This window comes from Prionailurus bengalensis, chromosome E2, assembly GCF_016509475.1.
Source record: "Prionailurus bengalensis isolate Pbe53 chromosome E2, Fcat_Pben_1.1_paternal_pri, whole genome shotgun sequence".
Classification (NCBI taxonomy): Eukaryota; Metazoa; Chordata; class Mammalia; order Carnivora; family Felidae; genus Prionailurus; species Prionailurus bengalensis.
The window spans coordinates 59,003,496-59,073,096 of NC_057352.1; the positions used below are offsets into that span (position 1 = coordinate 59,003,496).

General features: G+C 56.5%; 1 protein-coding gene across 2 annotated transcripts; it reads left to right on the forward strand.

Annotated features, from left to right (window-relative positions):
* The first annotated feature begins 21,928 nt into the window (after positions 1-21,928).
* On the forward strand, positions 21,929-44,130 carry IRF8 (interferon regulatory factor 8). Of its 2 annotated transcripts, XM_043599823.1 has the most exons (9): positions 21,930-21,998; positions 25,404-25,578; positions 30,443-30,626; positions 32,988-33,076; positions 34,439-34,544; positions 35,710-35,757; positions 39,964-40,350; positions 41,106-41,221; positions 41,829-44,130. In XM_043599823.1, the coding sequence occupies exons 2-9, from the start codon at positions 25,405-25,407 to the stop codon at positions 42,003-42,005; spliced, it is 1,281 nt and encodes a 426-aa protein (XP_043455758.1). In that variant the 5' UTR covers positions 21,930-21,998; position 25,404; the 3' UTR covers positions 42,006-44,130. The 2 variants fall into 2 exon arrangements, with proteins under 2 accessions (XP_043455757.1, XP_043455758.1); XM_043599822.1 differs by having other exon boundaries at positions 21,929-21,998; positions 41,106-41,942.
* Positions 44,131-69,601: the final 25,471 nt, after the last annotated feature.

The following is a 69,601-nucleotide window of genomic DNA, read 5'->3' on the forward strand; positions in this document are numbered from 1 at the left end:
CAAAGCAGGCTCCGGGCTCTGAGCTGTCAGCACAGAGCCCGACGTGGGACTCAAACCCATGAACGGTGAGATCATGACCTGAGCCGAAGTCGGATGCTTAACCGATTGAGCCACCCAGGTGCCCCTAAAGTTTTCTTTTAGTGTTTATTTTTGAGAGAGAGAGAGAGAGTTAGAGTGTGAGTGGGGGAGGGGCAGAGAGAGAGGGAGACACAGAATCTAAAGCAGGCTCCAGGCTGTCACCACAGAGCCCGATGCGGTGCTCGAACTCACCAGCCAAGAGATCATGACCTGAGCCGGTCGGACCCTCAACCAACTGAGTGACCTAGGCACCCCAGCTGTCGATCTGTTTTAAAGCTCACTTATTCTTAGCTCCGTCATGTATTCTGCAGTTGAGCTGTGACTTTTTAAATCTCTGTTACTGAATTTTGCAGTTTTAAAATTTCTCTTTGATTCTCCTGTATGCCTTCTATTTCCTCACCGCGAACTTCTGTCTTTACTCTGTTCCGCGCACTCACCTTATTTCACAAAGCGTGGTTCCAACAGCCACTGGAAAGGCTGTAATAACACCAACATCTGGGTCATCTTGGGTTTGAGAGCTGTTGAGATTTTCTGGATTCTTTGTATGTCAAGTAATTTTGGATTGTGTCCCATACATTTTAAATACTATGTCATGAAACTTTGGTTCTTGCTAAATGACTCCGGAGAATATTTCCTTTTCTGTTTTAGCAGGTGAGCAGTCTGGTTAAGTTCAGACTGCAGACTACTGACCTGCCTTTTGTGGGCTGTGGTTCCAAGTTTGTTTCATTTCCAAAGCCTCTACAGCATAAACCGTGTCACTCCACATGCACACTGCCCAGCGCTGTCCTGTCTGGGACACGGCTAGCGGGCCACACTGTGGTTCAGTTCTCAGAGCCGTTGCTGTGTGCCATCGGTCAATGCTACACATGTGCAACTTGGGTGTGAGTCTAGGGGCTTACCCGCAGCTTTGAAGGGTCCCTTTTCCAGGTGTACTGACTAGAAAGAGGGGGGGTAGCCTTCTTGCACAATTGCACACTTCCGGCCTCAGGGTGAAGCAGCCAGAGGAAAGAGAGAGCAGAGACTCTGGACTGCCAGTGCCCTCTCCCCTGGTGCATCTGGCCGGAGAGAAGGGCTTTCCTCTCCGCGCTGGTTGTCTGAAATGTCCCACAGGCGCCGGCACCACCACGGGAGTGCAGATCTGTGACGGGGGCTGCTTTGGGGTGGGGGCAGGGTGGTGAAAAGAGCAGAAAGGGGGTCTCCCCCACTCTCTGTTTCTCAGGACCCCGCCTTCCCAGCCAGCAGGACAGAAAGAGAGTAGTTCTCTTGCAGCTTTGTCCTGCCCACGTCCACTGTGTGGTTCCAGGATTCAGGCTTCCCTATGGTTGAATCTGGACATAAGGGGGGAAGAAACTCAGGAAGCTCGTCCCCCCATCAGTTGTTCTAATCTTCATTATCCCCCCGAATCCACCTGCTGTTACTGACCTGTTAGGAAAGTCATAGAGTTGCTTGAGGTGTCTGTTCAGGGTTCGGTTGTGCGGAGAGGGTGGGAGGATAGGGTGTGCCTGGACCATCCGCCTGGGGCCTGGAGTCCCAGCAAATGTGCGACCGTCCAAACAGACTGTGTGCATAATGAGGGAGAAAGAAAGAATGCAGAAATGACCTTACAAACCACATGAGGACTGTCAGAGAAAGAAGCTTATGTCAGAGGGGGAAACTAAGATATTGAGACAACTGGGTGGCCGTTTGGAAGAAAAAGTGGGATCCGCCCCCAACTTCTTATATCAAAATAAGTTTAGGACAGAATGAAAGATTACGTGTGAAACACACAGAACTACTTGAAGAAAGTTGGGATGAATGTTCTATAATGTTGGGAGGAGCCTTTTATGAGCATGAATGAAGTCTAGAAGCACCAAATAGAAGATTCATAGATCCGATTCCTTGAGAATCAAAAAGCTCTGTGCAGGAGAGCAAAACAAAATACCATAGACGAAGTTAAAACAAAGTGAGAAAGCATGGTTGCAGTATGTGACAAAGAATAAAGGCATGTTTAAAAAATCCACAAATTAATAAAGAGTAAGGTGAATGATAGTGAGCAAAGGAAATGAGCAGGGAATTCAAAGAAGACTTAAATTGCCTGTAATTATAGTTTGTGAAAAATCAGTCTGGTTGGCCCACCTCACTACTGCTCAGGAAGATGCAGATAGGAAGGCAGCGTGGCACTGTCCTGTGTCAGTCAGGGTGCGGGAAAAGGGACGCTCACTCTCAGGCGCTGTTGGCGGGAGCGTAAGATTTCCACAGCTCCTCTGGAAGGCAATTTGGGAAAATGTTCAACAACTTCAAGTGCATATTCTTCGACACAGTAACCAAGATCTAGAAACTTCTCTACGGAGGTACCCCAACAACGGTCACGAAGTCAAATGGGCAAGGATGACCATCGCAACATTGTTTATTATAGGGAAACATTGGAAACAACTGAAATTGTCCAATATGGGGGGCTGGTTAAATAAACCATGGTTTATCCACACCCTGGAATATTAACCAGCCTTTGGGAAGGGCATTATAGCTAAATGTACTCTTTGGTAGGGAGTGATTGCCACAGCATTTTGCTGAGTAAAAAAGGAACAAGTATAATTGTTTTATTTATGTAAATATAATTCTAACTATCTATCCATCCATCCATCTATCCATTTCTCTTTTTATCCATCCATCCATCCATCCATCCATCCATGTATCTGCCCATCTATCTGTCTGTCCATCTCTCTATTTATCTATCCATCCATCCATCCATCCATCCACCCACCCACCAATCCATCCATCCATCCAACCATCCATCCATCCATCCATCCATCCATCCATCCATCCATCCAACCATCCATGCATCATTCTGTCCATCCATCCATCCAACCATCCATCCATCCAACCATCCATCCATCCAACCATCCATGCATCAATCTGTCCATCCATCCATCCATCCATCCATCCATCCATCCAACCATCCATGCATCAATCTGTCCATCCATCCATCCATCCATCCATCCATCTAATCTAGCTAATCTACATCCGTTAGAATAACAAGGGGTTTGGGAAAACGTTAACCAAATATTGGTGGTGTTTATGTTGGGTGGTTGAATTTTGGGGAAATTATTTTTCCTCATGCTTTTCTACATTTTGGAAATTTCCTACAAGTATCTTTTATCTTTATAAACAGTAAGATTTTAATAGGAGGTTACCCTAAAATAATTCAATAGTGGAGAGCAGGGAAACAAAGGAATAAGCACATGAAAAGAAGCAATTTACAGAATTCCATGGAAATTGATCCTTATATCCTTTCTCAACTTCTCAAAAACATTGTTTTAAAGTTTCATTTATTTAAGGAATCTCTGTGCCCAATGTGGGGCTCACACTCAGGACCCCAAGATCAAGAGTTGCATGTTCCTCCGACCGAGCCAGCCAGGCACCCCCTTTTCATTTTTTTTTTTTTTACAGAAAATGCAAGCCTTTAACTCTCCAACAGAAGGCAAAATATATTTACATCTGATTTTTTTTCTTTCTTCTGCACGAGTTCAAGGAAAGAGCAAGTTCATTTCCCCGTCATCCTACATTCCTTGGTTAGCTGCCGACTCAGCACTTCAGAATTGGAAAGTTTTCATTTTCATAAGGTTAATATTGATCATTGAAAGAGTACAGCCAATCTATTTTCTCCTATCGCTGAGAACGTTTTTAAACTTTTTTTTTTTTTTTTTTACTGTGCTAAAACATACACAACAGAAAATGTCCTATTTTCACCATTTTGAAGCGACACTCAGCACGTCACACTGTTGTGCAGCCCTCACTACCGTCCGTCACCAGGACCCTCTCCTCTCCCCACACCGAGACTCTGTCCCCGTGAGACAGCAGCTCCCCTCCCCTCCCCCAGCCCTCATAGTCATCATCTACTTTCTGATTCTACGGATTTGCCTATCGTGTATCCAGCGTACACGTGGACTCAGACAGCGCTTGTCCCTCTGTCTGGTTCCCTTCATCCATGTTGCAGCATGAAGTCAGGATTTCGTTATTATTTGATGCCGACTAGGATTCCACTGAGTGGCTGGACCACCTTTTGTTTCTCCAGTCATCTGTCGATGGACGTTCGCGCCGTTTCTGCTTTTGGCTATCGTGAACGGCGCCGCCCTGAACGCGCATGAGCAGATGTGACCATCAATTTTTATTTATTTATTTATTTAAAAAAAAAATTTTTTTTTTCAACGTTTATTTATTTTTGGGACAGAGAGAGACAGAGCATGAACGGGCGAGGGGCAGAGAGAGAGGGAGACACAGAATCAGAAACAGGCTCCAGGCTCTGAGCCATCAGCCCAGAGCCCGACGCGGGGCTCGAACTCACGGACCGCGAGATCGTGACCTGGCTGAAGTCGGGCGCGTAACCGACTGCGCCACCCAGGCGCCCCCCATCAATTTTTAAAAGGCATAAACACAAGAAAGATCCAGTGTATAGGGGAGGGGAGGAGCAAGGGGCAGGTCGGGGTCCCCAAGCTCCCCTTTGCAATTCTTTTTTTTTTTTTAAGTTTATTTATTTATTTTGAGAGAGAGTGCACGAGCAGGGGAGGAGCAGAGAGAGAGGGAGAGAGAGGAAGCCAAGCAGGCTCCGTGCTGTCAGCACAGAGCCTGATGCAGGGCTCGATCTCACAAACTGTGAGATCGTGACCTGAGCCAAAATCAAGAGTTGGGCACTTAACCGACGGAGCCACCCAGGTGCCCTTCCCCTTTTCAATTCCAAGCAGAGGATGTACTCAGGCACGCGCACTCAGAGTTGGCCGGATGCGATGCCGGCAGGGGAAAAAATGTACTAAGAATTAAAATATGCCAAGGCTTGATGGCAGACCTAAACTTCTGTAATCAAAGAATTTTGGTTCCTTTCCAACGTAAGAAAAATCATAACCCTCTCCTCAAGGTCTCGGGAACTTGAGTGGAGCATTTTGCTTTTTCCCGACCCGCAGTCACCCCTGTTAGGTCGTGTGACCCAGAAGGAAGCACGTTCTCCCAGGTCACGCTCAGCCCATCCTGGGATGTGCAGGAAGGAGCCTAGTTCCCTGCTGGAGCCACACAGTCCATGGGAGCGAGGTCAGCATCTTCAGAGCAAGAGTTTTCGAGAAGTAACGAAGAGTGTCACATGTTTTTACAAAAACAAGTTACAGAGTTTCAGAACATGACCCTGGAGATTTCCCCACCGACACCATTCAGCCGCCTCTGACCTACACCTCCGGGAGCAATCCCAGGAGGGCTCCTGGGAGGTGGTGTGCTTGGCAGGTCTTGTATCCTTGAGGGTAGGCTCGGCGATGAGGATACCAGCTTTCCCGAAAGGGGAATTCGGAACCTGGCATTCTCAACACAGTGAACACTGAAATGGTGAAGGGACAAACGTTTTCTACGAGGGGGTTCAAGCGGAATATAAATTGAAGCGGGACAGCAAGAGAGTGTAAAAGACGGCAGCGTTGTGGGTGGACGTGAGACGGGTGTGAGTGACTATGAGGGACCGAGCCATGTCCTTTGCTCCCCGCTTCTGGTCCTTAGCTCGCCACTTCCTCAATGGGTGCACGTACCCCTCAGTTTCCCCTGGTGCCAAGGATGACCCCTGGGTCCCCGAACCCCCTGTGGAACTGGTCTTCAGGGCAGGTGGAGGGACTGCGTGCGAGAGCCCAGGCCACCGCTGCCCTTTCTGTCCCCAGACTGTGTCCACAGAGCGTGAAGACGCAGCACGGGCCACTTCCGTTGGCTGCAGGGACCTTGGGTGGGAGTTAACGTGAAGATAACCCGGGCTTATAGGAGGCACTTATAAAAACTGATCACGTCGTGGGGACCCTAACCTTTCTCCTCTCGTGATACGTTTTTGGGCGTCCTGGAGAAGGGGCGTCCCTGACGACCGTGGTGCCAGCCAAGCGGCTTCTCGGAGCCAGTTCGTCGCGCAGAATGTGCAGAGGTCCGAGGGGTCTCCCGCTGCCCCCAGAGGCTGCCCTGGGTCGATCAGCGTGTGGTCTCGTCCCCCTCCGAAGCCTTTGTTTGGTTCAGGACACCGAGGATGCAGACTTGGTGGTTGTTTGGGAGGGCGGCGCCCTGGGAAGTAGGGCGTGGGCTCAGGCAACCCCGAGGCCTGTCCTGGGCCTGCCCCTCGCCGTCCGACGCGGATCGCTTTACTCCACAAAGTTCTCTCCTCTGAGGTGCGGCGCAGCGGTGAGGGTCAGGCGAGGTGACACGTGGCCATGTGACGCTCGTGCCTAATTTAAAATCTTCCAGAAGCCACATTAAAGAAGTAAAAAGAAAGAGGCGACGCCAACTTTAATAATATTTTTCATTTCGCGCAACGGATCCGTGCTCGTAACGGCTCGGCACGTACTCAACATAAAAGTTAACAGTGAGATAGTTCACGTTCCTTTTTCTCGTACGAAGTCCCCCAGACCTGGTGGCTTTTACACCCACAGAGCATCTCAGTTCAGAGCAGTCACGTCTCCAGCGCTCGGGGGACACACGTGGGGGGTGGCTGCTCTACTGGATGGGGCAGGGGCGGGGCAGGCGGGGCGACGTGAGGGTGTGTCCAGTAAGTGGCACCGTGGTTCTCTGTCCGCTGCTTCCTCCCTCTGTGACTTTGCGAGGGCCAGTGGCCACGCGCCGGGCCGCTCCCGACAGCACGGTGGCTGTGTCAGCTTCCTTGCTGGGCCTCAGGCTGCCAGGGACTCGTGGCTCCCGGCAACGGCCGTCTGTCGTCTCACATTCCGTAGGTCAGATGCCCGTGTGGACTCAGCCGGGTCCTCTGTTCAGGGCCTCGTGGGCTGCCCTCCTGGGGTCGGCCAGGCTGCATTCTCTGCCTGAGGCTCGACTGGGGAGGCCCTGCCTCCAAGCTCACTCAGGCTGCTGGCAGAATTCAGCTCCTTGAAGACGTGGGCCTGAGGTTCCCCCCTGCCGTGCTGGATGTCGTCTGGGGACCAGTCTTTTCTTCTAGAGGCCACCCACGTTCCTCCTCATGCTTTCCATGTGGCCCCTCGGGCTTTGCCTCTCTGACCTCCCCTCCTGCTGCCGGCTGGGGGAAAAACTCTCTGCTTTTCAGGGGTGCATGTGATTAGATTCGACTCACCAGATAATCGTCCTTTTGATTTACTCAAAGTCAACTGATGAGTGATCTTAATTACAAAATGTCACGTAACAGACGTAATCAGGGCATGACGTCCCGTCGCCTGCACAGACCCCAGGGATCAGGGGAGGGAATCGGTGGGGGGGGGGGGGGGGGGCGTGCACTTTCAGGCGCTGTCCAAGTAGAGGTGATGTGGACAAGGAGAGGTTGCCACTACAAGCCACTAAAGGAAGAGGAGGATGGGAGCATGAGGGTCATCTGGGCTTCCCTAGCCTGGACGTCACAGCCAGCTTTATGGGTGTGGTGGGGGCGGGGGTGGGGGGTGCGGCCCTGGCTCCCTGGCAGTGGGGCAAGGGAGGTGCTAAAGGGGCGAAGGCTTCTGTAGATTGCACACGTCAGTCTGATCTAGTGCTGACCCTGGGGATTCTTTCTTTCCCTCTGAACTAACAATCTTCCCAAGTGTTTGACCCGGGGCAGCTGGTGGCCGGTCTTCTCACCAAATCTGTACATCAGGGGACACGGTGATCCGACACGAACACTTTTGGTCCTTTTGGCTTCCTGAGGTTGAAATGCGGTGGTGATTTTAGGGCCAGAATTACCTTGAATGTTTTGGAAGCAGAAAGCGCTATTCTCTGAAAGACCGGTCATCAGTCTTCCCCCCCCCCCCCCCGCCGCCACCCCCCAGTCATGAGGCTGGGACCCCGTTGCGGGCAGAGCAGGCTCACTGCGGGCACAGCTCGGATCTGAGCAGAGCCCATGCTGGAGGACCAGACCCCTCAAGAGTCTGGGGTCATTGCTCCTATCCCCGGAGATCAATGCACGGTGACGCTAGAAGACTTTAAATGGAAGGCGTGTCACAGAAATGTTTTGTATTCCTTTGTCCCTTTTAAAAGTCATTGTTCGAGGCTTGTGTTGCACACGAGTCACTCGGTCCCAAAGCCAGCCAGTGCCGTCCCAGGCAGTGTCCGGGGCAAGAGGCCCCCAGATACCGCTGTATCTGTATCTGTATTTAGCAACCTGGGAGTTGCTAAATTAGCAGGGTTTCTGGGTAGGGACAAACGCCAAGAAATTCTCCAAGCGAGAGCCATAGAAGTTCCTCCGTGTTCTTCACCTGAGGCCCACAGGGCCAAGAGAGAAAGGTGCACTGCGAGGTGATTGGTTTCTTCTTCAACTATATACACACACTGCATGATGTGGCTCCCCAAACCGTTATTCTCGAAAGTGCCCTGTCATCGGGCTGCCGAAGGAATCTGTATGGGTGTCCTGGGGCCGTCACAACAAATTGCCAGAAAGCGCGTGGCTGAAAACAACAGAAACTTGTTCTTTCATATTTCTGGAGGCCAGACGACTGAAATCCAAGTGTCGGCAGCCTTTTGGAGGAGAACCCATTCTGTGCCTGTCTCCCAGCTTCTGCTGGCTGCCGGGGACCCTGGTGTTTGTTCCCTGCTCGGGCCGCGTCGCTCCGATCTCAGCCTCTGTCTGCGTGCGGCCTCTCCCCGGGTGCCCATGTCCCCTTTCGTCCTATAAGGACCTCCTACATCTCAGGTAATCCCATCTCGAGATCCGTAATTTAGTCATATCTGCAAAGAGCCCTTTTCCAAGCAAAGTCACAGGTCTTAGGGTGTGGACATATCTCTTCGGAGGGGTCACCGTCCAGCCCACCGTGAGGTCCACGACCCAAAAAAGGCAGAGAATCCTTGTGACCTCCCTAGGGGATTACTGACGTCTCCTGTCAAAACCTTACTTTTTCATGATTTTTGCAGCTGTAACTTGCGGGCACTCCTGACTTGCCCACCAAAAATAATGCTTCCCCTCCGCCTTGAAAAGCTTCTGAACAGGATCAAGTTATACTGAGGACGGACAAGTGCATTTCCCCCACCTCCCCTGTTTTTTTTGTTTTTTTGTTTTTTTTTTACTCTCAAATATTGTCTAATCAGGAAACCACTGGATGGAGGTGACGTGAAACCTCTCCCACATACATTCTACAGCGTGACGCTTGCTAAATGCCTTTTTCGCCAGGAGGAAACTCCCGCCGTGCTTGGGACAGCACTTCTCAGCTTTGGGCCCGGTCTCAAGTTCGACACCCACATCCCCTGTCCCCTGTCACTTCTCCCAAGACACTGCAAACCACTGCGGGGTCAGGGCTGGCTGGGCGCCCCGTCCTTTACAAACCACTTTCTCCCACATGACTCCATGTGGCCACGACGCTGGTTTTCCTCCAGCTCACACAGCCGATTTCTCCGCATTTCTGTCCTTAACTTAAATGTCACCTCCTCAGAGCTGCCTGACCACCCTCTCTGCCCTGAGGTGCCTCGTATTTCCTCTTCTCTTTTCCCTCCCCTGTCGTCTCCTGAAGATGTCTGCATAGCGAGCAGACAGCAACCTCAGTGCCTTTGAATGACATAATTTTTAAATTTCCTCCAGTCAAAACCAGAAGAGAGAAGTGGAGAACGCTGGGTGAGAACCGTGTCATTCAATAGCTTAGGGTATGCGCACAGTGAAATTTGGGTGATTTTAGTTTGAACGTTCAAATGACCTTTTTTCCGAAAAAGCGCGGGAGCTCGAACTTGACCCCCCGATCCCCAGCTGCGAACGTTTGCGTGCCCAGACCCACCACCGCTACCGTATGTTTGCTTCTCTTCATTTCTTCTTATTGGGGTAGCATTCACATGCCCCCAAACCTGCCATTTTCAGGTGGGCAATTCAGTGCATTTTAGTCCATGCACAGGGTTGAGCCAAGCCGCACCTGGGATGCTTGGCTATTGCAGAGGCGAAGGGTGAAAAACATTTTTTCTTTTTTTCCAGTGTGGAATTTGTGTAGCGCCTGTTAAGGTGTTGAAACCACATTAAAAGAACTGGAGTGTGTTTCTGTGTCGTCTGGTGCAGGGGAGCGCGTGAGGGGCAGGACGGTAGCAGGGGTGCTGCCCGGCTGGAAGGCGGGCGGAGGGGGTGGACGGGAAGCCGGGAGCCAGGCAGAGAGGGAGGCGGGAAGCCGTGAGCCAGGAAAGGAGAACTGCCTGTCTGGAAACCCCCAGGTTCACGGTCAGGGAGACCAACCACCCACGGAAAACTTTTCTGAATGACACAATGAATTCTTTCATCCTGCCACCCACCTGAGGCGAAGATGCCCACGGAGCCCTCCCCTCCCCCCTCCCCCTCCCCTCTCCCCCTACTCCCCCCTCCCCCGCCTTCCCAAGGGCCATCTGTGTCTCAGCACGTCACTCGGGTTCTGGCGTAGAAAGCCCATCTCCGCATGGCTCCCACCCCCACCCACGTGTCCCTTACTCTCCCGTCTGTAACCTGGATGCTGCTACCCTGCGACCACCAGCGTCCCCCGGGGGCTGCCACACAAGGCAACCAGATTCCAAGAGATGAAACCAGGCTTTCTATTGTCCCAGGGGTCCCCGCCACAAGTTTCTCTCCCGGTTAGGTCTTTTCTGCCTCTACCTGTAAAAAGCCCTTCTCAACCCCTAAAGCCTATTTCAAATGTGGCTTCCTCCATGAAGTCTTTCCTGATTGCTCCAGTTGGGGCGAATTTGGTGCAACAGGTAAGCCCTACTTCCTTCACGTCAAGAGAACTGGGTTTTCTCCTTCTCCAGTTTGCTGACTGGCCGACCCTTTGTGCCTCGATGCATCCACGTTTCTGCATGTGTCCAGTGGGGGTGCTGGTGTTCAGCCTGACCCTCCATCCCCCCAATCAGACGGCCGAGAAGCTCGAGCAGACGGCCCGTGGCCCGTGAGGAAGGGCTTCATCGACCTTACCAGAGTGTCCTGCGCGGGTACATTGTTATCTTTCCCTCTGGACCCGCACGTGCTGGCCCTGCCCAGGTCCTTCTAACCACATGCATATTTTACTTTGAATTATAGTGATTGTGCACTTGTCCGATTGTCCCTGCTAGAGAGGCCCGAGGCGTCCTGAGACAGGAGATTATGATTATTCTTTACTCCTCCTAATCATTTAGTATATGCTGTGTGTGTGCATTTTCTCCCAACCACCCCCTGCCCCTTTCTCTTTTGCGTGGGCACATTTGCTAACCAGGTTGAAAAGTCAGTCCTGGGTCAAGGGACAACATAGGATCCCCTCCCTGTCCCAGCTGTGCCTTGTCTGCATTCCCTTGTGAGCATACTGTTTCTTGCCTGAAACCCCTCTTCCCATCTGGTTCACATCTCTGGATTTGTCCTTCTGAGTTCTGCTTCTGGTGCAAGCTGTTCTGGCCGTTGGCTGTCACTCCCGGGTGCCACATCACATTTCCACACACATAGGGCAGTTTCCGAGCTGACCCTGTGGCTTCCATGACTTTCAGTCTCTGCCTGGGCTGTCACCGCATTCCCTCAGTCCCAGCCACTCAGTGACAGGACTGGACATCGGGCAGGGCAAGCCCCCCACATCGTTGTGCAACACTGTCTTGGCTCGTCTCTGTGATGTTATGTGCTCCCATCCATGAACATGGTATGCTCTCTATCCGGTCACGTTCTGTTTTCTCACTTCCAATAACAGGGCACTTCCTGATTCGCAAATGACACCCTCTGGCCGTGTCCTCACGTGGTGGAGGGGCGAGGGGTCTCTCTGGAGCCTTTCATAAAGGCACTGACCCCATTCATGGGGGCTCTATCCTCATGACCTAATCACTCCCCGAAGCCCCAGTTCCTCATCCCATTACATTGGGGGTCAGGCTTCAACATACGAATACTGAGGGACATGCACCATTCCAGGAAGTTCATGTATCGAAACAGTAAATAACCCAAACCAAACAGCAAATGAGGAGGTAGGAGCATTCGGACGGTCTGTGGGGGGAAGAAACATGGCATCCGTTGCCTGAGAGGGTAAAGCACCTGCTCAATACAGGGGGTCTCCGCGGGCGTCAGCAGCACATGCTGACTCTCCGGAGTCCTACCTCCTGGGATGAAACAGGTTTCCATCTACTCGCATCCGAGAGAAAGAGTCCCTGGAAGTTACTCTACGAAGAGATAGTCCCCAACGCTCAGGGGCCCGGAAAGCAGCCCCAAGACTTGGAAGCGAGCAAGGAGAGGGTGTGCGCAGCTCCCGAGGGTTGGTGTGAGCTCGTGCGACCCTCCCGCAGACGCGACCTTCACACCTGCTCCAGGAGCGGAGGGGAAGCAGGTGGTGTTCGCACACATCTCCAGTTTGACCCGCAAGTGATGATGCTTCTGTTTGCATGAGTAGGTGACAGGGGTGCAAAGCAACAGCTCAGAGGAAGAAGAAGGCTGTCAGGAAGGAAATGACTAACTTGTAAAGAAATTTCAGCCACTTGTGTCCTCTCTCCCACGCCCCAAGTTCCCAGTGGGTGGGCATTGTAGCCTAGCTCTGCCGGAGAGATCAGCCCCGGAGGTCTGGAAGAAACTGAAGCACCTGGCCAGTTCAAGCCTTTAATCTTCCAGGAGAGGAGACAGGCACCCCCGGGGCAAAGCTACGTGGAGGAGTGGGAGGAGCCTTGGGCTTGAGGTCAAGAGCTCTCAGCCTCCCTGGGCCTCACCGTGCACATCTGCCAAATGGGGACAATCATACCTGTCCCACAGGGCTGTTTGGAAAACCACATGAGAAGGCCCGAGAGCAAGCGTTTTGTCAAAGAGAAAGCAAACTGCGGATTGAAGTTGTTACGGCCCACGAGGCCATTAAGCCCTCCCCTTCCCTTTCAGGCGGAGTCCTGTGATCCAGCGCTGGCCACCAGAAGGTCCCTGCGCTGCGCCTCCTCGGCCTTGGGCACCGGCTCGCGTTATCGCTTCCCTGCGCCCTTTCTCTGTTGCTAGTTAAGTGGCACATCACAGCCAGTGACTGTGCGGCTCCAGCAAAACGAATTACGACCGGGTGTGGATTTAACTGCCCCTGTTCCCGTTAGTGACAATGAACTGGAATCATGATCTTTTTTTTTTTTTTTTTTTTTTTTTTTTTTTTCATTTAAGTGATCTCTACACCCAGTGCGGAGCTCGAACTCATGACCCTGAGATCGAGTCACATGTTCTTGCTGTTGAGCCAGCCAGGCGCCCCTGCAATCAGGGTCTTAAACTTGCAAGGGACCTGAGTAGTTTGGATTAAGTCGCTCTCTCCTGATGACGCCGGAGCACTTCCCGCAAAAAAACTGCCACAGCCGGGAAAGCACCTGTTCCCTCCGCGGTCCCCGGGGGAGAGGTAGCTCCCCAACACACCGGGCACGTCATCCCATGTTCAGAGGGCTTGTGAAAACACAGCTCACCCATTACATGGACTGCAGTGGACACGGAAGCAAGTCCTGCCACTGGCACACAGCCCCACATGCCACAGAGGTCTGAAAGAAGGTCACGTGAGGACTGTTGTCAAGTTTTCCACCCTCTTAGGACCAGTGTGCAGACGGGCTTCTGGCTCACTGTTTTCAATGTCTCTTTGAATCCTCAGAGCCTATGGCTCTACGCAGAGGTAAATAACCACCGTCGTGCTTAGTCGTATGTTTATCAGAGGGATAGTCGTTGCAAGTCTACAAAGGTAGCTCAGAGACGGGCTGGATCAACTCGTTCTAGATTATTAAGCACTGCTGGTCGAGCGAGCAGGGTCCTGGCCCCAGCCCGAATGTACTACGCGCCCCGTGTTACTTACGCATATTAAAATTTAAAGACTTTCATCTACACTACATGTCAGAATCGATAGTTTTGGTAAAGTCGTATTTCCTTGCAGTAACCCCAAATGGGGTAGATATTTTTGATCTGTGCTTAGAACCCGTTTACTCCAAAAAGCTCTTCTTTTCAATGAGTGTCTCAATTGGTGTGAATATAAAGTTTATATTTGAAAGGCAAAAAAAAAAAAAAATCAAATGTTTAATGCAAATTCTTTAAAGTTTTATATGTTTGCCCTCGCTCCTTTGGAGGGTGGTTATGAATTAGTGCCTGGCACATTGCGAGGATAATGTATAATAAATAATGTATAATAAACATCCAGGAAGTGAATAAACAGTGCATTTAAAAGTAATGGATTTTAGGGGCACCTGCGTGGCTCAGTCGGTTGAGCATCTGACTTTGGCTCAGGTCATGATCTCACAGTCCAGAGTCTGTGGGTTCGAGCCCCGCGTCCGGCTCCGTGCTGACAGCTCAGAGCCTGGAGCCTGCTTCAGATTCTGTGTCTCCGTCTCTCTGCCTCTCCCCTGCTTGTGCTCTGTCTCTCCCTCTCTCAAAAAGTACACAAAAACATAAAAAAAAAAAAAATAAACAAAAACATAAAAAAAAGTAATGGGTTTTAGGGTAAAAACAAACAGAGACTTATCTCAGATTTTTGTCATCCTTCCGGGGTAAAGAAATAAATTGGGGGCAATATTAGCGACTGGTAAATAATCATCGAACTCCACCTTGAACAAATAGACCTATTGATTCACTTAAAAGAGAAACTGCTTATAAGGACATGGGCTCAAAGTTCACATCCCTAGAGCAGACGAGTTGTGTCCAGGTTCTGAATATTTCCTTCCCAAGGCCCTTGAGTCAGCCCCGATTCGGCACCTTGACGAAATCCCCCTCTTATGGAAAGACAGCCTCTTACACGGAAAAAAGATTGAGCTCTTGCGTGTGCCCACACGCGCACAGACGCACACACACGCCCTGTGTGTTTAACAACCTGATACACTGCAGCCATCTGTTCTGCGCTGGGTGCACTAATGAACGGATCTTTCCCTTATCTGCCTGGATAAAGAGCCAGCTTTCAAGTAGTCTGGCTTTCTCAGGCAGAGCTCAGACTTCCTGCACTGTGGGCCCAGGGCCGCCCGTGCACACCGTCGGGTCTTTGTTCTGACCTCGCCAAGGTCTGTCGGGCGTCTCGGCTTGAGCCAACATCCCCGTCACTCGCTCGCAGGTTGTGAGTGGCCCCTCTGCCACTGTAGTCACCTTGAACACAGCAGGACGGATTTTCCGTACGTTCACGGCCGTGTGCACCCCCCACCCCCAGACCAAGGTGTCGATGGCTCCCTGGTGACTCATCCCCATCAAGTCCCGCTCAAGCCCCGCCCCCATGCCACCCTTCCCCCCCCCCCCCGAGGTGACCTCTATTCTGACCTCTGCCACCTTAGCCTGTTCCTGAACTCGTGCACACGAAAGCACACACCGCTGCTCTGGCTTCTTTCACTCAGCGTCGTGTCTGTGAGCCGCGTCCTCGCTGCCGACTGGAGTGACAGTGTGCTCTTTCTCTCTGTGACGCGCCGGGTCACCTGCGCGCAGCCCCGTCGGGATCCGGGCTGCCTCCGTCCGACACTGGGTGTTACTCTGCGTGAAGCTGCACTGAAGTCTCTGGCACGTGGGTTTTGGTGGACGCGCTCCCTGCACTCATTTCTGTTGGGGACAGATTTAGGAGGAGAAATTCTGGGCACGGGTTCCACCTGTGTTTTGCAAAGCGATCTCACCAGCTTCCTCGTCCTTCCCCGTCTCTCCCGACGCCTGGATTGTCGGTCTCTTTATAATTTTGGCTGTTCCAGCGGGTGTATAGGGGTGTCTTGCTGTGGGTTTTGATTCGCGTCTCCCTGGCCGACGACTCTGTCCAGCTTCTCGTGTGCCGTGTGGCCACTTACTTGGTTAGTGCAGTGGCTGTTTGATCTTTCCCTTCGCTTCACGTGTCCCGTCTCTTGACAGACGCACGCGTGAAGGTCAGAGCGCGAACATGACTTTCCGTGTTAGCGAGACTTCATCTCGATAGTCTTAGAAGAAGGACTGATTCAAATGTGTCCTTTGTTTCGTGCCCACACAAACCACTTCACATCAAGGAGCTCTCGCAAAGGGGGATCAGCCTTGGGCAAGGAAGTCATGTTCCTTTTACAAAGCCTGAGCGCCTGCCGGGGCTCCGGGGCATTGAAACGTGTCGCACGAAGACCGCTAGAGACACAGGTCCGGGCACTACGCCGTCACCGCGCCCGCCATGCGCCACAACAGAGCAGTTTTCTGTAACAGCCAAGCGGAGAGTTAACTAGGGGGCCGACTCACAGATGACAAAGTGCATTTCCACACAGCTGTTCCCACTGCCTTTCTCCGAAAACGGCCTGTGACGTCTGGCGTCACAGAAGGTCCAGGCACCCAACCGCCTCTGCTTTGGAGTGGAGATGGAATCTCTCTCTTACTGGTGCTTAGGACTTCTTTCTATTCTAGACAAAAGTCATTTCGTGAAAATGGGTGTGGTGAGTTTCTGGGCTCGCTTCATGCCGTCTCATAACGAACACGAACTCCCGATTTTAGTGAAGCCCCGTGTATCTAGCGTTTCGTTCATGGCTTTGTTGCTTTCTCTGTCCTGTCTGAGGACCCTTTGCCTGCACCTACCCTCCCCCCCCCCAACTGTTTTCTTGCTTGTTAGATTATTTAAAAAATTTTTTTTAACATTTATTTATTATTGAGAGACAGAGTGTGAGCAGGGGAGGGGCAGAGAGAGAGGGAGACAGAAACCGAAGCAGGCTCCAGGCTCTGAGCCATCAGCACAGAGCCCGACGCGGGGCTCGAACTCGCGAACCGCGAGATCGTGACCTGAGCCGAAGTCGGACCCTAATCGACTGAGCCGCCCAGGCGCCCCACTGAGACAATTGTTAGATTATTTTTAGCAAGCATCCTGTCCTGCCGGCGCTATGCTTCTGACCCACGGCCCGCCACACCCCCGGCACATTGTGTTTTCTTTAAAGCCTTTCTTTCGTATCCACCCAGATGAATACTCTTCTGACTGTCCTGCTCCTCAGCCCGTGTGTCTGGTGCTATTTGGCTGGCCATTCACAGTTTTAGCAATTAACCAGCCTTTCGACGATTTGGCCTTGCCTGTCTTGGAGGAGAGCAGTCATGTCCTTGTGTGGATGTGGTCTTAAACAGAAAGTTCAATTCAGAGTCAGTATCACATCCTGAAGGGGCTCAACTCCATTAGAGTCATTGTTTATTGGTCTCACGGAAACACGCCCTCGGGAAAAAAAATCCGACGTGGTCCTTGTTTCCTAAGCCCAGGGCTGTACTTGGGGGGCAGTGGGGTCAAGCCTGGGAAGCCAGAGAAGCTAGAGAGGCACATCGGGGTCCCCGTGGCCGGCAGACGCAGCTGGCAGCCAGCAGGCCCCACGCAGCGTAGGCGATGCCGGCGGCAGGAGAGAGGCCCTCCCCGGAGGCCTTCCTCCCACCTGCCTTCACTCCCGCCTGTCCTGTGAGCTGCGCCCCTGGGCGACGGGAGAAAACGCAACTCACCCTCGTTCGCAAGTAAATGCAGGCAGCTGCTAGCAGGGACACAGCCACGGGCGCCTTTGGAGTAAGCGTGGCAGCTTTTGCCAGAAGCTGGCCCCTGTTCCCCTAGACCTTGCCCACGTGCCTTTGCAGATCGTGCTGTATGTCCTGTCCTTAGAATATCCTGGCCGTGAGTACAACTCTGTGCTGAGTTCGTGAGTCCTTCCAGGGAAGTACCACAACCGAGTGTTCTTGGAGATGCTCAGCTAAGAGGAGCATAAAAAAATAACTCCTCTCCTAGAGCACAAAGACGAAAGAATGTTCTTCCAGCTTTCTCTCCTCTTGTCCCCCCGAGACCACCTCTTGTCTGTCTAAGGCCCCCCCTAATTCAGGGCTGTGCTAAGTAGGTGTGCTAAACCAGAGCAAGGTTTTATTCTTTATCTTAAGGAGAATTCAGCACAATCGTTCATAAATGTGTCCCACAAATTATGTCACAAAGACTTCCATGTGGCTGGAGTCCAGTGCGTTTAAAATGAGGGTCAAAGGCTGGAGGGAGAAAAAAAAGGTTAGGCTTGAGTCGGATCTTAGGGATAGTGTGGCAGGCAGAGTAATGGCCCCAAAGGCACCTGGGTCCTAATCTGTGGACCTTGGGAACGTGTCATTTTACACAGCAAAGGGAAAGTCAGTTTGCAGATGGGATTGAAGGTACCAATCAGCTGGGTGGGGACAGTGTCCTCAGGTGGGGACAGTGTCCTGGATGACGCCGGTGGGAAATGCATGTGTACCTGGTGTCATCACAGGGCACTTAAATGTGGGAGAGGAATGTCTTAGCTTCTTGGGCCTGCTATGACAAAACACGCACACTGGGTGGCTTATCTACAGCACAGATTGGTCTCTCGCAGTTCTGGGGGCTGGAAAATCCACCCTCAAGGTGCTGGCAGGTTCGGTGTCCGGTGAGGGCCCGCTTCCTAGACGGCTGCCTCCTCTGTGTCCTCCCACGGCAAGGAGGGAGGGAAGTCCCTGGAGTCCTTTCAAGAGGGCCCTACTCCCGTTCACGAGGGCCCCGCCGTCACGGCCCCATCACCTCTGCAAAGCTTCACTTCCTAATGCGACTGAGGGGTTATCCTAATGGGAGGGGCTATCTCGCCCCCTAATCACCGTGGGGTGAGGATTTCAGCGCATGAATTTTAGGTGACAAGGGAGGCAGAAGAAAAGGGCAAAGTGATGGGATGTGGCTTTCAAGATGGAGGAAAGGGCCCCAAGCCCAGAACACGGCTGGCAGAAGCTGGAAAGACACAGGAACGCAGCTCCGTGGACGCTTTGATCTTAGTCCCCCGAGACCTGGGCTGGATTTCTGACGCCCAGAACTGCAAGATAATAAATGTGTGCTGTTTTACGCCTTTAGTTATTGGGGATGTTACAGCAGACACAGGAAATGAATAGAGATTTGGAGATTTTTTTAGTGTGTTTAGGTAGATGATGAACAGTACAAGGCACAGGCTGCGGGCTGTGACCCGCTCATCAGACGTACTCGGTGCCACGACCCAGTAGGTCTCCCTTGCCCGGTAGGTTTCCAGAACAGGAGTCAGAGCCCCCGCCCCAGGCTTTCTCAGGCGGGAGTTCACACCTGTCCTCCCAGCGAGCACATTTCCGAGCTCTCTTGAACCCTCCTCTCTAAGCCTGGCTTGGAAAGTGCAAAGGTGGGGACTGGAAAATGAAAATCTCCCCCCCCTGAGAAATCTCTCCACCAGTTCCCTTACTGAGCCCGCAACCTCCCTGGCGCCCCCCATGGTCTCACCAACCCTCGCTAATCCTAAGAGGCAGGTGTGACTAGGCTGAACCATGCAAAACTGCCTTTTCTGTAGAGCAGAAAGCAACTGAATATCAGCGATTTCAAATGATTTAACATAACAGTATCATCAGCGCCATTATACAGACGAGGAAACTGAAGCTTAGGAGGGTTAACTCCTCTGCTCAAGGTCACACGTTTAGTAAGCCAGGAACTTGGGATGGGAACTGGGGCCGGCTGCACAACGTGCTGTTCTGACCGCGTTGGCAGGCTGCGACCCAGGGAGAGGGTTCAGGTCAGATGATCTAAGAGGTGATTTTGGAAGGGTATGGTTTTTATAATTTATTTATTTGATATTTATTTAAATGTTTATCTTTGAGAGAGAGAGAGAGAGAGAGAGAGAGAGAGGACACGAGAGTCGGGGGGGGGGCAGGAAGAGGGGGGGACAGAGGATCCGAACCAGGCTCTGTGGTGACAGCAGCGATCCCGACGCGGGGCTCAAACTCACAAACTGTGAGATCGTGACCTGAGCCGAAGTCGGACACTTAACTGACTGAGCCACCCAGGTGCCCCAGGAGGGTATGGTTTCTAGATGCCAAGATGAACGTCTAGACGTGCTGTGAAGCCACAGGGAATCCATCCTGGAGGGAGAGGCTTCAGCAGGGGAAACGGGTGGGAGACGCAGAGACATGGAGGACAAAGGTGCCCACGGCTGCGGCAGAGACCAGGGTGAAGTCTACCTGGATTATGGGGTGCTGGCAGGTCACCGGAGAGGAAGAAATGGTCAGAGACTCTTTTGTTTTTTGGGTCTTCGGTCCATGGCACCGTATCTAACCCACAGCCGTGGCTCAATAAATGCTCATTAAGTAAGAACAGAGCTAAACAGCTAAGGTTAGAAATTGTCGCTAGGCAGTGAGGAATCACCACGGTGAAAATACGGGTTTCAGGCGCAGTTTTACGCAAGCTCGTGTATTGTGAACGGCTCCCGTAATGTATACAGTGACACCTACCGCCAGTAATGCATGCTGTGACGGTTCCACGGCTGACTTCTCTATATTTGTGTGCCCCTGTCTTTACCCAACTGGAGTGTTGAGCACACATCTTTGTGTGGTGGGCAGCACTGATCGGTCAGTAACTCTGGGTAGCTTAAGGGGCACGTTTGTGAAAAGGTAGGACTATAAACATCCATGCAGCCTCTTTAAAGCATTTCTGAGCTCGGGAAGCTTGTCCCACATCCTAACAAACATATCAAAATACTCCCACAAAATTATCCAACTACTCTTAAAGAATTTGAGCTTTGAAAAAATAGCTTTCACTTGAAATTATTTGGTGACAGGGAACTCATCTAATTTTTGATTGCTGTGACTTCCTGGCAATCATGGTGTCAGGAAATTCTTACCAAGTGATTTCTAACTTACATGTGGTTTTCAAAGACGATGGAATGTTTATCAGTTAATAAATTACAATTTGATGTTGGCACATTATGTTTTGGGAGATTTTCTTTGAGCATTTAGTAATTTCAAACTGGCAGCGTACTTTTTGCATTTGGGGGCCAATAACATTTCTTTCTCAGGCTCAAACATTTTTATAGGTTCTTGAAAAGCCTAATGAATAAATGGCTCGGAAAACACCGATGCTTGTGTATTAGTGGCCGATGAGGCCATAAAAACCAATGAAGGCTCTCCTTCTCTATATAAGGCTGCCCCAGACCTGAGTGTGGGGAAACGTGTCTTTTTCCTTCTGTCTTCGAGGGTTTTCTTTGTCATTTCCGTCACCACTGTTGCCCCCCCACTGCACTCCCATATATAGTAAATGCCAGCTTACATCCACAAGGGGCTGGAAACTGGACACAGACCCACAGAGGACCCTGCCTCAACACAAGTGACATTTTCTGGGGAAAATAATTTATGATGAAAATTTCCCTAATTGGACATTCTAGCACTAGTATGCTAGACAATCCTGTTTTTATTTCTGATTTTCAGAGGTCAGTGGTTTCGGATACCTTTTTAGCTGGGCACTTTTTTTTTTTTTTTTAAACACTCCCGGTCAATTGCAAGCATTCGTCATCTAGGACCCGGTCTGTAAGTAGACACATGTCGGATGTAAGGTTGGCCATTGTTTGGACATGTTATTAGGGGCTTCCTCCGGGTGGCGGATGCCTCCCACGCAGCTCACAGAGATGATAGCCTGACCAGGGCTGGGTGGGCACCCTGGGGGTCACTCTGCAGGGACCCACAGGCCGTCTGCAGCATTAACCTCTGGGCCCCCACCATCCCAGCCGTGACTTCCACTGACCTCTGCCGTCTGACACCCATCATAAATCCCAGAGCCCTGACTCTGGAATCTGAACCCGGCCCGGGCCTCAGCCCCACCGTGTCCTGAAGGCCGCCATCTGACCCTCGCCCCAGCCCCGACGTGTCCTCACCTCCGCGGTCTGACCCCAGCATCGCCCCGAGAACCTGGCAGCGCCTTGACTTCCGCCATCTGACACCCACCGCCCGCCCTGCCCTCGGCCTGGGCGCGTGGACGCCCCCGAGTCCCCTCGGGAATTCCTGCGGACACCCCCGTCCCGCGCCGCCCCCGGGACCCCCGGCGGGGACCCCGGAAGGGCACCCGGGCCGTCAGCGGCCGCCCCTGCGCAAAGTGATTTCTCGGAAAGCTGAGCGCTTCGAAGAAGGCGGGCCGGACGGGCCGCGCCCATTGGGCGGTCCTGGCGGCGCGTCCGCGCCCATTGGGCCACCCGGGAGGCCCCGCAGCTCCCATTGGCCTGCGCGGCCGTCGCTCGGCGCCCCGGGCCCGCCCCCCGTCCCTACACTCGCGCGGGCGCCCGAGCCCGAGGCCGCATCCCTGGAGCGCGGCGGCGAGCGTGGGAACGCGGGCGGCGGCGCCGAAGGCGGGCGGAGGGCCGGGCGCGCGCGGCGGCAGGTAGGCGGCTGGGCGAGAGCGGGCCCAGGCGGCGGGCCGGCCCGGCTCTGTCTCTCCTCCCCCTCTGCTGGTCCTCCGGAGCCCAAACCCAAAGTCCAGGCGTTGAGCATGGGGTGGCCGCTCCCTAAATGGCTGATGCTTGACAAAAAATAATCCCACTTTTCTTAAAATCTGGTTTGCACGGGAAACTTTAGAATGGCCTGTCTAACGAGGGGAAGTATTGACCCCTTTATTGGCAAGAGCTGCCCCTGGGTCTCGCCCAAGTCCTGCTGCCTGGAGGAACGCTTGGAGGGTCACGACCCAGAAACTGCCCGGAAACTCGCCGAGGCTGTGTGCCCTGCCTTGTGGAGGGGTGCGCCCTGGGGTTTTCTTCTGCCTGCTGACAGTTAGGATTTATGAGTGGGTTTGCGGCCCTTTGCTCCTGTCATAGCCCAGTGGTCCCTGGCGAGAAGGGCTGTGTAGGGCTCACAGCAAACGGGAGCATTTTGGTGTAAAAGCTCCAGGGCCAAGGGGAGACTTTCTAAGGTGAGATATGTTGCTTCCCCAAGGTTGTGGAGGGTGTTGTGAATGGAAACTGGAGACTGAATTTTCCAGAACTTCAGACTATCCCTGGGGGCACCTGGGTGGCTCAGTGGGTTAAGCATCTGACTTTGGCTCAGGTCATGATCTCATGGTTCCTGAGTTGGAGCCCTGCATCTGGCTCTGTGCTGACAGCTCAGGGCCTGGAGCGTGCTTCGGATTCTGTGTCTGCCTCTCCCCTGCTCGTGCTCGCTCGCTCTCTCTCTCTCTCTCTCTCTCTGAAAAATAAACATTAAAAAACCCAAAACAACCTAACCCTTCAACATATGGGGAGATATGACACTTTTTTTTTTTTTTAACCTAAATTAGGAGCTGGTCCTTAAATGAAGGTTCCGAGCCTGTCCTTTGGGGTTGTGTCCGGTTCCTCAACGAACAGAATTGGGTTCAGTCATTTCAGAAAGATTGAGGCCCAAGCAAGAAATGGCTTTGATGCTTTTGGTCTGGGGTCAGGGGAGATGGGGATTTGTGGCCACCAGGCAAATGCCCAGGGGCCCTGAGGAGTGCAGGAGGGGAGTCCTCTGTGGCCTCATGGGCACATCCTGGAATCTGGGTTGGGTGGGGCCCGGGCTAAGCGTCTTATCATCTCCTGCCTGGGAAGCCTGATCCCCCGGACTCATTTATTGGGATGCAGATTAGCTCCAGATAGGACTTGGCCCATAAAGAGAATTATTACCTAAAAATCAAGGAAGAGGAAGTTATAAACATGTGACTGGACTTATACATTTTTTTCTGGCTTGGCATTTGGTGGAATTAATTTGTTAGCGTTCAGTAAATCATTGTGGGTCATCGTCGAGCTAGAATCTTGGCTTTTACTGCTGTTTAGAGTCTTAGAGGTGATCTCAGTGAAAGTTTAGGTAGGGCGGTCCATGTGCTTAGATCTCGTGACTTAACCGTGGTTTTTCTCTGCAGAGTCAGTGAAGGAAGACGCTGGCCGGGGTGCCTGGGGGTCAGGGTGCCTCTTTGGGTCTCCATGTTCCCTCCTGTGAGCACACCGGCTGCGTTAGATCGCTTCTAAAGTGTTGTCCCGTTTTCATGTCCCGTAATCACTTTTCCTCTTAGTGTCCTCTGTGTCTTTTCTCTTTTCGTGTTCTTATAAATCAGCAAGGCAGTTGTTCCTAACAATTTTGGGAGTTGTGAATCCATTAGAAATCTCAATAAGAAGGTGTTGGTTCACTTTCTAGAAAAGCACCCGTACAAACAAAATCTTGCTTTTTCATTTCAGGGGGCTCCTGGAACACGGACGGGGTTTATAAAGCTAGTACTAAGAGGGTGAACAAAATACTCCTGAGTGGGCACATTTCATTGAATTGACAGACCCGCAGAGACCACCCCTTCTATCGTGTTCTGGCCCCTCACCCTCCTCCTGCACACAGCTCATTCCTCAAGCGAGGGGACAGTCTCCTGTCTTTTCTCCAGGGGGGTCTGCAGTTTCCAAATCCAAGTCCAATTTCTATCCCACGTGCTTCACTCCTTTTACGTCCACAGGTGGGCATGGAAAAGTTACAGCTAGCACTTGGGACTCACCTTCTCTCTGGGACCCGGACCCCCTTCCGGTCCGACAGCCACCTGCAGGGTGGCTGGTTTCCGAGTCATGTACGTTATGGAGCGGCATGGCTCTGGATGTGACTGTATTCTGGAGGACATTGTGTCTTGTCTCCACTGATTGTCTCAAACCGATTTGCCCGAAGAGGTCACATTTTAATCAGAAGAATAGAAATGCTTTTTTTTTTTTTTTTTTTTTTGGTGGGCGTCTGTCCAACCGCCTAGGGGATTTCCACCCCTGTTCTTGTAAATGTGGGCTATGAGTTGATGTGGCATGACTCTTCTCTCTTTTTCTCTGGGCTGTTGGGAAAGCTGCCTGTTCTGGCAAGAATGTTCCTCCAAAGGATGTCTCTGGGCACCCTGGTGAGATCCCCAAATTCTGGTGCCTTCTGGAAGAGTCTAGCCCGGCTAACTTGGTCTGTCCAGTGGTCAGAGTGGGTTTCCTTGCTTTTGTCCCCGTTGGTCGTAAGACTTCCCGAGGAAGAAAGTTGGAAGAGATGACAGCTGGTATTTAGAGAGAACCTTCTAAGGTCCAGGCATGGTCTCAGGTGCTTTATACACATCCTCTGAGCCCTCATCGCAATGACGCAAAGTATTGATACTTGTCCTGGGGCTTCAGCCTGGGTGCCTGGCACCCAAGGTTAAATGATGGTTCAGGGTCACTCAGCTGGGAGATGGCGGGACTCAAGTGGGCCCCCAGCTCTGTCTCATTCCCAGACTCTTGGTCTTATCGTTAGCCCAGCTGTGAAGGAACCATCTCCAAGGGATAGCCTTGAGGATCTCCTCTTTCTTGGCACACACAGATGTCATATTTACTCATGAACACTGGTCAGACTGGGCATCGAGTAATGGAGCTTGCTCTCGGAGGGACGAGCTGCTCACTAAAGGGACCTGACAGTGTAAAAGTGATTCCTCCCCATCTCGTACTGTGAGCGGAAAGGTGTCCTTAGATGGGGCTGTCTGCCCAAACCAGAGCGAGGGGCGAAAGCTGGAGGGAGTACCAGGCGGAACCGTAGGAGGGGCTGACGTCTGGCTGCTGGGAAGCTGCAGGTTTCCTGGGGAGCTTCCACTTTTCCTTCGGGGGTTTGAGGCCCAGGGGAGGCATGGCCTCCCCTCGGCAGGTGGCCCGGCGTCCCAGGTCCGTGGGTTTCCCCGAGGCTGGCACCTGTGTGGCAGCCCTCTGATCTTCCTGTCAGTGCTGTTTGGTGTGCCAGTGCATGGGGCGCTGCGATTAACAGGGCGATATTTGTAGTATCACAGAATGTGTTTTATTTCCTTTCCAAGGATGTGTGACCGGAACGGTGGCCGGCGGCTTCGGCAGTGGCTGATCGAGCAAATCGACAGCAACATGTACCCGGGGCTGATCTGGGAAAATGATGAGAAGAGCATGTTCCGGATCCCTTGGAAACACGCTGGCAAACAAGATTATAATCAGGAAGTGGATGCCTCCATCTTCAAGGTACAGACTCGAACTCCCTCCCCGCGTCACCAGTGGTTTCTGTCTTCCCTGCAGGCCCGTGGAGGGGTTGAGGGACATCTCTCTTATTTGCTCTTAAATTAACCTATTTTCTTAAAACAAACATCGATTGAGTGCGGAACGTGTCTCAGAAATATATACCGGGTGATTTTGCATCTACTGTATGTGTGATCGAATCCCTTCGAGGTTGTGTGTTGTTGGCATTCTCCCCCCGAGGAAACTGAGGGCACCTTTATCACCTACACCACCGTTTATTTTGCACAAGGACTAGTAAAGCAGGAGTGAGAGTACTTCTCCGAGGCCCTGAGACCCCCGGACGCTACCGCCTACATCCACAAAAAATTCTGGGAAGGGCATAAGTCTTCATTTTTCAAGGTTATCTGCCTGGCAGTGTAGGGTCGGCTCAGATGAGAGAGATACCATCTGTCGTGACTTCCGGGGCCTGGTCACGTAGGGTGTCCTGAGGCGGCAGCAGATATCTAAAATAGTCTTCCTTCCCTTGAGAATAAGAAGTACCCAAGCATGGAGAGGCTCGCTATTTACCGCCAGCGCCCAGTGAGAGCTCGCCCCGTGCCAGGCCTGGCCCACGGGTTTGTCTTTCCTTCCACACACGGCTGTGCTGCTCTCCTGCCTCTGTAGAGGCCCCGAGAGAAGGGACTTGTCCAAGATCTCATGGCTCTTGGGTGATGGAGCCTGGCAGCCCAAGCATGAGCCCTTGCCCCCGAGCGAGCCCGAGCCGTACCCATAAGCAGAGGTGTTTGTCATTCCCCTGGGGGTGATCGTCACCTGTGGGTTTCTCTGAGGCTCCAGGAATGCAGGCTCCCTGCTGTGTTCTCCCTGGGAGATTTGGATCCCTCGGTCAAGGTGAGCCCAGGCTTCTCTGTTTGCAAACAGACGCACCGCAGGTGGCTGACCCTGAGCCTTCCCTTGTTCTGTGGGCATGGGGGTATGGGAGTGAGTATGGGGGAGGAGCAGGGCGGGCTGAGTTGTGGAAGGGCGGAACCCGACCCTGGGCCGTGGTGAGGGAGGGAGCGCAGGCCTTCGGGACCCCAGGGCAGCGCCCGGATGCTTCGCCAGGGATGACTGATCCGCTGGCCCAACCAAACAGAAGCGACCGGAGATCATCCCTGACCCCAGAGCAGAGCATAGGCAGGTCGCAGCTGGCTTCAGAGGCGTAATCAGTGCTTCTGGGCTTTGCGGGGAGGCTCCACATCTGAGCAATTCTGTCACCTCTGTCATCCGGGGGCGTGGGTCTCTTTGGGAACCTGCTGCCAGTTACTGGCCCTCTTCCAGAAAAGTGGGCACATGCGGGCGGACACGAGTGCACTCAGTCGCCTTCAGGGGGCCCCATGTAGCCTGAGTGTCCAGCAGATTTCTTCCCCTGGAGGACCCCGGCTCAGGAGCCTGGCAATGGTAATGGCTCCCTTATCACTCTTGGTGGTGCCTTTTGCCTTTGGGGCTCGTGGTGGACCTCTCTTGGGAGTGGCTCTGGCTACATTTAAACAGTGTCCAAGGTTCTTTGGGCCCGCTGGGAGTTCTGGATGGTAGATGGCTACAGGCCAGAGCCCCACAGCCTTGGCCCTGTTGGCATCTGGGGCCAGCTAGTTCCTCCTTGGGGGGCCGTCCTGGGCACTGGGGCACGTTCAGCGGCACCCCTGACCTCAGCCGACCACATGCCAGTAACGCCTCTTCCCAGTGTGACGACCAAAGGCGCCCTGACATTACCAGACCCGCCTGGGGGGGTGGGCACGTTCCCCCCTCCCCACTGAGAACCCGGCAGGCTGCCGACCGCGGCCAGAGTGAACAGGTTTAAGCAGACGCGTGGGGTGCCGAGGACACGGTTTCAGGGTGACCATCACGGCAGCCTCTTCGGGAGGGAGGAGGGGCCCTGGCCGAGGCCCCTGGTGGCCTGCCAGGCCTCTCCCTTCACGCAGCTCCCTGTTTCAACTTACGCTCTGGGGGCACTGAAATAAAGCCCCAGATTTATATGTCTTATGCAATGCCCTTCATGGCCGTTTCAACAGCGTTGAGAAAAATGTGTAAGATTCCCAGTGTTTCCGTTCATTTCGCAGTCGCCCAGTGTGGCAATCTGAGAGAAGCCCACAATCTCGGCAGGAGCCGGGTGGGAGGGGGGCGCGGGCGGCCCCCAGAGCTGCTGGCCACGGGGAGGGTGGCACGCGGGTGCGAAACAGGGGGAGGCGGCCACGTGGCTCCGCCCTGTGCCATGCCGGCTGGCTCCCGTCCTCCGAGGGCGCGTCCCCGCGACGCCCACGGGAAGAGCCCGCAGTCGGGCCTCGGTTGCACGAAGCCATTTTATGGATCTTCTGGTCCCGTAGAGAGACTTTTGTTCGAAGCGTTCAAAGAAAACCTTTAAAAAATCCGTGAGTTACGAGGATAGAGTGGAGCTTCAGAAGGCATTTATACCAGAGCGTTCTTCGTCGTCTGCAGATAGGATTCTGCGGCCGGCCTCGTGGGGCAGGGCCAGAGATGGGGGGTGAAAAGGACGGAGCTCATTTGGTGCCGTCCCTGGGCACACCGAGGCCCTCGTGTGCCCCCCTCCCACTTGTTTTTCAAAAAGCATTTTGCCTCCTTTTCATAAACCCGGGGCGGTGGGGTGGGTGGAATCCTTGTTGACTGAGGCTTGTTCCTCTCCTCGACCAGCCTTGTGACAGGCCTGAGTGAGTTAGAACTTACTTAGTAGCACAGATATTTCAAACCCCGTAGGCCTTCGAGGAAAAAAAAAAATAGTGCTTGATTTTTAAGACACGAGATGGGGCAGTAACATTGAGTCAGGAAGCGTGTGTGGTCAATGCTGGTTGCTGCTGAATGCAGTGCCTGGGCGGGGGCCACATGTGGTGGTGGTGGTGGTCGGGGGTGGGGGACACTGACCGCCGTGCTGGCTGTTGTCACTGGGCCTCAGAAGCGCTCTGTTCTGCCAGATGTTAGCTCGGGAAGAGTCTTGAGAGATCAGCCAGCCAAGCTGAGAGGTGTAGAGCCCAGCAGAGAGCCCACGAAAGGGCTCAGGGCAGGGCTGGAAGCAAGGCACCTGATACGGACCCAGGGCACTTCCTGACCGCGGGGCCGCGCTTTGTTCTGTGATGTCCTGGCTTTCTTCTCGGGGGGGAGTGCGAGCCGTGGACGGATGGTACTACCGTCGGCCGTGCAGTTCCGGCTAAAAACCAGCTGGGCCCAGCATGCCTCTAAGCCTGTGCTCCTCGGGGTCCGTTTGTAATGTGGGTGAACCAGTGGTTCTCAAAGGGGGGGTGGGGCGGGGGAGTGTGAGTGTGTCGCAATTTCGCCTCCCCGGGGACGCGCGGCAGTGTCTGGGGACATACTGGGTTGTCACAACAGGGGCGGGGGCGCTCCCGGCATCCAGCGGGTGGAGGCCACGGATGCTTTTGGACAGCCAGCCACGCGCGGGACGGCCCCCGTCACAAAGTACGATCCGACCCCAAATATCAACAGTGCTGAGGTGGAGAAGCTCTGAGTTAACGTAATAGAAGTGTGAAATTGCCGCTCAGCGGGTGCGTGACGGGCCTTCCTTGGAAGAAATAAATCGATGCGTGGTCTGAGCTGCAGTTAATAAATCCTTGGGCAAAAGATCGGAAGGGACTGAAAACCATTTGCTTTGGAACACATTTCCAGGGGGGAGTTTGCGTCTGCGTCCGAGGGGGAGGCGACCCTCGGAGCCTATTTGGGATTCGCTTTCTCTCCGCGCCCCCCAAAATAAATAAATAAACATTTAAAGGAAAAGGTGCACATTCTCAGACCTAACCCACAGTTAATGAGAATCTCAGGGGGCAGGGCCCAGGCATCTGCATTTCACGAGCTTCCCAGGGGGCCGGTGTCGGCATTAAGCTTCAGAACTCTTGCTGTAGTGGAGTTTAATTGGGTCGGAAGTGAGGACAGTGGTGTTTAACCCCAGGCTGGGTCACCTTGGGCAGGTCACCTTTGGAACTGCATTTTCCTGAGTGGGACTGGGGATTCCCTCCAGATGGCGTGCTGTCCCAGGCTGGAAGTTGCATCTGGTTTCGTCTGACAGCGAAGGTGATTTTCACCTGATAGCAGTGACCTCCTCATTGGGGTGTCTGGATTCCAGTTTTGAAATCTTCACACCGTGCCCGTTCGCATGCTTGTGTGAATTTTCTTTTAGGTCTGCCCCATGCTGCACTGTGGCTTTTAGGTCTTCAGCTTTGAATTTCTCGTCCTTGTTCAGAGTCTAAGGGGTTCGGAGAGGTCAGAAGCAGAGCTGTGGAAAACCAACAGAGACAGAACACATTTCATTGCCCTTTTAAGCAGGGCCCTGGGGGTGGGGCGGGGAAGGTTAGAATAAACGCCAAGATGCAAAACAAAATTTCTATTAAAAGTAGCAAGGCAGCGGATGACCACATTCAGACTTCTTGCAAATGTTCCCTTTTCATGCTAAATTTTAGCCAGGGGTTGATTTGAAAAAGCAACAAATTGTTCTTTGTTTTGAACATTCTAGTGAAACCATGTGCGACTTCCTCTTTGTGCTGTAGCTGACCTCAGGCTCCTCCAGACCCTTTGGTCCCAGGAAGGAATGGCCCAGAGACAGATCCAAGATGTGTGCTGTATGGGAGCCAAGGCCCTGGGCCGGATTCTGGCTCAGCTGGGTGATCCCCGGGGCCCCTTCCTGGCCCTGGTCTTTTCACATCTGTCACAGAAAGTTGTCCCGAAAGTCCTTGAACGAGAGGTGATGGCCAAAAGTGACCGTCAGGACTGGCGAGAGAACGTGCTGGTCTCGCCCGTGGCCGTGGATGCCTGTGGGCAGGGCCGGTGGGGGTGGGCGGCCACGTATTTTATGTGCTTCTTTCTGTTTCTACAGGCCTGGGCAGTGTTTAAAGGGAAATTTAAGGAAGGGGACAAAGCAGAACCAGCCACTTGGAAGACGAGGCTACGCTGTGCTTTGAACAAGAGCCCAGATTTTGAGGAGGTGACAGACCGGTCCCAGCTGGACATTTCAGAGCCATACAAAGTTTACCGCATCGTCCCCGAGGAAGAGCAAAAATGTAACTATCCCTTACGGGTTTTCAGCCCAGCAGAGGCTGCCCGGCCCGCAGGCCCCACCAGAGAGCCTGGGTCTGGGGTGGGAAGTCTGGGCGAGTGGTTTTAGCTCAGCTGCCAGTCAACTCCTTTGCGTAAGCAGATGTGGAGAGCCCTTTCCCCTGACCCTGGCCACCATCCGCTGGCCGAGTGGCAGCTTCCGTGGGAGGAAGGGGTGGGGAGGCTGGGGCTGTCAGACCGGGAGCTCACTGTGGGGCCTCCCCGAGGCTCAGTAACGAACAGGGTTAGACAGGAGCGAGCATCCTGGACAGTGTGGATGAGGCATCCCTTTTGTTTTCCAGCAATGCCCAGAGGGGGGCCAGGGGCCAGTCAGGTGGTCGAAGAAGGGATGGGTGACAGGATGGAGGGTAGAGTTACAAATGCGTCTGGGGACGATGGCACTGTTAGCTTTGTCGCCGTAGATCAGATACGCCTCAGCACACGGTTACATCCCGATCGTTATGTGGGAACTCTGGGATGTGATGATTCCCGAAAGGTCTTCCAGCTCTAGCTAGAATCCCGAGAGAGTGTTTACCAGGAGATTAACGCAGGGATGGCGGAAACCCGCCTCCCAGCCCATCGTCTGATTCGGCACCCTGGTCAGACATCACTAATCAACCAGGATGTGCTGAGCTCGGTCTGGCCTCCGAACCTTTTCCAAAGTGGCAGCCTGTGTAGCTGCTGGGAATCAGCAGAGTCGGCCGGCCAGTGGGCCGGCCAGTGGGATAAAAGCTAATCACCGTCACTGGTTTGACGCGTTCTTTTGACACGTTGATTAGCTGCTAGATGTAGCAATTAGACCCCTGCAGCCTTACCCTCTTCTCCTTACCTGTTTTTTAGTCGTCCAGGAATGCCCTGGGCATCTACAAATAAATGGAACCCTCAGAAACTCCTTAGGGCCGCGCAGAAATTCTGAACTCGAGCCCTTCCCACTGGGGGGAGGGGTGAGAGGGTCTCAGCCCTTTAACTCACCCACGAGGGAGCCAGCATAGTGATAAAGACTGAACAGAGGACAGGAAGCATGGGTCACACATGGTCAGCAAGCCCAACCCGTGGATGTTGCCCCTGACCCCAGTGTGGGGGTTATCTGTGCTGCCGGTCATTTGGAGCTGAATTGTCTGTAAATTAGCACTGAACTTGACTGAGTCAGAGCCCTAATCGATAGTCAACAGTAAGTCAAACAAACTGACCACCCCCCCAGAGAATCTGAAGGCCTTTACAGGGAGACTTCTTAGATAACCCTCCGGGATGGCTTTGAAAGGCCAAGTGTGCATCGTTTCTGCCTTACTTACCTCCAAGTTTGGGATAATTTTTCATTGTCACAAATCGAATTGTGGTTTGAAGGAATGGAGAAGTTTCCGTTGGTCCCTCCCACCCTGGGATCGGCCGAGCTTGAGCTGGCAGGTGACCCTAGCTTGTTTGTACGGGGTGCAGCCAGCATCACCTGCAGGGGTGGGTTTTAAAGAAGCAGTAGGTTCTCAGGGGGCAGAGGGACGCTGCATTTGCATAAAGTCTAAATGGACCCACTGTGCTCTGTCCTTCAGTGGTTTGCAGGCTACGTGGGGGAGGGGGTACCCCCTCACCCCCTCCTTCCCCCATCAGCAGCTTCTAGCCAATTCTTGAGTCTTTCAAAGTAGAACCCAGATGCAGTCAGGACAGAGCGATGGGTCAATCAAGTGTTTGTGGCCCTCTGATCACTTCGTAAGGCAGGTCTGTGGTGGGGGGATGGGGAGGAAGTGGGGGGCTTGCTGTCTGGTCGCTCTGTGCCTGCAGCCATGCCTGACGGAGCCTGTGGCCCCCCCCTCCCCCCCCCCCCCCCCCGCCGGGCCCCCATGTGTGGGCCTGCCGTGTGTGCACAGATGCATGCTGTATATTTGGAAAGGCCACGGAGACGTTTCCTGTCAATTAACTTTAAAAAAGACTCCAATCTGCACACGCATTTTGCTGGGAGATCTTTGAGCGTCTTCAGACAGCCTGACTTACGAATGGAACCTGGACCCAGTGTAGAGTGTGTCCGACGGGAACTCGTTTTCTATCTGGGCAAACGGGGCCCAGCCGCACCACTGTCCTTGTCCTCTGAGTGTTAGAAACCACGAAACTGACTTCTCCCTTTGACTTTGCCCGTCAGAGGACTGAAGCATCACGGGAAATAGTTTCCGGGCCTTTTTCCAAACCAGCGAAGACACTCGGTGACTTTTATTTCCTTCAACTCGGCATTTAAAAACAAAACAAAACAAAACCAAAAAGCACGACACGCTGATTTTGGCCTCGCGGAAGGCTGCAGTGCCCCGGTGCCATTGGTCACGCGCCTGTCCGATTTTCCGCAGGCAAGTTAGGCATGGCGACTCCCAGCTGCGTGAGCGACATCACGGAGATGGAGTGCACGCGCTCTGAGATCGATGAGCTCATCAAGGAGGTGAGTGGCCGGCACGCGGCACTGCCGGGGCCCCCTGGGCTCTCTCGGGCAGCGGCACCTGCTCCCCCGAGACGGAAGGCGAGGCCAGCCTCTGCCGTCTGGCCGCCCCGTCGCCTCGTTCCCCGCCTCCATCCCGAGCGCCGGGGCTGGGCTGCCGGCTCCGAGCCGGTGCCGTTTCTTCCCGCCCTAAACTTGCCATATTTTAAACATTTCGATTGGCAGTCTTAGAAAAAGCGCATCCTGCTTTCTCTTGGCTTCTTAGACAGGCTACGATGAAAGAAAGACTTCCCTTGCAGCTTGGGGTCGTCATGACCACATGGATGCTCGAGGGGGGCGCTCAGGGCAGGCGGGCTCCCTATTTCATAATCTGCGGCTTTAGGTCTTGATGGATCGGAAAGGCGGGCCTTCGAGCTTGTTAGGGCTGTATATCCACTCCGAGTTAATAGGCTACGAGCAAAGGCGTAATGGGGTCTCCGGAGGCAAGACACACGGTTTTCGGATTCCAGCGTTTGCTCTGCAAATACCCTTTTCCTGTGGCCATCTGCTTCTTAACTCCGTTTTTACGGCCAGTGCAGGGCAGACGTCGCCTCGCTGAAATAATCCCGCAGCGTCCTCGTACACGGCGGTGTGGGTGCTGTGGACGTTCTCCTTAATACCGTCGTGGCAGCACCAGAACTTTTAAGAGTAGCTTGGCTGTCAGGAGGTGCAGATCACAAAACGCAGCCTCCTCTCGGCTGCTGAGTTTTCTGCCGATGGCGGCTGTGAAGTTTCTGCGTGGTCTCTGGCAGCAGGCCAAGTGGACTCCGGGCTTCGTGTCTCTCCAGCAACGTCCCGTTTTCTGCGCGAGGCTTTTCTGCTGACTCAGCTGAGAGAGGTTGGGTTGGCGCAGCAGGATCCCAAGGAAAGCAGATTTCAAAATGCTTCCTACCCAGATTTATCCGCATCCGTTGAGGAGTGGGTCAGAGGTCGGAAGCCTGGGCGTGGAACGGCGCGCGGGGCCTGCCCGGTCGTGGCCGGGTTTGTCCGGCGTCGCCGTGCCTCGGCGTCCCAGCGCTTGTCTGCTTCCCCGGGGCATCCGGGCAGCTGGGCGACCCGTGGCCATTTGGTTTTGCAACTGGCGCCCGTAAGCTTAGTAGGGGTCCCGCAGGGGCCGGTAAGTCGGGCGCGTGGTTTGAGCGCTCAGCCTGGTGGATTTGTCTTAGGCCTTTCAAGAGGCGAAGTAAAACTTTCCCTTTGTCTTGGGATAAAAGGTTGACAGGGTGGCTTTGGTTAAGTCTAAACCGTTTGCCTTTACGAACACCGGAGCCCCACTTTGGAAGCCCGCCGACCACAATGCTGTTCTCTCTCACCCTGTTCCTCCAGCCTTCTGTGGACGATTACATGGGGGTAGTCAAAAGGAGTCCTTCTCCGCCGGAGGCCTGCAGGGGCCAGCTGCTCTCAGACTGGTGGGTCCAGCAGCCCAGCGCAGGTGAGGAGGGGACCCCCAGTGTGGCCGGCGTGCGGGGCTCGTTCGAGTGGGCTGGGCACTGACTCCTTTCAGCCTTCAGGCAGCTGGGGGCAGGTGGGGCGGTGGTTCTACTGTGAGCCCTATTTTATCGAAGGTAACTGAGTCCACAGTGATGCCCGTGGCCCCGTTCGCCACTGCCTCTCGGGGGGCACGTGGGCCCTCCCCGTAGGAGGGGTCTGCTTGTCTCCTGCGCTCCTGGAGGGGTCGGAGGGGAGGGAGGGGGTGTGCAAACTTCTCCAAGGCCAGAGGGGAGATGGGGGTCTCGGCCACACTCGTGCTCGCCACGGATGTCTGCCAGCCACTCCCTTGGGACATTAGGGACCCCCTCAGAGCCAAGGGGAGCACAGGGCGTCAGGAGAGGAGGAGGGCGAGGGTTGCCCGCGTGGCGCCCTGGATCTGAAGCTCCCTGGCAGGGCGGGGGCCTGCAGATCTCATTCACGCCTCAGCTTACTCATCTGTGAAATGGAGACACCAGGACCTGTCCCATAGGGTCATGATACCCCTGTTATCATTGGGATTAATAAATAATCACTTATTTAATAAATTACTTAATTAGCTTCCGATACCACTTCCCCCCCAGCCCGCTTCCTTCTCGAACGACCCTCCAGGAGCACAGATTTCTTTGCTTCCTCCCTCCGCCTCTTTCCCCGACTGTTCCTTGTGGGAGACTGGGAGGTGACTCTGGCCCAACTGACTTCAAAGGTCTCCAGGCTGCGGGTGGCACTTTTGCCTCAGGGGCCCTGGGAGAGCCCCCTCTCCCTGCACGGTGGCTATCCCTCCCGGAAAGCGAGCCGAGGCCCCAGTTTCCCTCCGGAGACCAGGCCTGGAGGGTGGGCACGCCGTCCAGCGACATTTCGGGAGCAGGCCTTGGGTGGGAGGAAAGCATCACCCCGGCACTTGGTCAGAAACCCCTCAGCACAGAGTCTGTGCCGGTCGAGTCGAGGCCTGGCTTTCTGTGTTTTTGAAACGCGGGTCACGGCGCAGGGAAAAGCACTGAATTGAGCGGAAGCCTGTGGCAGGGCCTCCGGGCCTTGGGAGCACACCCCGTGTGGCTCTTAAAGGAACTTTGGGGGGGGGGTTGGGGTCGGTTCCTCACGCTCAACTGGGCCTTCTCTTTCTCCCACAGGCTTGCCGCTCATGACGGGCTACACTGCCTACGATCCGCACCACTCAGGTACGCGGGTGCTCGGGGCTGGGCTGGCGCGGTGGGACGCGGGTGCTCCTGGAAGGCAGAGCCCAGAGGGCCGAGTGGGCTCGCAGGGGCCTGTGGATGAGCCGATCGCATGTCAGAAGGCAGGACCCCAGTTCATCCTTGTCGCTGTTTGCTTTTTGAGCACGTCAGGGGCCGGCCGTTTTGAGGCTCTTCTCAGAACGGGCCGGAAGATGGATCCCGAGAGCTCTTTGCAGCGTGACTCTGCAGGAGAGAGAGCAGGGGGACAGACGGACTCAAGGCCCAGCCCTGCCTCTCTTGTGTGACGCCAGGCAGAACCTCCCCGGACTCTTGTGAGGATTAGACGTAGCGTTAGTTTTCTGGTAGGAACGTCACTGGTCAGCGAGCGTCCCCAGTGCCCATTTCCTCTACTGTCTTCCACACTCAAGTTCGTGATAACGATGGTCCTAATTAATGGCGACGATGGGGCTGGGGCTGGGGCTGGGGCTGGTGGTGGTGGTGGTGACGATGGTGGTGATGGGGTTGATGGTGGCGGCTGACGCTGAATACTGGCGAGGCGCCAGGGTCAGGCCTCGTCCCGTTACACCTCCCGCCACATCGTTCCTGCCGCATAGGCTCAGAGGCTCTGGGTCACATAGCAGGTGGGTCGCAGAGCCAGGACATGGCCTCTGGCCGTCCTCTCCAGGCTCCCGCCCCTCGTGGGCAGGGGTGGCCTCTGTGCCACGTTTTTGTCTGTTGATGCTGGGGACTCAGACCTCCTGCCATGGCCTCTGGAGTTTGCATTCTGGCTCACTGATGGCCTCCCTGACGGAGCAGAGAAAGCCCGTGTCCTTCCTGATAGTTCTGTGAGAAGTGAACAGCCTGACCCATCAGGATGGGCCCCAGAGGCCCCCCGGTGCGGAGGAGGAAGCGGGGCTCAGAGAGGTGTCTGGACCACGGGCCTCGTGGGACGAGTGTTCGGGGTGTGGCGGAGGCAGGTTCTCACCCAGGCCTGCAAAGTGCGGAGAACCGTGTTCCTGTTCGTCGCACTGCTGTCACCGCTCCGGGATGCCCTGGCTCGCGGGGCTAGGCCTCTGAGCTAGTCAGCTCTGTGGCCCGGGGAGTCTGCTGACCGGGCTCTCTGGGGGCGGGAGAGGAGCCGGGGGCAGGGCCGAGGCATCTGGGTGAGGAGGAAGTGTGCCGAGTGGCTCCGGGCTCGTCCCAGCGCACAGCGGGCGGAGCGACCCACAGCAGTGCCACGTGCACAGAAAATCCTAAAACCTTCTTCTAGGTGTTGCGGACTTTGGTCCCTGGCCCCGCCCTGTGGAAACAAGGTGATGGCGAGGGTGCCCGGTTCTCAGGGCCGCGGGGACGAGGTAGTGAGTGAGCGGGGCCGCGGAAGGGCAAGTGGGGGGCGCTGGAGGCCACGGCGGAGTGCAGGGCCTGCCCCTCGGCTGCTCAGCGCTAGACGGTGCCCTGTGGGCCTCAGACCCGCCAGGCTTGGTGTCCCCGCTTTTCTGGAGGGATCAGAACTCCAGACCTTTATGTGAATCCTCCCCGTGTGGAGTGTTGGCAACAGCTGTGTGGACGGCCCCCCCCCCCCCATCCCCGGGCTGGATCCGGACACGCCCGTGGCTGCCGGTGGCGGGGGGGGGGGGGGGGGGGTGGTGCTTGGCGGTGTTTACAGTGGTGGGGCAGGGGGAAGGCCGTGTCCGGAAACGGAGGGGGTGGGCTCGGCGCTGCAGGACGCGGGTGCAGGGCCGGCCTGCCGGGGAGCCCCTCTCCCCGCTTCGTGGTTGTGCCATCAGAGCAAATGCCTTCACCTGTCGACACCCGACTCCTTACCTGGAAAAGGCGTTGAGTGATCAGCAGCCTCCAGCTGGCATCATGAGCGTTAAATGTGCCCCTCAGTTCAGCACACTGAGAACAGCGCCTGGCGTGTGCTGCCTCGACCAGGAATTAGGGCTTATGACTCCGGGAGTCTCATCTACGTGGCTAGCTTCCGGTCCTGTTACCCCGATTTCTTCAGGAGCTGCCCACGAGCACCGCACGACACACGAGCTCCTGCTCGTCCCCAGCCGCCTGGGGAGCTGGGTGCCACCACGATCTCTGCTTTGCTGATGGGGAAACTGAGGCACAGAGTCACAGCTGGGCTCACACGTTGTCGGGGAGTCTGTGCTCCTGGCATCGTTGCTCTGCTGCCGTTGTGGGGCGGCTGTCCCCCGGTGGGCAGGTGGCCGTGCGGAGGCAGGGCAGGTCAAGGTGGGCCGGCCAGAGCCATCTGGTGGCTTTGGTGGCGGCTTCTCCGCGGGTCTCTGCTGGCCGCTCACTGCGGGTGCAGCAGTGGTCGCTCAGGCCTTCCCGGCTCGAACCGGCCCCAAGCTAAGCTGCCCTGTGGCACTGGGGTCCCTAGGAGGCCTCGTCTGGGCCTCTCCAGAGCACCCATCTGTGGCTCCCTTGGGCCGCGAGGCGCTGGTGTGAGATAAAGCCTCGGCAGTGGCGGGGCGAGGGTGCAGAGTGGTGACAAGAGTCGTCTGTAGTGTTTCATTCATCTGTGACAAAGTTCAGAAATGTTCTGGAGTGAAGGAAGTGGAGCGTGCCATCGGGGGATGCAGATGTCCCAGAGCTGGCACAGTGCGCAGGATGGGGAACTGGACGGGACGAGACGTGTCACTCACCAGCTGGGTGACCTCAGCTGCCACTCGCCAGCTGGGTGACCTCAGCTGGGCCTCAGTTTTCCCACATGTCATATAAATGAATTGGACCGGAACACCTGAAGCTCCCAACCCAGAGTGGTTCTAGAATGCCGTTTAACCCCCATGTGGGGGAAGATGGAGCCTGTGCCCACAGCAGCAGGGGGTCTTATTATTTGACTGAGCAAATGATTCTTAATCAGAGCCCAGTTGAGGGGGGGGCAAGAAATTATAAGTACACAGCAGTATTAACCTGGGTGAGGCAGGTGGCCACCCACAGGGCTGCCCCTGACTGTTGTGTGGGTGGTGCACTGCACAACTCGAGGGGTTGCTACAGGGGTGGGCAGCTCACAGTTTGTGTGGCTCTAGAAGGCAGCCCTGGACTGCTCTGGGACCCTTAGGAGGTGCCCCAAACTCACCAAGTTTGGTGATAGTGCCTGTAATTCTTGTAGTTTAAAGCTATCAAAATGCAGATTTCTCTGGGACTGTCGCAGAAGTTAGCTGTTGTCTTCATTCCTGCCTTAGCTTAAAGGTTCCCAAATTTCAGTTACTGGAGCCCCACTTTCACGATGGTTTTTCATATCTGGGTACCACCTGGTAACGTGCTCTGTTTCTCTAAATGTCATTACAAAAAAAGTTTTTATTTATTTTAAGAGAGAGAGAGAGAATGCGTGTGTGTGCATGGGGGAGGGACACAGAGAGTGGGAGGCACAGAATCCGAAGCCGGCTCCAGGCTCTGAGCTGTCAGCACAGAGCCCCACTTGAGGCTTGAACTCAGAAATTGCAAGATCATGACCTAAGCCAGTTGGTCACTTAACCGACTGAGCCACCCGGCGCCCCGAAAATTGAATAATCCTTTCATTTACTTAACTCTGGGTCACCGCCCTGCCTCCTTCCCCGCCTTTCTTAAGTGTAGCGCGTCTGGGGAAACGTTGACTTCATTTGAATGATTTTCAGACTCTTCTAAGAACAGGAGAGATTCGTGATTTGAAATCCAAGGAACCCCAAGAGGGCTGTGAATTTGTCAAGGAAAAGAGGACACGTCTGTTCTCCCTGACCTGGAGGTCAAATCTCACACTTCTGTCCGTTGGGAATCCGGTCACGGGCCCCGTGGTTCCATGGCACGAGCGACGGTGTATCTGTCGGGTAACGGATAACACGGCGTGTCGCTTACGGGTATCATATGACGTCGTATGACGGTCGCAGAGTGCCGTGTGACGGGGCAGTTCTACTGACCTCTAAACCGGACCGGTCCCTGCGACCTTCCCCGGGAGAACGGAGAGCACGAGAACAGTCCTTTTGTATTTCGAGTCACTGGCTTCCTGAGTGACTCTGCGTCTGTCCTCGTGCTCACAAAGACACCGTTTCCGGAAGGGGTGCGTGAACTCCCCGCGATGCCGGGGGGTCCCAGGCACACGAGGAGCCAACCGGCCTGCTTGGCAGGAAGGAGAGCGCTGGGCACCGGCCCAGAAGGGACCGGGGAGCCCCCCCCCCCCCCCCCGGCGGAGCTGACCTGTCGCCCTCCTCCTCCCCGCAGCCTTCTCGCAGATGGTCATCAGCTTCTACTACGGGGGCAAGCTGGTGGGCCGGACCACCACCACCCGCCCCGAGGGCTGCCGCCTGTCGCTGAGCCCCCCGGGCCCGCCCGGCGCCGGGCTGCTCGGGCCCGAGGGCCTGGAGCTGGTGTGCTTCCCGCCGGCCGACGCCATCCCCAGCGAGCGGCAGAGGCAGGTGACGCGGAAGCTGTTCGGGCACCTGGAGCGGGGCGTGCTCCTGCACAGCAGCCGGCAGGGCGTGCTCGTCAGGCGGCGGTGCCAGGGCCGCGTGTTCTGCAGCGGCAACGCCGTCCCGCGCAGGGACAGGCCCAACAAGCTGGAGCGGGACGAGGTGGTCCAGGTCTTCGACACCAGCCAGTTCTTCCGAGGTCGGTACCACCGCCGGCTGGCCTCCCCCGGCTCGCAGAGACCTCGCCTCCCTCCCGCGGGCCGCCAAGCTGGGGACCCCGGTGTGGGGGGGGGGGGTCCTGCTCTGCGCTTTCTTGCTCAGCGACCCTGGGGAACCGCTCTGCGCCTTGACTGCCCCGTGTGTTGAATGGGCGTGTGGAGACCGCAGCTTTCCCGTGTGGCCCTCGGGGGGATGAAGGGACCCAGTACATGCATCGCCGAGTGTGCCCGTAACCCGGGGGCCGGTCAGAAGTGCGGAGTCTCAGCCCCCCCCCCCCGCCCCCACCGAGGCCTGCGGGGTCAGACCTGCATCTCGGCAAGGCCCCCCGGGGCTGGATGTGCACATTCTGAGGCGCGCTGAGTCCGCGGACGGCGCTCGCGCTTGTGGGGTAGCTGCCGTGACTTATTCTGTGGGGCGTGTGGCTAGGATCCCGCCCCGGGTGCTCCTCCCACCCGGGAGGTCAGGGTGTCTGGAATGAGCACCTGCAGTGCCGTGGCCGCTGCCTTCTCTGCGTCCCCAGAGCTCTCTGCTCCTCTCCCCGTGACCGCGCTCCGGCCCAGAGCTGGGGTCAGGCCTCTCCTGCCGCCCGGCCTGAGCAGTCCCGGCGGCTTCCCTGGAGAAGGGCCCCCGGAAAGGTGGGCTCAGGTGTGACAGCCGCGGGGAGCGCCCCCGGGGACAGAGCGTGGCGGGGCCCGGCGGCGTCGACAGGGGCCCCTCCCCCTCCTGTCTCCCCAGAGCTCCAACAGTTCTACAACAACCAGAGCCGGCTTCCCGACAGCAGGGTGGTGCTGTGCTTTGGAGAAGAGTTTCCAGATATGACTCCCTTGCGATCCAAACTCATTCTCGTGCAGGTAGGAACAGGCGGCCGTGGGGCTTCTGGCCACGGGGCCGGATCTCCTGGCCCGCACGGCGGGACCCAGTTTGCGCTCGGGCTGCAGAACAGGGAGCGGGCTGCTCCACCCGTGGGCAGAGGCAGGCCCGGGGCGCACGGTGAACCTCCACGCGGGGCTGGTGGATTCCTGCCTTCTGCCATGCTTGCCGTTCCGAACCATCTTCCCACGTTCGGGGACTCACAATCTTTGTGTTCTCTCCCTGCCTTTCTTGTCTGTTGGTGTTTGAAGTCAAAACCCCCTTTCTAGCAAGACGCTACCTTTCTAGCAAGGTTCAGTTGCCTCAAGGTCTGAGGAACGGATTAGGGCTTTGCAAGCCCTTGTTTAATCTAGTCAAAGGAATGAAACCCTAATGGTGGAGTTCTGGCCACCGGCTGCCAGGTCGGGACCCAGTGGGGAGACCCCTTGCCCTTTCCTTGCACCGCCTGTTTGGGGCTCATTCGTGTGGGACTCACGTGGAGGTTCTCAATGTCAGCTTCGGCCTGGGTGATCCGAGAATCTGGCTAGGGCCAAAGGCGGGGCCACCGGGCTTCCCGCCTCCACGTCTGACCTGTGCCCGTCCCTGTAGATCGAGCAGCTCTACGTCCAGCAGCTGGTGGAGGAAGCCAGGAAGAGCTGTGGTTCCGGCTCCATGGTGCAGCCCCCCGAGGAGCCCCAGCCGGACCAGGTCTTCCGGATGTTTCCAGACATCTGTGCCTCCCACCAGAGACCTTTTTTCAGAGAAAACCAGCAGATCACGGTTTAAGTCTCTCTCTCGGGCACCCCGTCCTGCCCGCGTCTCGCGTTTCGTTATTACAATTACTGTCGTAATTATTTAAGGATGTGGCTCCCTCTGGCCTGGGGCGGGGCTTCATCTGCTCTTAATTTAGTAAGGGCGTCCCGTGAGGGCTTGATGTTCGACACAGAGTCGCGTCACGCCTCTTGTTCAGGTATAAACGTAGGAAAGTGCGCCGAACGATCCAGATGCTGTAACTACATACAACCAGTGATTAAAACATGTATTCCCTGCATTTCCCCTAATTATCATCAGTTGCTAGATTCTTTCAGCGTTTCGGGATAATCAATATTTCCAAAGACTGGGCATTCAGTTGTACTAGCAAATAGCTGCTTCCAGGAAAAAAAAAAAAAAAAATTGGAGTAGGAGATCAGCTTGTCAGAACAAGCCTGCTTTTTGTCTGTACCTCGCGTTAGAGCCATAGATTTGTGATTTGATACGCTTGATTCTGCGTGGAGCGTCTCTGCTTTTAAGCACGTTAATAAGGTTTAGAAAAACTTAGATAGCAGCCCCGCTTTAGCAGGTGAACACAGAACTCTTGGCTTGTTGCAGGAATGCACCTCCTTCCTGGGATCTGTTGCCAGGAGGGCTCTTCCATCACCAGGTGAGCTGGTATGTTTTCACCTCCAGACAGTGAAGACTTTTCCTCTGGGCCCTTGTTGCCTGGAACCTTCGAGCTAAGTGTGTGTGTGTGTGTGTTTTCATTGCTGTAATTCAATCACCCCAGAGCCCTCACTTTTTCTTCTTTCTAAATGGTTTTGACCTGTTTTTAAAAATACTCATTCTGTCGATTGTCCTACTGTAAACTGCTTTGATATATATATTTTTTTTCACATAAAGTGAGCAGGATAGAAACCACAGATTCAAAAAGTAATTGTAGATTGCCCAAGCATTTTGGTTTGTGCCTTTGACTCTGTCAACCCATCGACGAGCCGGTGGTGGTGAGCGTGTGGGCGCGGCTCGGGTGGCTTGGGGACCGCGGATGAGAGGTGTCGGCTTCTTACCGCTGCCCTGGTCACAGGGTGGATGGCGGCAGGGACAAGGCCTTCCCCATCCCTCGGACTCCCCGGCCTGGGGCCACACCAGATTCTACTCTTCAATGGAGTCCTGTGGTGGGACTCCAGGGGAGGAGTCCCAGTTTTAGCCCCAGAGGAACGTCACGCTATTTCCTGTCCAATCAGATGCATTTATTGCCCCACAATGTGTCAAAACGGCAGCCGCAGGCCAGCCTTCCCGTCGACCTTCCCCGTCTCCACAACCGCTCTGAAATCACTTTCATCATTGAAAAGCACTTACATGTTTTTTTTCTGGGAAGAAAGCCGGTTGTATTTCGCTAGATTGGGGTGCCCCCTCCCCGCCCGTGTGTCCTGTGCGATGTGCTGGGACTGGCAGAGGGTGGCCGGGTGCCGGCCCTTGCCAGTGGAAGTCGGCGGCCGGGGCGAGCCCGTCCCACTTGCAGTGTGGACCCCTGGCAGGGTCGGGGAGGGTCTGCGGGCTTTCCCCCCAACTCTCTGTGGAGCGGGGGGCAGGGGGAGGGGGAGAAGAGTCGTCACCCCGTTCTTTCTCCTTCATAACCCAGCCTCGTGGCCACCAGCCCTGACTGACAGCGACGGGGCACAAAGGGACCTCGCCTGTCGGCTTTCACCTTGAGGTGTGGGAGGAGCCGGGATCTGGGGGACGAGAATTGCCAGCCTGGCCCCCTTGTAACCATGAGTCGCTGCTTTAAAATCCAAGCCGAGGAAGACTGGTTCACTTCCGTGGCTGCTTCCACGAAGGTGACGCAGGCGTGGCATATGTAGTGAGACTTTATGGTCGTAGGCCCTATAGGTGTGTTTGAATTCACCTGAAAATACAGGAAAATGCGGCCAGAGTGGCTTTTCCTCTTTGGCGGACAGAGCCGGCCTCACACTGTTGGGGGTAACAGACCCGTTTTCTGAAATTACATCAGAGAACAGCGACTTTCGGTTTCTAGCTCAAGCGAATGGTAAAGCGTGTATCTTGAATATGCTAAATGAATATTTATTTTTGTATCCATTTAAAGCGTATATTGGTCTCTTTTATTCTTTATTAAAATAAAGTGCCTTTTTAAAAGCTGGTTCACGCTCCGTTTTTTGTTGAAGTCACTGTAAAATATTTCATCACTGTTACTCGATTCTGGGTTCTTCAAAGGGGTGGGGATTAAAAAACAAGGCTGCGCTGGGAGTTTAAGGGTTTTTTGCCTGTCGATGTGTTTTGTTTTGCTTTTCACTCATCCCCAAAACAGTAGCGAAAAGGTTCGGAGGCTCACAGATCATATAGGTTATCCTGGAGAAAATGCGGGACGTGCTATGTTTTTATTAGAGCCCGGGGTCCTGTTTGGGGTCCCATGAGCTGGTGGAGGGGTGTGTGGGGGAGGGTGTGGAGCACGTGGGAGGTCGGCAAGGACAGCACCCGCTATCCTGGAAAGTGCTGGGCGTGATCGGCACGAGGCCCCCCGGCCTGGGTCGGCCGCACACGATGGGGTCGTGTATCCTTCCATATCCTTTCACTTACACACACGCTCACTGTGCTGGGTCCTTAGGGACACAGACAGCGGGGACACGGGGGGACCCAGTTTGGTCCGGTTGGAGGTGGCCTCATGAGACACGCCCCGTGAACAACCCAGGACCGGTCGGTCCATTTCAGGGAGGCCCAGACCCCGGCCAGCCCAGGGGGAGAGGGGTCCCCCGCCAGGCTCCGTCTGTGGGCGACGTGCACTCTGTCTGCAGCCTCAGACGAACCACGCGGTCCTGGGACTGTCCTCCTCAGCGCAGAGACAGGGGGAAGAAGGACGGGCCCCTCCATGCTGGGCGGGCCGGGGCCGACTCGTGTCCCGGGACAGCTCCGTGTGAGAGGCCTTCTGACAAGGCCTGTGGCTGGCCTGTGACACCCGGGCAGGGTGGCTGCTGGGCCAGTCGCTGGCTTTCTAGAAACCTGCGCGGTTGCAACCACTTTGTTTATCAGCAAGTCCTCTTCTGCCCGGGATTCCTCAGGGCCAAATGTGGAAACTTGACCGAGTCTGCTTGTCTCCCAGAGTTCAACTCTCCTGCGCGGACGGTTCACAAGACGCTTCTCACTCAGCTGCTCGCAGGGAGAGGAGGGAGGCCGGAGCGCTTTCATCCGCAGAGGACGGGGTTCAGGGACGAGGTGCTTCAGGAATAATCGGGGGCTTAGAAAATGCCGTTAGGGGGGCGCCTGGGGGGCTCAGTCAGTTAAGCGTCCGACCTCAGCTCAGGTCACGATCTCGCCGTCCGTGAGTTCGGGCCCCACGTCGGGCGCTGTGCCGACAGCTCGGAGCCTGGAGCCTGCTTCGCATTCTGTGTCTCCCTCCCTCTCTGCCTCTCCCCTGCTTGTGCTCCGTGTCTCTTTTCCTCAAAAATAAATAAACGTGAAAACAAATAAAAATAAATGGAAAAAGAAAAGAAAATGCCGTTAGGGCCCTAGAGCTGAACTGACTTTTGAGGTGTGTGGCTGCCTCTGGACAAGTTGCTGCTGGGACCTAAGGGCAGCCCGTGGGAACGGGCTCATGAGACATTCTGTCACACGAGCAGCCTTCACACTTTGTTTTCTAAAAAACATTTACACAAATTAAGATATTTCAGCCATCCCTTTCTGAGTGGTTGCCCCTTAGGAACACCAACTTTTGCAAAATCCATGTGGGATGGAAGATGGTGGCGAATTAAGATGTCGGCCCCCCTCTGATAAGCATCCACTGGGTCTGCTGGGCCTGGGGTCCTAGGAGGGTCCTCCTGGAGGGGTCCCCCGGGCACGCACCCCTATGTGCTCCTGGGGACAAGTTCTCTCCATGAAGAAGCCATTGTGGGAACCAGGAAGAAGTTCGTGTGAGTGAGTCAGACTCTCCACAAGAGAAACTTTTGCAACTCAACTACTCAGAAATATTTAGAAATTCTTTCTAAAGAACGATCTATAACTAATGACTGTAATTTTTAACAACAGCTCATGGGCTGAGGGAGGGGGAGGGGTGGTTTCTCAGTGGAAAGTCTGGCTCTTTTCACTAAAAGTAGGGGGAGGCAGTAAATGTCTTGGCCCGCTCATAATCTCTCTCTTCCTCTTGGGCATGTATACTGCGCGTAGAAAGTTCTCTCTCGTGCTGAGAAACTCACGTGATCCAGCAGTTTCCAGACTTACTTGACCTGAGGTTGCTCCTTGCAATATGTCTGCGGGGAAGCAGTGGCTGATATGGCGTGACCAGCCTCGGGGCCCTATTTCTGCTCTGGCTGGGCTGCCTTTGCATCTAGATGGAGCCTTTCAGGGATGGGGGCGGCCACCCCTCACACTCACTACCTTCAAACTTTCATTTTGTTTTGCTCATGGATTTGGCGGGTCAGAATTTAGACAGGGCACGATGGTGTGACCTCCCCTTCTTCCACAAAGACTGGCGTGTCAGCTGGGAAGGCTCGGATGGCGGCGGGTGACTTCGGCGTCTGGGAGTGGGGGGGGGGGGGTGGTGGAATCTTCCGCAGGCCTTTTCATCCACATGGCCGGTGCCCGTGGCCGGGAGGGCTGGGAGGCTGGGCACAGCTGGGGCCACACGCGGCCTCTCTGTGTAGCTGGGACTTCCTCACAAAATGGCGGCCGCGGGGGACCCGGGGCGTGCTGGATGGCTGTTTGTGACCCGGCCTCGGACACTGTTGAGAGTTACTTCTGGCACGTTCTGTTGGCCAGCGCAGTCACACGCCATGCAGGCGAGGAGCATGAGCAGGGCCCCCGCCTCTCCGTGACAGGAGTGTCCAAGTGCTGGTGGCCATGGTTGAAAACTGCCTCTGGGGCCCGGAAGCATCTCCTTTCCTACGCATCCCACCTGCCCTTTATTTAAACAAGTCTTCTGCCCCCACCCCTGCAACCCCAGCTCCTTTCTGCCCTGATTCCCCAAGTCCCAGGCAGATAGACCTCCTCGCTCCGTCGTGGTCGCTGCCCTTCGGGAAGTAGCCCTTCTCTTGGGAGCACTGATCCCCAATCAGGGCGTGACTCTGGTGTATTTTACTGTGTACAAAAGACCCCGTCCCCGCCAGACATGACGATGGGGCCTGAACGGAGCTTCTCGGAGGGGGTTAACCTGGCCGCAACGGCAAGAGCCTTGAGTGGTGTCTCCCTGATTCAGATTCATCCCATCCTTCTTTTTATTTTATTTTATTTTATTTTATTTTATTTTATTTTATTTTAATTTAATTAAAAAAATTTTTTTTACTTATTTATTTATTTTATTCTTAAGTGAGATAACATGCAGTGTCGTCTTGGCTTCAGCATTCGAATTCACTGATTCATCACTTACATATAACACCCAGTGCTCATCCCAGTAAGTGCCTTCCTTAGTACCCAATCACTCTTCCCCCCCCCCTCCACCCCCGTCATCAACCCCTCAGTTTGTTCTCTGTATTTAAGGGTCTCTCATGGTTTGCCTCCCTCTCTGTTTTTATCTTAATTTTCCTTCCCTTCCCCTGTGGTCCTCTGTTCCGTTTCTTAAGTTGCACACATGAGTGAAATCATACGATACCTGTCTTTCTCTGATTTATTTTGCTCAGCACAATACCCTCCAGTTCCATCCACGCTGTTGCAAGTGGCCAGATTTCATTAATTTTCATCCAGGGCCACCTTCCTTCCTGCCGTCCTCCGTCTGCGTGACCACAAGAGCCATAACGAAAGGTCACGCCGCTGGCTGTGTCTCTGTGGGGCCGGGAATGGTGGGTCGGGCTTCCAGCTCTGGAGCTGAGTGAATGAGGGCGGGTGGGGAAGATCCCCCAGACCTCAGTTTTCCCATTTGTAGGCTGCTTGTGGGGGGTAAGTGAGTTAGCACCTCGAAGCAACTTGGAACAGTGCTTGGCGAGCGGGTGGCGGTTCATTGGTGTGAATGGTCATTACCGAGAAGCCGTGCGGGGTCCTGCTTCTGATGCCCCCAGAAGCAGAGCCTGAAGCAAGGATGGAGTGTAAGTAGTCTGTGTGCGGAGTCCTGTCAGGAGAGGCTGGTGGGGGGACAGGAGCCCACGGAGGTGACCCCATGGCTACTGGGGAGTGCTCCTGCTGGACTTGGAAGGGCCAGGCCCCTGGGAGGGACCCAGACCCGCGCCCACCTTCCTCCCCCAGGTGCCGGTTGAGGCTGCTCCCGGGGGCGTTAGCGACTGGTACTTTCCCCCTGCCTTTCGTGCAGGAAGAGGGGGCTCTGGCAGCGGGGGACGCCTCGGCCACCCCCGCAGCGGCCGGCAGGTGGGGGTCGGCTGTGTGCCCCGGAGCAGGAAGGGCCAGGGGACGCGCTGGGGCCCCGGGAAGCTCCCCCAAGTGTGGCCACCCTCTCAGCAGAGGCTCTCTGAACCCAGAGAGCTCAGGGTTCAGCTTCCTGCTCAGGGCTTATTAGCTGTGTGTCCTAAAGAAAATCACTTACACTCTCTGTTCCTCAGTTCCCTCATCTGTAAAACAGAGGTAATCCCCTGTTTTGAAGTGATTGATCACCTCACAACCACCGATTGTGGGTTACAAGGGCTTACGATAGCACCTGGCCTCAGCAAGTACTGGAAAAAGCATATTTGTATTTATCGTTTATGTAATTAAATTTCTTTATTATTACATATTGATAAGTCTTAGAAAGTAGTGTTGTTTACATGAACTATAAACGATAATATGCAATTATTTGCAAATTCTTACTCAATAATGTGACAAATTGTTTATGTACTTGGCCTAATTTTAGAATTATTTGATCATCTCTCGTTAGAATCATGTAACTTTATAAATACAATAATTATTCATTAGGTTATATAATGATTAAGAGTTTGAAACTATGTTATAGTATATAAATATGAAAGTAATTATAACATAATTTTTATTATACTGTAATTTCTTAAAAAAATTTTTTTTAATGTTTATTTTTGAGACAGAGAGAGACAGAGCATGAGCAGGGGAGAGGCAGAGAGAGAGGGAGACACAGAATCCGAAACAGGCTCCAGGCTCCGAGCTGTCAGCACAGAGGCACAGAGCCCGACGCGGGGCTCGAACTCACAGACCGTGAGATTGTGACCTGAGCCGAAGTCGGACGCTTAACCGACTGAGCCACCAAGGTGCCCCTAATGTATTTTCTGTTTTGAACACTTTTTATTTTTTGAGAGAGAGAGAGAGCGTGTGCGTGCATGTGAGTGGGGGTGGAACAGAGAGAGAGGGAGAGAGAATCCCAAGTGGGCTCCACACCCAGTGTGGAGTCCCGCGAGGGGCTCGATCCCACGATGCTGGGGTCATGACCTGAGCCGAAATCAAGAGTTAGATGCTCAACCCATGGAGCCCCCCCCCCCCCCCCCCCCACTGCCGGTGCCCCTGAATTATACTGTAATTTCTTATTTACTGTCTGCTCTTCAGCAAAGGCAAGGACCATGTGAACCAGGGCCCGGTGTGCAGAGGTGTGCACTCGGCGTTTGCTGAGCGAGTCCCGGATGTGTGCACGTGGTGGGTCAGGGCTCTGATGGTGGAGGTGGGTCGGTGGGGAGGCCACCGTGGCACGCGGACGGACGTGGGGGCTGCCTTTCTCTCGCGGGGGAGGCGAGGGCTGCAGAGGGCAGGTGTTCCAAGCTGCCTGGCCCACAGTAGGTGCTCAAGACACGTTGGCTCCCCGCCCCCCGGGTCGCCTCCTCCGGAAGGATGACGGTGCTCTCTGAGGGTTCCGCGGGGTCACGTGAAGGCACAGGTCTCTCAGGTTCAAAGCTCTGCTTGGAGGCCCAGGGTCGCTGGCTTCCCTTCCAGACGGGCTGTCTCCCCGGGGGAGAGGAACCACGTGGGTCTGCAGGGAGAGAGGGGAGGGACAGCAAGCCGCCCCGGAGTGCGGGTGCGTTGAGCACGCGGGTGGTCTGTGCTCAGGACGTGCAAAGGCTTTTCCCGAATGCCGGGGTGGGTTAGCCGTGTGGATCCAGCTCAGGGTTCTCGACGGTGACGGGGGGGGCGGATCTGAGCTGCCCTGGATCGGCCTGTGGTGTGGAGCTAGGTTTCCTCGGGAGGGACGTTTCTGAGACGGCCCGGCTCCTGGCTTTGCACACACACACACACACACACACACACACACACACGCTCATGTCACCGGGTACCTGAAGGTACCTTTTCACCCAACTGTAAGGACCCGAGGGAGCTGGAGAGAACAAAGAATCTGGAAAAGAACAATCTCTCAGAGGCACACAAGGGCTTCCTGTGTTGTTTTCTCGAAGAGCTTCTGGGGGCAAAAATCACGGAGCGCCCGGCCGCCCCAGATGTGCCCCTCCCTCCCGCAGCTCCTACACGAGCCCTTCCTTCTGACCTCGTCCCCGCTACTCTGTCCAACACGCACATTGAGCAACCGGGGCCGGTTAGAAATCCCGAGCCCAGAAATAAAGCGACTGTTGCTTTCCTGCCCTTGCTCGTTTGCCCCGGGGTCCCGACCGGGGCAGGGGCGATGCTCGCAGGAAGCAGGCGGCCTGGTCTACTGTACATTTCGGAATATTTCAACTGCAAGTCCGGCCGGGCTGTTGCATCACTGGGTCAGGCCGGGCCACGGGACGGAGGGGGGCGGGGAGCCTGGGGGCTGGGCGGCAGGCCAGGAGGGGCCAGGAGGCTGGGTCTGGAGACCAGGAGGAGGAAGGGGGAGACGGGTGGGGAAAAGGGCCCCGCCGTCACCGAGGTCCGCGCGCCAAGGGCACATACACGGACGGAGGGCTCAGATCCTGAGCGGGTTGCTGAGTAGCTGTGAGACCCTGGGGAAATGACCTCCCTTCTCTGAATTTCAGCGTCCTTGGCTCTAAATGACCCGTCACTCCTACCACACGCGGCTGCTGTGGGGGTAACAGCCCTGACCTCGGGGGAGGTCATCGATGCACAGCGCTTAGGCCTGGGCCCGGTGCTCAAGGTGGTGCATTTGGGCCAGCCTCTTCCTGTGGGCAGGTGACAGTTTGGGGGACTGCTTGGTGGGCGTGGAATCAGACAGAGGGAGCTAAGAGAGACCCCAGAGGGCCTGTCCGCTCAGTGCCCACCTGCTCGCTCCCTGGGAAGCGGACCTCCATGGACGCGCTGGCAGGCTCCCCCCAGACCCCCCCCCCCCCCCCCCCCCCCCCCGCTTCCAGCCGCGTCAGCCCCAGCAGGAAGTCAGAGGGAGGGAGGAGAGAGGCCAGGGCGCGCACACCCCCGTCCTCTCCCTGCGTCTGCCCGAGTCAGCCGTGCTTCCCGCAGTGCGGTGGTCTGCCTGTGACTGTCCCTGGGCCCCAGGCACTGTTCCTCCCTCTTGTCCCTCTGGACGCCGCCACCTTGGCGAGCGCTCTGCTCCTGCCGGTCCTGGCTCCAGCGCCATCTTCTCTGGTGCCCTTAGGCCAGGGGTCAGCGAGTCTGGCAAAATCTGGCCCGCTGCCCGTTGGTGTCAGTAAAGTTTTACCGAAACGCAGCTGCGCTCGTGTGTTTCCGTGCTGTCTCTGGCCGCTTTTGTGCTATGGAGACAGAGGTGAGCATTTGCAGCCGAGACCGCGCGGCCCCCAAAGCCAGCGGTGTTTACTCTCCGGTTCTCCTTAGCCTTTTGGAGCCGCTTGTTAAGCTCTGCGTCAGACCCACCCGCACGGGAGAGACCGGGCCTTCGCTAACCTCCGCAGGGCCCTCGGCTGGTGGCCGTTTGACCACGGGAGTCCTGTTCGCGCAAAGGACTCCTCTTTCCGGAGGTTCTGTGTTCTTGTGGGTGTTGACGACACTCCTCTCTTGGAGGAGCGGGACAGGAGAGACACTCTTCCTCCCAGGGCCGCAGGAATCGGGCTCTGAGAGGTGGCACACATTTCGCTACGGGAGCGCCCCAGTTCCCTCACTCGCCAAGGGCTCCCGCCAGGGGGCCTGTACCCAAGGCAGCCTGTGGACCCCGTGGGACACAGGCCCCAGGGTTCAGAGGATGGAAATGGAACGTGGGGTGCGGGCAGGACGGGGTAGCCGGGGGGCGGGGCGGCGTCTCCGGCTGGGGCCTGGGCTTGCGGCAGGGGGCAGGTGGGGGCCCGTCAGGAGGCCTGGGGACGCCACGGGGCCTTTGCACACGACGAAGACGGCGGGTGGCAGTAGCCGCGTGGCCCACGGAGCGGCAGGACGTGAGCCAACACACAGGTGACTCAAGAGGATACTGTTTTCCGGGAGTTTCGGGGGAAGGTGCGGGACACGGGCCATTCTGAAAGTCAAAGTGATTCCCTCAAGGGTGCCTTTCGCTTCCTGAGTGTGATGCGGGCCTGGATCACTTCCCTTCCCTCGGGCTGCAGGGCCGTTGGCACCAGAGGTCAGCAGGGGGGCCCTGCCTCCCCCCCCCCCTACCCCGGCCCTGCCCGGTTTGTGGGAGCACGACTGGGACCTCTCATGCTCAGTTTCCTCCCCTGGCAAATGGGCGGGAAGCCGCGGAGAGATGGTCCTGGGGAGGGGGCCCTGGACCCTGCCCGGTGAGCCCAGGGTAGACGCGTCCTCGCCTTGGCGGGCTCCTGGCTTCTGGCTTCGTCTGCGCCCCTAATGCCCTTCTCTCCCCCACTGAGAGATGGTGTCCTCACCAGCATCACCAGGGGCCTTCTTACCCACTTTCAGGACCACACGGGAGACTGGCAAAGGGCAGGAGGGCTTTGCCCTGGGAAGGTCAGGAGGGCAAGGGTGGAAGAGGCCGAGTGGAGGGAGGCGAGAGGCGGCCGGGACCCCGTGGCGGCAGCTGTGATCTTTCTGCCTGGACTCCGTCCTACCTCAGTGGCTCACTGGTGGCATCTCCGTGGCATCTCAATGACCTCCCTGCCACCTTGGCTCCTCCCATTCTTGTCCCGCTTGGCCACTATGAGTGAAGCAGCTACAACGTGCGTGTGCAGGTGTTTGTGTGCACGTTAGCTCTCAGCTCCTCTGGGTGGGCACCTGGGAGCACCGATTCAGGGCTGTAGGGTGAGCCGACGTTCAGCTTCGCGAGAAAAATGCCCAACCATCCTCCAGAGTGGCTGTAGCATTCTGTATCCCCACCAGCAGTGGGTGAGAGCTCTTGGGGCTGAGAAGCTTGATTCTCAGACCTTTGGTCCATCCTGATTCGACTAGGTGAGTGTGGTTCCCACCTTGGACACGAAGCCGGTGTTACGTCAAGGTGGCCGAGGGCTCGGACTCTGGCAAGCTGTGGGTTGCGATGGCCCGGGCCTGCCGTTCTCTCCCGTGTGAACGTGGACAGGCCAGCCAGCACTCCCCACCCGAGCCCGACTCACCCCTCTGAGGACAGGTGGGGACGGGGCCTCACTGCTGCAGGTCACGTGGGACAGCGCATTGTGGGGGAGGAAGGCCGCCACGAACATTCGCCGCCATTGTCACTGATGGTGTTTGGTAGAGAAGACTCCTCTCCCTTGCCCAGAATCTTAGAAGGTTCAAGAGGGAAGGAACTTGGGGTAGGCGGGGTAACGCCCCCCGACGATGTCCGTATTTTTGTGCTCAGAAGGAATTCGTGAGGACGATCCCTTCATGGCCAAAGGCGCTTTGCCGGTGTGGCAGGGTCGAGGGCCTGGGGATGGGGCGGTGGTCCTGGATGATCTGGTGGGCCCGCTGTCCCCGTAGGGTCCTCTAAGGGAGAGAGGGGAGGAGTCAGAGGGAGACTGGAGGGGCCATCCTGCTGGCTTTGGAGATGCGGAGGGGCCACGAACCAGGGAAGTTGGTGGTCTCTGAAAACTGGAAAAGGGGTGGAAACATGGTTCCCGGAGCCTCCAGAAGGAACCAGCCCGGCTGACGCTTGGGCTCGAGCCCAGGGAGACCCGTGTTGGACGTCTGACCTCTGGACGTCTGGCCTCACTGTGCACCGAGATGTCAGAGAACAGAGGAGGACACGGTGTGTTGTTTTCAGCCACTGGGTTTGTGGTCCGTTGTTATAGCCTCGGGAGGAGACCGATTCAGAACCTGCGTGAGCGGATGGGGAAACCGAGGCTCAGCTTCCACAGCGGGGGCCTGCTGCCCCACGTGCCTTTCTCAGACCTGCCTTGTCTCCCGTCCTGTCCCATGAGTCCAGGGCCCCGCCAGTGTCACACGGGAGCCAGGCCGCCCGAGCGCTTTGGGGACAGGGGGTGAAAACCCCAAGGTTGAAAATAGCTCTGTACCCTGTGTGGTTAAGTTTCTGCTTCTCGGCCTGCCGTGAGGTCGACAACTCACAAAGCCACTTCCTTCCCACTCGCTGTTGCCAGCCTGTCCGGACGGGTATTCCCTCCTCTGCCTTCCCTCCGTCTCCGACCCTGCTCGGCCAGACTCTGGCTCGGCCAGCCCGGGGCCCGCCTTCCAGCTGTCCTCGGAAACATTGGCGACGGGCTCCCGGGGCCGCGGCCCCCGCGGCTTCTGGCTCAGGGGACTGCTTTTCTGTGTGTGACTAGTACGGTCTTCCTCGTTCTGAGGTTAACGTCGGTCCTTCCTTTCTCTGGTGCGAAATTCAACCATGATGCAGTCACAGCGAAGACCGTATTTCCACTCAAAACCACTGTGAGCGCAAGGCTTTCTCGAGACGTCTTCCTTAGCTTCCTCCGGGTTCTCGGGCTTGACCTAAAGGAAATTCGTAGTTGGAAAATCTGAACAACATCGTAGGCGCACGGTGTAGCGTGTGTGGGAGGAAAGGAATTATTTTCTAAATGAGGCTGACGATTTCTGTTTCATTTCAGACAGGAGTGCTTCACAAATGCCAAAGACGTTTTAAAAAGCCTGCGTGCTTACAGTAGAGACCCAAGCTGCCAGCCGCTAGCTGGGTGTCCAGTTTGCTCCCTGGCACGTCACAGGTGCTCAAGGGGGTGTCTGTTGAAGGAACGACCAAAGGACTGTGTGAGTGGGGCAGAATTCGGAAGCGGCCGGAATGTTCCAGAACTTACCGTCACACTGTCCCTCTGATACGGATCCTTTGTTCTTACTTTGAACCGTTCAGCACATGAGAGTCTTCTCGTGGCCCGAACGCTTGCTGAATGGGGACCGAGGCGCATGTCACGGGCCCAGAGGGTCGGGCTGGAGCGAGCTTTCTGGGAGTCTGGAGGAGACAGATGACGCGTCTCCCGCTCCCGGACTGTGCCGTCAACGGTGACGGCTCTGTGGGGGGCGTGGCGTGTAGGGGAATAAATGTGTGTCCTGTGGCTGAGCGGGCGTCATCCCGGTTATGAAGGGAACTCGTGTTTGTTGAGTCGCTCCCGAGAATCTCAGCAAAACACTATTCCCGTTGCTCAGATGACAAAACCAAGGCTGTGTGATGTCCAAGTGAGCAAACTGCCCGAGTCTGGGTGAGCGACCCGGATTTGCCTTGAAGCTGACCAGTGACGGGGACAGCGTGGTTTGTCAGTGGACATCCATCCGCCCACTTCTCCCGTGCTCACCGAGCCCTTAGTGTGGTGGCTCCGTCACAACCAGTGGACCAGTGTTGACAGGTTCCTGTTAACTAAGCCTGTGCTTAGTTTCCAGCCAGTGTCCTTTTCCTGTTCTAGGACCCATGTTGGGGTCAGTCGTCCTGTGTCCTTAGGCTCCTCTGGGTGGTGACAGTTTCCCGGACTTGCCCCGACAGCATTGAGGAGAGCCGGCCGGGCGCTTTGCAGACTGCCCGTCGGTTGCGGGTCGTGGGAGGAACCCGGAGGCGAGGGGACGCTTCTCAGCACGTCATACAGGTGACTTCTCGCTGTGGGTCCTGACCGTGGTCACGCGTCAGGCTTCCGGGACCCCTTTCCACGCTCTCGAAGAAAACAGGTCCCGTTTTCCCGACACTGAGGGTCTTTCTCAAGGTAACCGAGGCAGGAGCCGGTGGGGTGGCACTGACCCTGGCCGCTCTGCCTCGGGCACCGGGTCTGCAAGGAGAGCCGTGGCTGAGTAGGCTCAGTGGCCCTCCCGGCACTGGCCGTCCAGCGGTTCGACGCAGCTCCTCGAGGCGTTCATCAGAAGGTCGATCTGCGTGACCTTTTCACAAGCCCAGGAGCACGGCGCTCTACCCCTTAAATCCGTTCGGTGGCTTCTGATTGCTTTCAGGGTGAGGACCAAAACCCTTCGGGTGTCTGTAGGACTCTGAGTGCCCCGCTCGAGCAGCGCCTCGAGCCCTCTCTCGCTCCACGCTCCTCCTTGCCGACCCAACTCCAGGGACGCCGGACGCCCCACCCCTCCTGTGCGCCCCAGGGCCTCGGCGCATGCCGCGTCCTCTGCCTGGAGTCTGCTCCCTTTCTCCCTGGACTGGCAAACCCCTGCTTCCTTCCTTCCTTATGTACCGCGTCTTGGGGAAAACCTTTCCCGATCGGCCTCCAGATTAGGACTGTTGCCCCCTCTCACCCTTGCTGAGCGCACCACCTCGTGGAACACTTACGTACTCACGCGTGCGAGTTTTTCCTTTTGGGGGGCCTGTCTCCCCTGCCAGACACTAAGTTCAAGGGGGACGGGCCCATGTCTGTCTGCATCCCCAGAAGCCTGTGTCACAAAGCGCGGGCTGCTCCGTAAATGCCTGCGGGACGAAAGGCGTGAACGCAGGAGACCTGGCTCTTGCTGGGTGGGCAACACAGACAGCGGGTTTCACCAGCAGGGCTCACTGCTCGCACTGTCCTGACCTTGCCTCCCCCTGCCCTGCCCTCGGAGGGCACACGAGGGTGCACTTTCAAATGGGAGGAGGTGAGATTTTCGAGTCGGCAAATTTGGGATTTCCAGTCTTCTGTGTGTCCCAGCCGTATCGATCTGGGTCTTACCAAACCGAAGTGAGTGAGATTCGGAGGGCCTGACCCTGTCGCGGCCTCACCACGCAGCATCATGGTCTCGCGGACCCCACGGCTCCTTCCCTCCTCTGCCGGGACTCCCCCCGTGGCCTGTCCCAGCTGGAGCTGGTGGGGGGGGGGGCTGCTGCCTCTTTTACCCAGAAAGGTCTGTTCCGTTGTAACAGGACTCCTGTGTGAGGTGTGCCTTTTCTGTAGAGAGGGTTCTGGCTCCCTGATGTCCCACACGTTTGTCTGGGCCTGTCCCCCCCCCCCCGAATCCCCAGAAGCTGCAGCCTCCCCCCAAGGCCAGCTACTCAGAATCCCGCCTCCTAGCCTCACCCAGCAACTCGCTTTGGCTCATCACCATGTCTTCTTGTCTCCTGTCCCACACAGGGCCCTGCGCTCTCAGCACGTAGCCTCTCAGCTTCTTAGGCTGGGAGCCTCCTGGGCTGGCGGCTCCATTCCTTGGTGGTGGTGAGGGACTGGGGGCTCAGCAGGTGAGGGCAGGGTGGGAGCGCGTGTGAGTCCCAGATCTGAGGTTGTGAGCATCTGGTGGTTTCCTCTTGGGCTGGCTCTGTCGACTGTCAAGTGATGGAGTTTTTATAAACACACTATGTTCATTCACTCACTCCTACACCTGCCCACCTATCTACCTGTCCAGCTCCCCCTACCTACTCACAACCCATCATCCACCTACCTACCCACCCACCATCCATCCATCCATCCATCCATCACCCAACCATCCACCCATCCTCCATCCATCCATCCATCCATCCATTTGTCCATCCATCCATCCATCCATCCATCCATCCATCCATTTGTCCATCCATTTGTCCATCCATCCATCCATCCATCCATCCATCCATTCATCCACCTGTCTGTCCATCCATCCATCCATCCATCCATCCATCCATCTGTCCATCCATCCATCCATCCACCCACCCACCTATCCATCCATCTATCCACCCATCCATCTGTCCATCCATCCATCCATCCATCCAACACCCAGCCATCATCCATCCATCCCCATCCATCCATCATCCAACCATCCATCCATCCATCCATCCATCCATCCATCCATCCATCCACCTGTCTGTCTATCCATCCATCCATCCATCCATCCATCCATCCATCCATCCACCTGTCTGTCTATCCATCCATCCACCTGTCTGTCTATCCATCCATCCATCTGTCCATCCATCCATCCATCCATCCATCCATCCACCTACCCACCTATCCATCCATCTATCCACCCACCCATCTGTCTGTCCATCCATCCATCCATCCATCCATCCATCCATCCATCCATCCAACACCCAGCCATCATCCATCCATCCCCATGCATCCATCAACCCAACCATCCATCCATCCATCCATCCATCCATCCATCCATCCACCTGTCTGTCTATCCATCCATCCACCTGTCTGTCTGTCCATCCATCCACCTGTCTGTCTATCCATCCATCCATCCATCTGTCCATCCATCCATCCATCCATCCATCCATCCACCCACCCACCCACCTATCCATCCATCTATCCACCCACCCATCTGTCCGTCCATCCATCCATCCATCCAACCATGCATCCATCAGCCAACCATCCACCCATCATCCGTCCATCCATCAAACCAAGCATGGTGCCAGGTTCAGGACACAGGGTACAAGGAGCTGCCCCTTCCAGGCTGGAGCCCAAAGAATTGGCGATTGCACACAGTTCTAGGGAGCTCCCTTTTAGAGTTTCTGAGACTTTGGGACTTGGCCCTCTCTCTCCTGAGTCTCTGTGGCCTCCCTGGGCAGGGTACAGATGATGGTTCAAGGTTGGACCAGCACATTTGCATTTTTTACCCTTTTGGTCTCAGTTTTGCAGAGGAAACTTTTCTGGAAGTCTTAAAAAAACTGAAGAAAACACACATACACAGGAAACCGTGTCTTGTGTTCTTTGTAGCGAGTCGTGTGCTAATTTTGAATCAGTTTTATTTTTCTTTATTTTTAAACCCTGAGTCTCGAGTGTGAAGAGAGAAGCTTCCTCCAGTGAAGCAGCAACCACCGGGGCTGCAGGGGGTGGGGGGGACGAGAGGACCCCCGTGGGGAGAACGGCACGCAGAGGCTGGGGCAGGGGCCGGCGGCCCTTACTATCCCGACGCTGGTGTCATGATCGGGGTGTGACTGTGGGGCTCGTACATGCTGGAACATGCCGGAAGCCTGGCCCTGCCACCTCCCTGCTCTGTGGCTTCAGGCAAGGGCTTCATCTCTCTGTGCTCGGCTTCCTTGCCTCTGAACTGTGGGTGATGCAGTTGGCACCGCTTTCTCAGGGTTATTGTGAGAGTAATGGCAGCGAACACACACACACACACACACACACACACACACACACGCTGCCCCCCCCCGGGGCACGAGTTCCCTGCTCATCTGGCCCAGGCAGCGGAGCAGACGCAGGTGCCCGGAGGAAGCTGCCAGGCGAAGAGACACGGGGCACCTTGTGGGTAAGAGGCTGGGGCCCGCGGCTCCTGCTATGCAGGGGGTCAGGGGCAGTGCCCCAGGTTAGGGGAAACTCCCTTCTTGGTGCTCAGACCTCCTCAGCACCAAGTGCGGTCGGGTCGGGTCGCCAGGTGGCAGTTTGTGACTTGGTTTGCCGCCCGTTAAGGCTGAGCTCTGCCAGGCCAGGCCCGGTCTCCTTGCCAGGCCACCTGTCCCGCCGTGAGAAAGCGGCCACCGCAGGCTGGGGACGCCTAACCCACGTCTTCACACGGGCCTGACGGATTCTGCAGGTATCTAAGAAACGCCCACCTTGGTAGAAGGGCCACAGACACCTCAAACTCAGCACATCTCAGACCAGGCCCCTTATCTCAGCCGCTGCCCTCGCTGCCCATGGCCGCCTCCCTTCCTTGCCCCTGTGTCTCAGCCAAGGAGGCCGAGGACGCTGACATCTGAGCCTCCCTGGCCAGCTTGCCCCCTCCCGGCCAGCAGCTGCTGTTGCCTGGACCACTGCATATGGTGGGGCAACCTCTCCCTGCAGACACCCGGCCACCCTTCGGATCCGCTGTCTTCATAGCAACCGACCGTCACTTGGCCTCACAGATTGGACGTCACGAGCCTCCCCACCGCCCCAAGCCCTGTAGTGATCTAGAGCCGGGCTGTCCCATGCGGTGGCCCCTAGTCCCATGTGGCTATTTAAATTCAGAGTAATTAAGTCATGATGGCCTCCCAGTGGGTCTCCAGGCGGCCTGCTCTGCCCCATCGTCCGCACAAGAGCCAGAGAGAATGTTCTAGAACCTGGCTTTTATGGGGCCAGTACCCGTCTCCCACTCTCTGCTCACACGCCCGTCCGCCCCTCTTCTCCCACCTCCCTCCCAAGTGCCTCTCTCTTGGCCCCAGTGTCCCACACCCCTGTGCCTTCTGTCCCCATCCGTATGCCTCCCTTACTCCTCCTGCAAGGCTCCAGGGTGACAGAGCACTTGGTCCTTGAGTGTCCTTGTACGTGGTGGAGGTCGACGTCCAGGCGCTGGACCGCCCGGGGTCGGCTCAGCTGCGCATGAACCACGGGGCTGGTGATATTTTCAGCTCTATGCCGTGTGGATCCCTAACCGGCTGGGTGTCCACTCTATACTCTATCTTAACGAGGGACCCCAAGTCAGCAGCAGCAGGTCTGAAGCCCGGACCCACTGGCTCACCGTACCGATCGTGTAAGGAGATGGGGAATAGTGCTCAGAGCACGACTGGAAGGCCGTACCGAAATGCTGGGTCATATTGTGTGATCGAAATGGGTGCTCGATACATCATAGTTATTATCCGAATCAACGGCGCCGGTGATGGGCGTGCGCACCTAGTCCTCTCTAACCTGGTGGGGTGGGTGGTACCGTTGCCCCATTTCACAGACGGGAAAACCGAGGCTTTAGGGAGGCGAAGCCGCTGTGTGTCCGGCAGCGGCCGCTGGTGGGGCCGGGTCTGCGTGGCTCAGAAGGGGTCCGTTTCCGGGATGGCACTGTGTCCCCAGCTTGGCCATCGAGAGTGGGCTCTGCGTCCAGAGGAGAGCCCGGCCCGGGTGGGGGGGAGGGGACGGCAGCGGCTCCCGGGGCCGTGGGACCCGCCCGGCTCTTCTCCTTTCTGGATTTCGTTTCGCCTCAGGCTTCTGCCCCGACACACGTACACGAGAGACCGGAGAGGTTTCGGGGACCCCGCGCATCCAGGCAGCTCCGCGGCGGCAAGGTGCCCGGCTCCCGAGATGAGTCACATGCACCTTTCTGATAAGAAAAGTGAAATCGCGAAGTTGGGGACGGAAGGCGCCCGGCTCGGCGTGTCCTGCCCTGGGGAACAAGCGACTCCCAAAGAGGAATCGTTAGTGGAAGTCCCGCGTTTTGTGGGCGGCGGAAGGGGAACTGGTCGGGGGTCCGGTTTCGGGGTCTCACCTCGCTCCCGCCCCGGGCCCAGAGTCCACGCTGTGCCGGGGCCGGCCCGTCCCTCTCCGGACACCTGTGCCTGCGTTGGGGGCCCGTCTTCCTGAGCAGCCGGGCGGCGGGGCCGCTGGGTTGCAACACGGCCGGCTGAGGTTTCTGCGGCGCCTCCAGTGAGAGGGTGGCCCAGGTGCTGCGGGCGGCCCGTGTGGGAGAAACCGAATTAGAGCCCCTTGGAGCCCCCCGCCCTCCATGCCCGGCCCGCGCCCCTGCAGGCCCGGCCCCCGGCCCGCACCCCACACGGCGGAGCCCCGCTCGGACACCCTGCCTCCTCTGCTCACCCGCTGGGCCGTCTCGTAGGCCACCGGCCGCGGCGGGCTTTGGCTTCCCGTCTGCGCGATGGGTGCGTGGACGGGACCCGCCTCTCAGGGAGGCCGGCGGCTCCGAGCGGCTGGACGCAGGCGGAGAGCTTGGGGGCCCGCGAGGCGAACGCTGACGGCCCCCTTGCCGGAGGGGGTGTGAAAATACTCGGCAGCGGCCTCACACTCGTGGATTCACTCAACACGGGTTTGTTGAGCACGTTCTGTGCGCCGAGCCCGGCACCAGGGCCGGTGGCCGAGACAGACTTCGACACAGACACAGCCCGTTTGTTTCTGGGGCTGGAGACGGGGCGAATGGAAACCCGAGGAGCCCGTGGTACTCACAGTGTGGAAGGTGCTAGAAAAGAAATCAGGAAAGGGCCGCTAGAGACGCTGCTGGGAGCTCAGCTCGCCCGGAGTGAGGACAAGGCTTCCGGGCCGAGGGGGCGCCTGGGAAGGAGTGTGCTTCGTGTTGGCAGCCAGAGGGCAGGGAAGGGGCGAGGGGACAAGCCGAGGCCTCGGGCCTGCGGGCTGGGGCCCAGCGGGGCTGTGCCTTCGGAGCCTCCATAGTTATCAGGCGCGGTGCTGAGCCCTCCCACATGCTTTAGCCGGCAGGCCTGCCCTTAAGTGGTCACGGCAGCACCCCGTCCACGCGCTCAGTAGCCCCGCACACCGGTGCTACGGAGTGTCTGTGACGGGAACTCGCTGTGAGGACCCCCTGGCTCCCACGGACGCCGTTGTGGTAGCTTCCCCCTTATTTCTGCGTTTTATAAACTCTCTCCCACAAGCTGCCCAGCTTCCAGAGCGGACAAAGAAACTCCAAACTTTGTTTGTAGTCAGACTAAGCTTGAAAGTACCCCAGTTTTTCCTGTGCATTTCGGGTGCTTCGGAACACACTGAAGGCTCTGAGAAGTCCTGCAGCCGAAGCCCAGTGCTTCCGAAACTAAATAGTGCAGGGAACCCTTGTCTTCCATGAGACCCTGGAAACTCATGAAACTAACGTGACATAAAAAAATCCTTTGGAAAACGTGGCTTCATTCTGCGCATGAGCCCGTAGAGGTGTGGGGCCCGGAACCGTCTCCTACGACGCCCGGCACGGAGGGGGTGGCCAGTGCGAAAAGCAGGGATCACGGGAGGTTTCTGGAAGGGCTCACTCGATTACTCTTGAGGAAGCAGAGGGCCCCTGGCCCCCCGGGCACGGTCCTGGCTCCTGGCTGGGCGCAAACCGCCTCCCAGGACACCAGCCTCAGACAAGGTCGCCCAGAGGCCAGTGCCGGGGAGACAGAACGGGTCACCGTGTTGCCTGCGAGATGGCAAGCGCTCTCCACTCTCAGCTCAAACGAGGGCTCCATCTGGGCTGCCCTCTGCCCTGCAGTTAGAGGAGCGGCCCCCCCTTGCCGAGCACCCGGTCCAGAGGGGACCCCGCGCTTAGACCCTCCCCAAGCCGCCCACCAAAGGCTCTAACACCTGCTCGATGCACGGTTCCCACGGGAGGGTCCCTCCCTGCAAGAGGAATAAACCGGATTCTTCCACCCCAGGGCAGGCGGGCCCCCCGGGGCTCTTGGCTGGAGGGTCCACACTCTCAGAAACAAACAGTTCTCTGAGCAAAACTCCATCGGTTTTTTTTTTGTTTGTTTTTTTTTTTATAAATGAAGCATCTTTTTGAAAATCCACGGAGTGTATTTTGCCAAGATACTGGTCGTGAGAAAGCCCGACTCAGGGGGCCTGTGTTTTCAAAGGAGCCGCGGGCCAGGAGGTCCCACACCGAGAGTGATGCCCAGGTGGACGTGACCGCCCTCTCCCGGGTCCGACCATACGCCCGGGCTCCCCAGACCGGAGCGGGGCCCCGCCTGACGACCCAGGCCTGCGGTCAGCACGCTGCAGGAGCGGGGAGGGCGGGCTCGCCCCGCGGTCCCGCGTGGAGCTGGGTGAGGACTTACACGTTCTCGCTAAAGGGGGAAGACGTGGGTGAGGGCGTCGAGTTCAGGCTCCCTCAACAACGGAGCCACCTGGGCCGAGCTTTTCCGTTCCCGAACCTCACGCGCTGCATGCGCACCTGTTCGCCTGGTGCCCACAACCCTGCGAAGCGCGTGACTTAGTCGGCCGTGGCTCCTGTAACGTTGGCACAAACTTGCCGGCCTAGAACCCGCGGATGTGCTCGCTTACGGTTCTGGAGGCCAGAAGTCTGGCACAGCCCCCCGCCGACCCGGGCCGCGACCCGAGCCGTGTTCCTTCTGGAGGCTCCAGGGCGAGAACCCACTGCCTTTGCTCCCAGCTCCTAGAGATGCCGCCTTGCCTGGCCGGGGCTCCTCCCGCACCCTCAAAACCCGCGTCGGGTGGAGCCCCCTTTGCCTGCATCACTGACTCTCACTTCCCCTCTTAAGGACCCTTGATGATGTTGGACCCCTCTGGCCGACCCGCCACTCTCTGTCTTCAAGTCGGCTGACTCACAGTCTCGTCTTCAGCCGTCACTCCGCTTTGCCGAGTAACCTGACATATCCACGGGGGATTCGGGCGTGCGTGTCTCTGGGGTGGGGGGGGGACCCCTGGCGACCACTCCTCAGTCTAATCATTGTTCCCGTTACACAGTTGAACATACGGAGGCTCTGAGCGGCCAGCTGGCTTGCCCAGGACCACACAGCGGGTGGGGGCTCTGGCCAGGTCCCTGGACCCTTCGTGTGGAGGCCAGGGGACCACCCTGCTCCACCCCCAGACCCTGCAGGCCTGATCGGACTGCACACTTCTGCATTTTTGCTCTCCACGACCCCGGGGCTCGTGGGTCCCCGCAGCCTGAGCAGTCTCTGTTCACTTGATCAGACCCCTTGCGCGCTGAGTGGAGTCCAGCTGGGAACATAGAGGAAGGTGAAAATAGGAAACCGTTAAGATCTGGGACCCAAGCGAATGGTTCTTGAAGGCCATAGGCCACCCCTTCTCTTGTCCGCAGCACCCGGGCACCTGCACTTTGAAAATCTCCTCTGGGGACTGGAATGTGTGGCGTGGCCGTGGCGTGGCCACGAACCCCCCACGCAGGTCCTCTTTAAACCTGGCCGACCCTTCCGAGGGCGGGTGTAGAAATGAGTCCGCTCGTGGGTTTCGTCTTTGGATTTTTTCCTCTATGTTCTGAATTTATTTTTGCAACGAGATTTAAAAAAATACAACAACAGGACAGTTTATTTCCTATCCTTGTTTGGGAGACAAAGACCCTCGTCACGTGGAAAGCTGCGTGGGAAGGCTGGGGGAGGAAACCCACCCGGCCCCGTTCGGGCGCCAGGGGACCCGGTCAGCCAGCGCAGGCCCAGAGGTTGCCGGTCCTGGGGGCTCACTTAGCAGATACCGGGTTCTTTCTCTGCCGGCGAGTATCCTGTTCCATGACATAGAAGGCAAATGGGTTCCTGGGGGCTGGGGCTGGGGGCTGGGGGCTGGGGGCTGGAGGCTGGGGGCTGGGGGCTGGGGGGCTGGGGGCTGGGGCTGGGGGGCTGGGAGCTGGGGGGCTGGGGGCTGGGGCTGGGGGGCTGGGAGCTGGGGGGCTGGGGGCTGGGGCTGGGGGGCTGGGGGCTGGGCTTGCCTGGCTGGTCCCTCCCCACCAAGCCTGGACCGGCCACCTCTCCCCAGCCCACGATACCATGGCTCTCTCAGAGGGGGCCGTCCAGGCACTCCTGCCTGTTTCGGGTGCCTCGTCTGTCCCAGGCTCACATGCGCCCCTCTCCCACTCATTCATGCTGCCTTTTCTTATACTGGGCTCACTCCTGCACCATGGCCTGTGGGCTGGCATCCCAGGGATGTGTTTGGGGGGAAGGAGGCAGGTTCTTCCCACCCGGCTGGTCAGGACGGGTGCTGGTGTGGGCAGGGGGGGCCTGGATGGGCTCCTGGTCCTCGCTGGGATGTGGTGAGGTCAGGGAGGGCTGCTTGGAAGAGGGGACGTCTGAGCCGATGTCAGGGCTCAGCCAAACACAGAGCTGGGTGGGCAGGCTGCCTTCAGTCCAGAGAGCAGCAGTGTCCTTCAGGAAACAGCAGCCGGCTTGGCTGGGCGGCACCTGGGGAAGGAGAGAGGTTTAGGCCAGCTCGGGGGCAGAAGGAAGCAGGAGCTTCCTTGTGAGTCCCCTCCGGGCCTCGTGCCCTGCACCGAGGCGGGGGGGGGGGGGGTGGCCACGCAGGGCATTTGTGCCTCTGACTTGCCTGCAAGTGTGGGGACAGCCACAGAGCGGCTGGGGGGCTGTTTCACTCTGGGCCGGAGGCGGTGAGCCCGGACCCCAGGCTGGCCTTACGTGGGATACGACGTGAGGGAGCGCTGGGCTGTCTCCACTGGGGGCTCGGAGGAATCCCTGTGGCTCAGATGAGCCTCACGCGGTGGGGTGTTGGGTAGAAGCCGGGGAGGTGTTTGGGGCAAGGTCTCTCCAGGTCATGTGCCCTGTTCTAGAAATCTAGTTATGCTCAGGGGCAGGACTCCCCCAATCCGAGGAAGCCCTGTGGCTCTCTGGGGCTGAGCATGGCGTCCCCTGGGCTGGCTGCGTTCCAGAAGGCCCCGGTGAGAAAACCCGAAACATCGGTGTGTGTGTGTTGGGGGTGGGGGTTTGGTATCGTGAGGAAGGGAAACTAACCTTTCTCGTTGCCTCCCTCACTCTGCCATTGGTTTGGTTGAGACACATCTTTCACCTTAATTTTTTTGAAAATTATAAAAATAATATAGCAACCGCATTATATAAAATTTGAAACAGGGAAAAAAGAACTGCTCCCCACATTCCCCCTCCCGTCCCCCCCCCCCCCCCCAGACCACACCAACAGCTTTGGTCTTCATTCCGGCTTGAGACCATATTCTGAGCTGTGATTAAAAAAGTTCTGTGTTTCGTGTTGTTTTGTTTTGTTTTTTTTTTAACGTTATATCATGCAGGTTTTCCCCATTGTTACAGAATCGGCCTGACAGAACCCGTATGCCGTCCTCCATTCAGCTGTCGGCGTGTGGGTGGTCGTCGGGGTGGTCTGGAAATTTCTGACCCTTGTGGACGATGCTGCATGCTTTCTCTTTTGGGATGACGTCCAGGACTGGCTTTCCTGGGGGACAAGCTCTCCATCCTCTGTCCCACCCCTCACCCCACGGCAGCCTCGCAGGGCTCCTTGCTGCCCTCAGATGTGATGGGCATGGTCCTACCTCAGGGCCTTTGCACTGCTGTCCACCCCCCCCCCCAGATCATCCCTCCCAATCGTCCACATGGCTTTTCTTTTACTTCGTCCAGGGATCTGCTCAGATGTGACTTCCTCAGAGAGCTGTCCTCACTCCGCTGTTGTCCAGCCTTGTTTTTCTTGGGAGCACTTGCTACCCTGTGACATTAATGCCGTTGGTGGCTTCCCGCTAAACGGTAAATGCCATGAGGTCAGGGACTGTGTCTTGTGCATGTCTAGCTTCTGCAGGTGCCTGGCACACAGGAGGAGGTCAGCGGCTCTGGCTGACCGAACATTCAAACCCAGGGAGGGTGGTGGACATTTCCAGGTGCCCTGACGTGGGTGCCCATGTTGTTTCTGGAAGGTGTGGCCGTGTGCCAGTGCTTGTCCGTGGCTGGCTTCCGTGAAGGCGAATTTCCGCTGGGGATTTCCTCTGGCTCATTCACGCTCCAAAACCACAGATATGAACATTCCAGGGTGTTAATTTGATAGGCACCAAGTTAATTTGGGCCAATCCCAGACCCAAGAAGTGCCGTTTTAGGCGCTATTTGGCCCCCTCGGTCCTGGAGATGTTAGGCTACATCTACGGACGGAGACCAAAGCGATCCACGCGAGCGTCCATTCAGTCCCCACGGCAGATGACCCCCCGTTGGGAAGCAGAGCGCGAGTGGTCCGGGCGATGCCGACCTGGCCCAGGGCAGCCTGAGCCGAACGGAGCTCCGGGGCCTCGATCCTGAATCTGACGCAGACGAGAAAGTAAGAGAAATGAGCCAGCTCGTGCGGCCTGGGCGAGAACGTCTTCTCTGGGGCCGAGCTCCCCTCTGGCTGGCGCTTTGCTCCTGACACGGGAGCCTGGCCGGCTGGATCGTGCCGGAACCAGCAGAGGAAAGCACAAGCCCGCGTTCTAAGACAGACTCGGACAGCAGCTTGCTGTGTGACCTTGGGTGTGTCCCTCGCCCTCCCTGAGTCCCGGGGGCCTCCTGGGTCGGCTGTCCAGGCAGCACCGGGTTTGCTCAGAGCTCACTGTGGTGCAGGTGGGACGGACACACGGGAGTCTGACTTCCAGGCACGGCCTCAGTGCCACCCGGCCGGTCCCTGCCGACGGTCTCAGCGAGGTAAGATGACCCGTGGAGAACGCTTCGCGCACAGTGGGCTCTCAGTCTCGGTGACGCTAGTTTCCCAGTTAGATTTCTGGGCCAAGCAGTGGCTCGGGGTTCATTTCAACAAGCCTGTAGCCTCAGCCCCCCGGTGCCCAGGGCGCAGGCCATGGCCGGGTGATGGTTAAGGGCTTGTCCTGGCTTCCAGTCCCGGCCCAGCTGTTTCCAGTCTGGGTGGCCTTGGCCAAGTGGCTTCAACAGCCTGAGATGACTATCCTCCCCTCCACCAGGGCTCGGGGACAGTTGCTGTTTCCCAGGGCCCCGAGGACAGAGGTGATCGGGAGAGCCCAGAGTCCCTCAGTGGAAGTAACCGGTGGTGATCCCTGTGGCGAATACCGGGCAGATCCACTCAGGAGGGGAGGGGAAGGTGTCTCCCCCTGCATTTTAGCTCCTGGCAAGCGGCCGGGTGGGTCGCTGAGCCCGTGTGGCCTGGGTCACTGTCGGCCACTCCGAAGGGGAACTGATGTGTCCCTGCCGGCAGCTGGACCTGTGTCCTTGAGAGCCCAGGTCCCCGCGGGGGCCCCTCTGTCGACAGAGATAAAATGCCTGCCCTGGCTGGTGGTTCAGGCTGGCGGCAGACTCAGAGGAGGAGTCGCCCCACGACCGCGGCACTGAGGGGGCTCCCAGGGGCTGTCCCCCCTGCTGAGGGCTCACAGCCTGCTGACCTGCCAGCCACGGGGTGTCTGGTTGAATTGTCCCAAGAAGGGGACGGTCACACAGCACAGCAGAGGGGGCTCGGGCCCAGGCTGTGTGAGTCGGGGGACGGCTCTGGTACCTTCGTTGAGCTGGACGGGGCCCGGGTCCTCGTGCTGTGCCCCCGCCCCCCCCCATGCACTGCCAGCCCCTCCCCACCACCCCCCGCACTGCTGGACTGGGCATTGTCACCTGCAGACAGAGACCTCCTTAAGGGGCTCATTCCTGGGTGTGATGGGCCTGGGAATCTGCATTCTCGTGAACTCAGCAGGTGATCCTGATGCAGGTGAATAAAGATGTGGAGGGTCGGGACCCCCCTGGGCTCCTCTGCACCCCTGACCGCCCCTGTGCAACTTTGTTACACCCAATGAGCCACGACTGACCGGTCCTCGTCGCCCGAAGTCCCTTGTGCAGCACAGTCTGTGGGTGGGGACAGATGTCTAATGAGGTGCCCCTGGCACTCTGGCACCCTACAGAACTGAGGCACTGCCCTCACTTTCTCCTCAGCTCCACCTGTCCCCGCTTCCTTTGCCCAGGCTCTGTTCTCCAAACGGGAAAAGCCGGGTGCGGGTGGACGTAAAAACGCACAGGATAAACCCAGAAGCCTTCTTGGAGCATTCATTTCGACAAGGGATTAGGGAGGGGTGGACAGAGTAATGCAACAAGTCATTAAATGTTTTATTAACAGAAAAGATGATGTTTTCTGGGTAATTGCAAAACACAGAGGGATCTTAAAGAGAACACCAGATACTTCAAAGAGATTTGGACCGTTTAAAGTGGTACACCCAAAAGGTCCTGCTAGAAATTTAACTCTTTTCCAGAAACAACGACAACAACAAACCCCACATATACCAACTTCCGTGGGGTAACCACTCCCAGTGTGGCCGATCCAAGCTGCCAACGTGAGGTCCGCGGAACGCGAGGCTCGTCGTTACCCCTCGTGGGCTGGCGCGGTGCCTTCCAGAACGTCGCCGGCCTCGTAAACCGCTGAGGAGCGGGGAGGGCGCTCAGATTTCTCTGTGGGATACAAAAGATCGGGACGCAGAGGCTAGGGGGGCGGGGGGAAGAATTGATGTTACGTCTCAGGGGATCAGCAGCCAAGCCAACAGTAGAGCCCAGCTCC

Excerpts from the sequence above, each read along its gene's own strand:
- IRF8 (XM_043599822.1), top strand. The coding sequence starts at position 25,405 with ATGTGTGACCGGAACGGTGGCCGGCGGCTTCGGCAGTGGCTGATCGAG. Across the intron at positions 33,077-34,438 it reads TCGATGAGCTCATCAAGGAG|CCTTCTGTGGACGATTACAT; the intron begins GTGAGTGGCCGG and ends CTGTTCCTCCAG. Across the intron at positions 40,351-41,105 it reads CACCAGCCAGTTCTTCCGAG|AGCTCCAACAGTTCTACAAC; the intron begins GTCGGTACCACC and ends CTGTCTCCCCAG.